Source organism: Erythrolamprus reginae, chromosome 4 (assembly GCF_031021105.1).
Source record: "Erythrolamprus reginae isolate rEryReg1 chromosome 4, rEryReg1.hap1, whole genome shotgun sequence".
Taxonomy (NCBI): domain Eukaryota; kingdom Metazoa; phylum Chordata; class Lepidosauria; order Squamata; family Dipsadidae; genus Erythrolamprus; species Erythrolamprus reginae.
Window position 1 is genome coordinate 97,997,286 of NC_091953.1, and position 72,089 is coordinate 98,069,374.

At 41.5% G+C, this 72,089-nt stretch overlaps 2 protein-coding genes across 2 annotated transcripts; both read left to right on the top strand.

Annotated features, from left to right (window-relative positions):
• Positions 1–2,869: 2,869 nt before the first annotated feature.
• On the top strand, positions 2,870–21,831 carry LOC139167357 (acetylserotonin O-methyltransferase-like). Its single transcript, XM_070751826.1, has 8 exons — positions 2,870–2,977; positions 5,883–6,057; positions 6,281–6,410; positions 8,238–8,306; positions 9,820–9,938; positions 17,541–17,681; positions 17,850–17,972; positions 21,623–21,831. The coding sequence occupies exons 1-8, from the start codon at positions 2,870–2,872 to the stop codon at positions 21,829–21,831; spliced, it is 1,074 nt and encodes a 357-aa protein (XP_070607927.1).
• Positions 21,832–48,474: 26,643 nt separating this feature from the next.
• On the top strand, positions 48,475–64,175 carry LOC139166863 (acetylserotonin O-methyltransferase-like). Its single transcript, XM_070751027.1, has 8 exons — positions 48,475–48,546; positions 52,238–52,412; positions 54,243–54,372; positions 56,438–56,506; positions 57,539–57,657; positions 61,473–61,613; positions 61,781–61,903; positions 63,967–64,175. Exons 1-8 carry the CDS (start codon positions 48,475–48,477, stop codon positions 64,173–64,175), a joined length of 1,038 nt encoding a protein of 345 aa, XP_070607128.1.
• Positions 64,176–72,089: the final 7,914 nt, after the last annotated feature.

Below are 72,089 nucleotides of genomic sequence, written 5' to 3' on the forward strand. Positions count from 1 at the left end.
AATAATAACAATCCCAATCGATCCCTAGAGCCCAATGTGATAAACAAATTGTAAGAACAAGGAACTTGTCGGAGACTGAAATAGCCAAAACCACTCAGTCTTGCTTGCATTAAACTGGTCTCTTCCTCTACATCAAGATACAAACAATCTTGAGGTATTGGCTAGTATATTTCACTTCACGATAACAGAAAATCTAGCTGTTTTTCCCACTTAAAAGGTCACAAGGCCAGAATGTAATTAAGACGAAGGTTGCAGGTAAGAAGATAAAGTATTCTGGATGAATATTTGACATGCAGGGTTCAAATATGTGAGTTTGTATTTCTGCCTTCAATGTGCTAAATATCAATATTTATTACACCTAAATATTTGTGTTGACCAAGGGAAGGCAGAGACATCACTAAAGAATCAACCAACAAACTTCAGGTAATCAACTCTAACAATATTTTAAAATTCGCCCTATCACACCAGCCTCTTTTAGAGATATGGAATATGCATTTTTTATCCATAACGTAGTACATTTGTGGAAACTATAAAAGCACTGTCTCTGGAGGAAACTTTTGTGATTCTTCTTTGGAATCCAAAGACAGGTAAAAAGAAACTGGGACCATCCAAGAAAACGACAGTGTCTGACTGGGATTGGAAAAAATGAAAAGGATCTGAGGAAAAGGACTCAGGTTGATGGTGCTATTATGGGAAAAGCCAGGTTATCTTTGCTACCTTGAGGGAGATAAGAATACGAACTAAGAGTATGAACAAACAAATACATGATTTTCAGAGTTTTATCAAGAAGTTTATTAGTTTATTAGATTTTTATCCTTTCTTTGTTACATTATAAATTGTCTAAGGTAGTAATATATATATATCTTTTTTTGTGCTGCATATTTATTTATTTATTTATTTTTTAAAAATTGAATTTTATTAGGAAATATAAGTTCAAGTACATAATACAAAAACAAACACAAATACATACACATTTAAAAATTAGAGAGATACCTTGCTATCTCTCCCTTTCATTTTTTATTTCATTTTTTTCTTTTATATCAAATTTTATTTATATGCACACACACATATATATATACAATACATAAATCAATACAACTACATTTAAAAACAAAACAAAAACAAAAATAACATTGAACAAAGAAAAAACAAACATATCCTATAGAAAAAACGGTTCCAACTATAGTAACATTCTATTATAGCTCTATTAAATTTTTTTGCATATGCCAATTTTGAAAAAGAATACACATCTTAAATTATACAAAGCATTCTACAGCTTAATATTAACAATAGATTCTAATACCAGACAATAGTTTTATAAAAAAAATGTTTTTCTGATCTTATTTTAACCACGTTTTTTTCCTTTTTTCTCTAACCACAAATAGAACCTCTCCCAACACTTCTAAAAGTCCGATTCTTCCTTATTTTTGATTTCTAACATTAATTTATACATTTCTGCACAGAGTATGACTTTTTCTATGATCTCTTCCTCCTGAGGAATTTCTTCATTCTTCCAATATTGAGCATAAATCAACCTGGCCGCAGTAGTTATGTGGATAGTCAAATATATTTGGTGTTTTTCTAATTTTTGCTGGAATATTCCTAGCAAAAAGCTTTCTGGATTTTTTTCTGTTTTAATGCCTAAAATTTCTTCCAGCCAATTTGTAATTGTATTCCAGAAACCTTTTACTTTGTCACACTTCCACCAGAGATGGTAATAAGAGCCAATTTTGCTTTTACATTTCTGACTGGGATTAGAAAAAATGAAAAGAATCCGAGGTTGATGGTGCTGCTGTGGGAACAGCCAGGCTGTCTTTGCTACCTTGAGGGAGATAAGAATATGAACTAAGAATATGAACAAACAAATACATGATTTTCAGAGTTTTATCAAGAAGTTTATTAGTTTATTAGATATTTATCCTTTCTTTGTTACATTATAAATTGTCTAAGGTAGTAATATGTATATCTTTTTTTTGTGCTGCATATTAATTAATTAATTAATTAATAATTTTTGAACTTTATTAGAAAATATAAGTTCAAGTACATAACACAAAAACAAACACAAATACATACACATTTAAAAATAAAAGAGGTACCTTGCTATCTTTTCCTTTCCTTATTGTGTTTTATATATAACACTATGCAATATACAGTTTGCGGTTTTCCATATCGGTATTTTTCATGCTATACTAATTTAATTCTATGTCTCTTAGAAATAAACATATATACTTATACAGGTAATATATATATATCGATATTACATCTTCCTCCTCCTGTTTTTCACCTCAAACCCCTCTGAGGTGAGTTTAGCTAAGAGAGAGTTGACACCCTACTTAACAGTCTTATGATGGATAATTACATATTAATATAAAGAGGATTAGATGTATACGTGGAGGAGTTTGTAATTTATGGTTATAAAATATATTTTGGAGGTTTTTTGAATGTGAAACATTTTAGGCAGTATAAATGGAAAGGAATTGAGTAGCTACTCTTTTTTTCTAACAGACCGTTCATTTCTAGAAAGGAAAAAGCTGAAGCAGATTTAGCAAAAATAGGGAGCAAGAACAATGCTGTCGAAATGTTTGCAAAATATTGTTTTTAATGGTAATTGCACAATACTGTCTTTAGGAAGACAACGTGAATGCCTACAGTGTCATTAGTAGTCAAGGTCAACTCATGGCTTTACTTTTTTAAATAGAATACATAAGAATCTGATTATGATAATAATTATTAGAGCATTCACCCTGACGTCTTTCTGATTAATAATTATAGTCACTCTTTTTGTCTGCTTTACCCTTTGTAGTCTAGGCATCTAGGAGCAGGAGAAAGGCAAGAGCTGGATTTGTGACCTGGAGACATTTGATTTAATATGAAAAGAACTACTGTACAACTTCCTGGGGTCACAATGAATTCACTCAAAGAAGCTGAAAATATTAAAATGTTCTTTCATCATCAACATTCATTTATAATCTCAAAGGTAAAACATGTAATACTGTCAAAAAGTATATTAAGTAGAAAAATGCACAAAGCATTTTTTTCCATTTCCTTCTCCCCCCATCCCCAAGTTTTTAATTTTATTTAACAATATATCCATATCAATGCATAAACAGTGTGGCATCTGGGTATCATACATTTTAGTACAAATTAAAGTAGTGCTATTAATCATACTTGTTACATTCCTCAAGCTTATGTAGTCTTAGTGTTAATGCAGACCTTTGTATTCAATTATAGACTTTCATTATTCAATATTTCAATATGCTATTCCAAAGCCAATCACAATATTGTTTAAACATGCATAATAATATCATCATTCAATTTTTATTATTACTTTTGTCTTATTGTATAAAATGTGTATATAATATTCCCCTTATTTCTATTCCTATTCTAACTTTTAATCATGCCACCATTATATTTAAAACAAACTCTTTCTGTCCATCATCTCTTGTCTGTTTTAAAGCTTTAATAATAATAATAATAATAATAATAATAATAATAAATTATTAATAATTAATTATTATTATAATTAATATAATAATAATAATATATTATTATTAATTTTAATATTAATATAATAATATATTATTAATATTAATATTAATATAACAGTTATTATTATTAATTATTAATTAATATTAATTAATTATAATAATAATTATTATTATTATAAAAAGCTTTCCTCCCATATTCCTCTCTTGGATCCGTATCTGTATCTACATCCTGACTATTCAATTTTAAATATTTCTGCCATCTCTGCCCTTTTCCATTGTCTAGTTTACCCCTGCCCCTTCTCCCTTTCCAAAAATGTCTTCCTGCTTCTCAAGTTCCCTTTTTAAACATCTTAAAATGTTTTCCCCTTTTTATCATTTTGTTTTGTTTACTGGCTAATCTGTTCTGCTTTTTCATCTGCTCTTTCAATTGGTTCCTCTTTTTCCTGGGCATCTTGGTCACTCATTGTACTTTGAATAATATTTTCTAATTTTTAATCCATACCATGCATTAAGTTCTTAATCTCCTTCTGGTTTCTTATTAGAATGTCCTTGATATTTTGAACAATTGACACCATTTCTTACCAAATTCCACTCATTTCCTCCTGATATAGCATTTTGTCTTATTTTAATAAGTCCCAGTCTTGTCCAGTAATTCGAAAACTATATATTCAAGCCTCAAGTCACTGTCCAAAAATAATTTAATGTTCACACTTTTGTATTCTATAGTTAATTGATTTGTTCCTTTAGTTAATCCCAAAAGCTTTCCAGAACCTCCTTAATTTCCCCTTATGTGCTGAATCTTGTATCATAGCATTCAGAGGTTTCTTTAATGAGCAAAAATATTCCTTATTCTCATATTTAAATCTCCAGTAATCATGCTGTAGGTGCATTAAACATATCCTTCTCAGAATTTTTCAGGATTTAAAATGTACTATACAGTACTTTCTTTTCATTAGCAAATGACACTGTCAGTTTAGATTTTAGTGTAAACCAGTTTAATAAGTCAAAATATAGAAATAAATTTAGCTTTTTAGATAAATAGTTCCAGTATTTTTAAAATGCCTATCTAGTACAATGCTTGCTCAGTTTAAAAGTCCAATTTTTTGCATTGTCAAGAGCTTTTTTTTTGGCTTTTCTTCCCTTTATTATTTTCTTTCAATTCTAAAGTTTTTCTCAAAGTGCTTAGTTGCTGCTTTAGTCTCTTTTTACTGGATTATTTCCATTTATTTATTTATTTATTTGTTTGTTTATTTGTTTATTTATTTATTTATTTATTTGTTTGTTTATTTATTTATTAGATTTGTATGCCACCCCCCTCCGCAGACTTGGGGTGGCACCTTTGGGGTTAGTTTTAAATAAGAAAGACTCTTCTCATCCTGTTCCAGACACTGTTCACTAACTCGGCTATAGCACCAATCTTAGGTGTTCCTCGGCTGCTCCATCTTTAGGCTGCCTCTTTTCATCATGGCTGAAAAGCCCCTTGGGTTCAGCTGGAGAGTTGCAATTCTCCATGGTCTCACAGGGTGAGCCGCTTTGTTTCACCATCCCTACAGGGTTGCTTTGGTTCCGTTCAGAGCCCATCGATGGTGAGAAATCATTCTTTTTGTGGTATTACTTGCATCCTGATAACTCCCTGTAGATGTTTTGGACAAAGTATTTAGAAATAGTTTGCTTTTGCTTTCTTTCTTGACCAGAGAGAGAATGGCAGCTTTCCTTGTCTTCTTCATGGAAGTGAAAATCACTGAATGCAGAAAACTTTGCTATAATGAAAACATACATATAAGTTGTATAAATGCCACAATATGTTTTGTTGCACTCTCTGAGTGAGCTCCAAAAGTTGAATTGCAGATGTACAGTATTACAAAAAATCCATCCTATTTGTTTTGATTTCTTATTGATTTATTTCATCAGCAGACTATTTTTCCATAATCCCCAACAATGGAAATCTTTCTTTGGCTGTTTCTACTGTTTTCCCCATGAATAAGTTAAACAAATCCAAGCATTCAAGGGAGAAGTAATCTTACCATGTGCCATGAGTGTTACTGCACTTAGTCATTCAAGACTATGTAGATGTGGTTGCACAAAGGAGTAGATCCGTGTACAGCCCATTTGTTCTCTTGCTTGTGAGCAACAGGTGCATCAGATAGGAATAGTTGCCATATGCAATCATGCTTGGTCCTAGAACAATAGTTATTTATTTATCTCATTTTTTTAAACAAATAACTCAATATAGAAAAGATATCCAACATATCTCCCCACAACAGCCCTATGACGTGAGTTGTGTTGAAAGGAAGTACAGCTCTGTGTAAGATCTAGAAAATCACAAATCTGTAGTCTCACATTTAAAGTGATGCAATAATGGTCCTTTTCATACATTTGCTCCTGTCTTTCCAGATCATATTTACTGCAAGTGAGCTGGGCGTCTTTGATTTGCTGAGAGAGTCAGGGGAACTGCTGTCCTCTGCAACTGTGGCTGAGCGCTTGAAGACCAGTCTCACCGGGATGCAGATGCTGCTGGATGCTTGTGTGGGATTGAAGGTCTTGAAAGTGGAATTGAAGGAGGGCAAAGGTGATCCTGTTAGCAGGAGGAAGCAGTTACAGCTGTTTCAAGGATTGTCAGCAATTCTTTTTGGCGTTCCAGATAAAATGTTTTGGGTTTTATATCTGAAATAAACTGAAATGCAATCATTTATATTGGATCTTATGCTTTGTTCCTCTCAGAGCTATATGGAATTCAGCAAAGTAGTTTTGAAGTAATTGTTTTAAACTTTTATATCTGCTTTCATTTTCAGGTCTTTATGGAAACACAGAGTTTGCTGATCTGTTTCTGGCTAAATCAAGCTCAAGGTCTCAGTATTATTCCATGAAGTTCTACTCAGGAACTGTATATCCAGTAATGCAATATTTGACTGAAGCTGTGAGGTAAGAAGAGAGTATCGGTAAAATAAAACTTTTTTCAAAGATATATTAGGGATCAGGACTTGTAGGTTTCCATTCCAGCAAGTAACAGTGGCAGTTTTGTTTGCTGTATCATTTGCATGCTTATTCACTTACTTAATTTAGAATCATCATTGCTCAATAGATTTTCTCTATTGCCTATTTGCTCAGTTGTCGCTCCTGAGATTGAAGAATTAATTATCTCTGCACCTCTAGGTCTGTTTAATTTAAATTATGGAGTTTTAGCAGATCCAATTGTAGTGAACATCACACACACCCATGTCCTTTTGGATTATTCACTTAATCAAAATTTAATTGTTGCTCAATATCTTTGGAAAAAATGCCACAGGCATATTTTCCTGCAGAGCACATAGAAAGAAAAGTGAGACTTTCAATAAATCCAAGGGGGCAAAAGACTTGAATTATTATAACACATGGGAAAAATGGCATCAGTGGATTGAGCTAAGGAAAAGGGATAATTAACAATGCATGGAAAACTGTAAATATGTAAATATAAATGTGTATGTAAATATGATGAATGAAATAAAATTAAATGTAATGCTTTAATATCTTAACAAAAGTAGAATGCTGTGACAATGTAGAATGCTCAAAGATTTATTTTAACTGTTATTTTAAAGAAAACAATTGTAAATCAATAAACTTTATTTAAAAAAGAAGGAAAAGTCAAACAATTGGCAACGTCAAATCTCAATCAACAAATGTTCTGTCTTATATATTGGTAACAAAAATCAGAACACTAAATATAAACTGGGTGGATATGACCTTATAGACAACCCTCACTATGTCAAAGACCTAGGAGTATTCATGTCAAACGATCTAAGCCTCAGAACTCACTGTAACAGTATTGCCAAAATGGCATTAAAAGTTGTTAACTTAAGTTTGTAAAGCTTCTTCTCCAGTAACATTGTACTAATAATCAGGGCATACAAAAACTTTGCCAGACCAATTCTCGAATACAGCTCATCTGCTTGGAATCCACACTTAATGGACATTAATACAATTAAATGAGTCCAGAGATATTTCACTAGAAGAATTCTCCACTCCTCTGCTTGCAATGGAGTACCTTATGCCACCAGACTTAAAATTTTGGAACTGGATAACCTAGAACTAAGCTGCCTATGGTCTGATCTAAACTTAGTACACAAAATTGTCTGCTACAATGTCCTGCCTGTCAATGACTACTTCAGCTTCAACCGCAATAATACAAGGGTAAATAATAGACATAAACTCATAAATTGATTGCAGAAAATATGACTTCAGCAAGAGTGGATATTGCAACCCTGTTGTAACATCCTCAAACCCCCAAAACTCTAATTTTAAACTACCGTGGACCTCAGCCAATTCCTAACAGGTCTGCTTTCTCATACATGCTTGACAAACTAACTGAAATAAACTTCACTAAAACAACATTGTCTTAGTATTTTAATTTAAAAAGACATTTTTATGATTGAAACAAAACTCAGCTAATCAAATATCAGAATTGAGAGAGTCTAAAAATCAAAATGAAAAAAATATTCTGCAAAAAGATTGATTAAAGGAATTTGTTTGGTCTTCATTCTATTTAATAATTAAAAAAACACTTAGTGAATGAGCCAGTTTCTGTCAGTTTCACTCACTTCATAGGCTTCCATTATTGCTTGGGCCGGTGATATTTTTGGAGTAATCTTTGTAAATAATATTATTATACTATTTGAATAGAAGCACTATTTTGATGCTGGTGAAGTAGAAGAATACAATAGCTAATGATAGTTTCATTGTTTTCAATTAAAAACAAAAAAAAATCTGCTTCAGGGATGGAAAACCTCAGCTTCTATCATTGTATGGTGTTCTTTCAAAGGAATTTTATGGACCATTGTACAGGTAAAGTAGCATTTTTATGACTTTGGTTTGTAAAGATTGGGTAGTAAATAGTTGTTTTGCTTTTAATTTTCTTATGAAATCTCACTTTGCAATTCTGCAAATATATTTTCTTGGAAGGCTTTTTAAAAAACTAAACAATGCTAGATTATCCACACTACCACCAACACCGATTTTGAGCAATCTGCCTTAAACAAAACCAAAGTCCAGTTATATTCTAATGATCCTCCCATTATTCTATCCACCTTACAATCACATATTTGGAACCTAGGTTGCAAACCAATCCATCAGCCAATTTATCAGCACTAAGTATGCACGGAGAAGAAAGTATAGAGCAGTGATGGCAAACCTTTTTTTTCCTCGCACATATCCAAATGCCCATACCCATAATTCAATGCCTGGGAAGGATGAAAACAGCTTTCTCCGCCCGCCTCCCGGAGGCCCTCTGGAGGCCAGAAACAACCTGTTTCCCAACTTCTGGTGGGCACAGTAAGCTCATGTTTTGCCCTCCCCAGGCTCCAAAGGCTTCCCTGGAGCTGGGGGAGGGTGAAAAACGCCCTCCCCCATCCCCCCCGAGGCACTCTGGAAGCCATAAATGCTTTCCCAGAACCTCTGTGTGAGCAAAAAATCAGCTGGCTGGCACACACATGCATATTGGAGCTGAACTAGGGCAATGGCTCGAGTGCCAGCAGATATGGCTCTTCGTGCCACCTGTGGCACCAGTGCCATAGGTTCGCCATCACTGGTATAGAGAGATGTGCTAAATATTATTTTCATAAACTTGATGTGTGTATGTGTTTCTTGTTATCTTCTACTTCCCAGCTTATCTATTCATTATTTCATGGTCTTTGCATAAGTTTGATTACCCTGAAAATAAATAGAATGAAAAGTAGCTGTGTTCGGATCTTATTGAAGCATGAATAATATACAAACTTTCTCATGCCCCTTTTGTGTTATAATATTTTTTTTCTTCCAGCCTTCAATCTTTCTTTTCTGACATTATGTTTTTATTGCACTGATGAAGAATTAATTTTAAAAACGGAGAATTGGAATCTAGAAATAGAACTAGGTCATCTATATCACAATTGCTAGAATGTGCAGTATGGTCCACTATAGAAACAAAGATGCTTTCATTCATTACCCAAAATCTCCAAAATCATTGTAATGTATTTTCTGTTACATAAATGCTAGGCCACAAGAGTGTTGAACTACTTTTGAGATCTTCCCAGGACAACTGATCCTGATGCAAATGTTGGCATATTCAATAATTTTGGCCAGGAATTGCTCAGGATACAAATTGGATGGAAATGAAAATAATTCCTGTAGGTTATATGGCCATCAAAGTTCAAGACAAATATTAAATCATCTGCTCTTTAAAACTAAATAATTAACACAGAGGCTTTCATTATGCATGGCTATATAATGAAGAATACAATTTTAGATTTATGATTAGGCATTAATCATATGGTATTTCATGCAGTTGTTAATCATCTGCCAATACAAATTTCACTTCCAGTTCAAAGGAAGGTGTTGAAAGCTTTTTCAGGTTCATGTCTGAGGGTTGGAGTCTGTATGGAAAAGAAGTGGTCTCTGCCTTTGATCTTTCTGAATTTCAGCTCATTTATGATCTTGGGGGTAAGTACCTGAAGGTCTTCATCATGCCCCTTACCATCCATTTGATATTATGTGATATCTTGGACAAACTGGATTGAAAGTCTTTCAGGCTCTGTAAGACTTATAATTCCCTGATTATAACAGTAGAAATTGTAGAACTCTACCTTGTGATCTTCTTTGTTTTAGAGTTTTGAGCCTGATTTCTAATTACCCAATTTTAAAATGGGTTAGCTTATTAGAATTAGTCAATGATAAGTATCTACATACTGAGACTGTTTGGAAAGGGATGGGCGCATTTTTGTAGATGAAAACACTCTATTCCTTCCTTTTCCTGGGATAACAGTGTCATGATGAATTAAATGAAAAGAGAGCAGAGCTCATGTGGTGGTTAAGACATTCAGGCTTGGAATCCAGTAATCCAGCTGGGTGACTTTGGGCCCGTCATTTTGTTCTCAGGCCAATAAAGGTGGCAATGGCAAACCTCTACTGAAGCCTTGACAAAACAAAAACTACCAAACAACCAAAACCCCATCCCCGCCCTGCAAAGGTTTATCCAGGCTAGAGTGAGATAACTCATCACTGCCAAATGCCTGCAGGACTACTTGCCTAGGCAGCTTGTCAACTGGCACAACTTGTCCTGATCCTATGCTTTCCTCTCTGGTTTCCTGGATTTGCTTGGCTTGAGGATAGTGAACACATACAGAGACATAGAGACACAATCTACATAGACTTTTGTAAAGCATTTCATTCAGTAGCTCACAACAAACTACTTCTGAAGCTAAAATTCTATGGCATCTCTGAACCACTACATGATTGGACAAGAGTGTTCCTGTTTAACAGACAACAAGTGTTCGAAATAGGAAGTGACATATCTAATCCTGCTCCTGTCAACAGTGGTGTCCCTCAAGGCAGTGTATTAGGACCAACACTCTTTATACTCTACATAAACAATCTTTGTGATCACATTATAAGCAACTGTGTTCTCTTTGCTAATAATGTTATACTATTTAATACCACTGCTACCCTTTAAAAGGACCTTGATCATGTAGCAGAATGATCAAACAACTGGCAAATTCAAATCTCAACCAAGAAATGCTCTGTCTTACTTATTGGCAAAAAGAATCAGAATACAAAATACAAGCTTAGAGGAAACACACTTGTACATGACCCTCACTCTGTCAAAGACCCTGGAGTCACTGTTCCTTCTAATGTGAGCTGGGGTGCAGGCAAATATCAAACACGGCGCAGTGTTTTCCAAGCCTGCGCAGTGGAGCTGGTGCTGTTTCTCCCCGCCCGACAGCTGATTTGCCCCTCCCAAGCTGTCGGCAGGGGAGAAACCCCTGGCTTCTCCGGCTCTGTCTGTGGCTGCCGTTGTGCATGCCTACCTGCTCTGTGACCTTCCGAAGGCATAAGATTTGGATGGGGGCTGATGGAGGCCAGTCCCCTCGCACCGATCAACGCTGCCTCGTGGGCGTTCTCAAGTGTCTGGATACACAGAGTGCCGACAGAATGCCCTTCCACTTCCCCTCAGTTCCCGCCGCGCGCCCCGTATAACCTGCCCAGCAGAGGGCATTTCTCGCAGGGTCCCTGCCGGGACCAGCCCCAGTTTGGATGGGGGCAGCTAGTTGCCATGGGCATCCGAAATGAGGGCATTGCCAGCAGGAACCCTGCAAGAAATGCCTGCCGCTGGGCAAGTGATATGGGGTGCACAGCAGCAGCTGAGAAAAAGCAGGTGTGCATCAGTGCTCTGTGTATCTAGATGCTTGAGAAAGCCCGCAGGGCGGTCTTGATCGGGGCAAGGGCTCCATCAGCCCCCACCCCAATCCTGCAGCCTGAGAGAAAGAAAAAGGGAGATGAAAGCGAGAGAAAAACAGAAATGAAGGTGAGAGATATGAGAGCAAAAAGGGATGAGAAACAAATGAGAGAGAGAAGGGGGGAGGGAGAAGTACACAGAAATGAGAGAGACCTGGAGGGAAAGAAAAAGAGAGGGAAAAGAGAGAAAGAGAAATGGAGAGGAAGGAAGGAGGGAAGGAGGAAGAATGAAATGAATGGAGGGACAGAGGAAGGAAAGACTTTTTGGGGGGAGGGTAAATTTTTTTCTCTCAACATACATTCAAACAACACCATGTACCATCTAATTTTCCATGAATAAAATGCAGTATTTTGTTAGTAATATCAATATTAGTAATATCAATATCAATTTGTTAGTAATATCAATCATCAAAAAAGTTGCAAAAGTTATTTTTCTAATTTTGGCATCCAGTTACATACATTTTCTTTTAATTAAATTCCCTCCTTAATGTTCCTTAAAAAAATACAACACCAATTATATTTCTAACTTATTAACCATTATGCCAAAGTGCTTCCTTCTTTCTTTATACATTTTTCTGTAAACCAAGAAAACCTTATATAGCCAATTAAATGTTAACAAAAGAAAATTAAAAACAAAACATAAACATATACGAATTTCAGACTTCCCCCTCTAAATAGTACATTTACCTAATCCCAAATTTAAACATTATTTCAGCCCATCTAACATTTAGCCAATTAGTACTTACATTTCTTATTTAATTCTTAAATTTCAGTCAATTTGAGAAAAGAAAAAAAAGGGAAAAAAATCTAAATATTCTCTATTTTCAATCAATTAAAAATCATTAATACCATTAATCTCCCCAACAATTCTAAATTCAATTCCATTTATGCATTAATCCAAATCAGTATTACCTACTACATATCTTATTATAATCAATCCTTCTAACTTTATCAAAACAGATCAGCAATTACTAAATTCATATATCTAAATAGAAAAAAAGAGAGCAAACAAGCAAGCTTAATCAACCCTTCTCAAACTCCAATTTCTTTAATCTAAGCAGAACTTTGAACCGAACACTTTTCTTTTTATTTTTTTGTATCCCCTTTTAATCCCCTTTTCCATTTTATTCTTTCTATTCTTCCTTCTAGGAAGGAAGGACTTTCTTAGAAAAATAAAGTGGTTATTGGATCAAACTTTGGACACTTGACAACGTAGTTATGGCAATGTCCCAGGATTATGTGAACATCTTTTGGGATCTTCTGACAAGCAACTGCAGGGATTCACTTAATGACTGTGGCAAGAAAGGGGGTAAAGTGAGGCAGAACTCACTTAATAACTGTCTTACTCAGGAGATAGAAATGTTGGCCTCCATTGGGGTCAGAACAGAAGTCGAGGATTATGTGTCTGACCAGTGCACTCTTTTAGAAGTAGATCAGCAGATCAGGAGTCCATTTTGAAGCTCCACAGAAAACATCTAGGGGGGAAGGAAGGTTATCCTCAATTTACAATGTTTCATTTACTGACCATTCAAAGTCGTAAAGGCCCTGAAAAAAGTTACTTAGGCACCCTTTTCACATTTAGGACCTTGGCAGCAGCCCAATGATCGCAGGATCAAAACTTTGCTGCCGTTTCATATTTATGACCGTTGCTGTGTGTCCTGAGGTCTCGTGACTCCCTTTTGTTTCTAACTGAACCACGCCCAGGCATGAAAATGTGCCGCTCTGACATTATACTTTTCTGCACACATCGAAAAAAAATTAGAGGGAACATTGCTTGGAGTACTCATATCCAACAACCTAAGTGCTATAGCCCCCTGTAACAACATTGCCAAAAAAGCACTAAGGGTTGTTAATCTAATCTTACGTAGCTTCTTCTCTAGCAACATTCCACTGCTAAACATTTGTTAGACCAATTCTAGAATACAGATCACTAGTCTGGAACCCACATTGCATATCAGACACTAATACAATTGAGAGAGTCCAGAAATATTTCACAAGAAGAGTCCTTCACTCCTCTGCTCACAACAGAATACCTTATTCCACTAGACTTGATATACTACAGTTAGACAATTTACAGCTACATCGCCTCCGATCTGATCTAACTATGGACAGGAGTGTAGTCATCCAATCAGGTAATGGTCTGGAGATGCTATAGTATTTTAGTTTCAGAAGAAGTTGTTCATGAACTACTGAATCAAATGCTTTACAAAAGTCTATATAGATTGCATATATTGTTTTACCCTGATTAAGTTGAGTGGTCCATATGTTTTTGCAGTGTAGGAGTTGCAGATTACAAGATATTTTTTTTTAAAGCCAAATTGTTTGTTGGTAAGTAGGCTATTGGTTTCAAGGTGGTGTGTAATGGATTGGTTTATGATTGAATCCATGACTTTGCAAGTGACACAACCCAAAGTGATTAGTCTGTAATTATCGATGTTACTTGGATCTCCTTTTTTTGAAGATGGGGATGACTGTTGCTGGTGATCATAGTTTAGGTAAGGAACTAGTTCGGAAAGATTCATTAAAGTTATGCTTAGAGGTTCTGCCAAAGTTGAGGAGAGCTTTTTAAAGAAGTAAGCACATAGTCCATCAGGTCCAATAGAAAGAGATGGTTTAAAGTTGTGTAGTGTCTGTCTAACATTTTCTTTTGTAAAATTGATTTGTGTTAGATTGTTGAAGTTGGTTGTTGTATGACTGGGGAATGTGAGGGATGAGCCATTGCTGTTAACAAAGACTGAACTGAAGAACCTGTTAAAGAGTTTATCTTTAACTGTTTCATCATTATAGTCTTTATCATTTGGTCCTTTAAGGGGTGAGAAGGGTCTAGTGTCTTTGAGTGTGTTGTTTATAAAATTATAGAAGGCACGGGTTGACTTTGTTTGTAGAAGGTTTTCTTCTTGATAGATGTGATAATTGATGCATTCAGTATTTATATGTGACACACATTTTTCTAGTGGCTTTTAAAGTTTGCAATGTAGCTGGTTTTATTTTTACACCAAATAAATATTTTTTTGGATTGAAGCTTCCTTATTTCTATGGGTAATTTATTTTTCTTGGTTTTGGTGAATATTAGTGGCACATATAATTTAATGACTCTTTGGATTTCAAGTAAAAATACATTGTAGTAGTCTTCAGTAGTGATACAACTGGAGAATATTGTGTGCCAATGAAGAGATGAGAGGTTTGTTCATTTATTTATTTATTTATTTATTTATTTATTTATTTATTTATTTATTTATTTATTTATTTATTTATTTATTTATTTATTTATTCGACTTCTATGCTACCCAATCCCGAAGGACTCAGGGCAGCTTACAACAACAATATAAATACAATATAATAGATACAAAATAATAGAAAGAGACCAAACATTATCTAAGATTAAAACATTATATATCATTGGCTTCAATGATATCATAGTTGCCCTTTTTAAAGTTGTACTTGGTTGTCCCATCAATATGGTGGATTGTGTAGGACATATGTTGAGACAAAAGTCAATTGTGCTATGGTCATTATTAGAAAAGGGTTCTTTTATTTGTAGTCTGTAAATTGAGTATAAACTGTTGTAGAAGATGAGATCAAGACAATTGTTGAGTCCAGTATTGTCTGTAACCAGTTGATCTAGTCCTTGACTAGTAATAGCATTGTAAAGGGTTGAGTGAATGGGTTCAGTTGTATATTTGTTTAGGGTTCAGTTTATATGTGGTAGGTTTAAGTCACACATGAGGTGTCGTAGTCAGGGGCTTTATAACATAGAGGGAAGCGAAGTCTGGTATCTAAGAACAGTTCACAGATGATAGTTTCTGGAAGATAAAGTTCTTGTTTAACTTGCACTTTTTTAGGTTGAGTTATTTCTTATAGAAGATTGAAACTCTACCTCCTCTACAGGTGACGTAGTCAGATCTGGTTTGCCCCCAGAAATGAGGAAAGCCCCCAATCTTCTGGCTTATTGTAATGGTGTCAATACCTGGCTGTACAGGCATGTGTATTATGGATTAATTATGTTATATTAATTAATAATATAATTATTAATTATGCATTAGGGCCCATACATCCATAGGAGAGAATTTGTGGGATCCTCCACTTTCCATCTGTATTAACTTTTTGTCTTCTCCTCTTGGATCTCTGCATCTCTTGGAATATTATAATGTTGCTTTACATGTTCAATACTAAATTATTCATTTTTACTGTTTCATTATGTTAAGTGGCGTGATAACCTAGAGATGAAGAGGCTTACATCCCATGCAGAAAGTTGAGTGTTCAATCGTAGGCAGCAATATGTTTCTCTTATCAGGTCACAAAGAGAAAATATCTGCTACAAACTCCATGTAGGCATCAGAAAGGGCAAAAACTCTCAACTCCATTCAGTTGCCCTGATTCCATCCTGATTAAAAAGGATTACAGGTTGTAAAATGTTTTATTAATTGATTAAATTGTACACTGCCCTGAGCCCCTTGGTGACGGAGATGCACATTCAATATTTATTTATTTATTTATTTATTTATTTATCATACAAATATAGTATTGTAGTATGTTTAACATAATATAAGTATAAAGTAGAAATAGAAAAGATAAAAAGACATTAGGACAGGGACTGTAGGCACGAAGGTCCACTTATGCAAGCCCCTTACAGACTTCTTAGAAAAGGGAAGAGGTCTACTGTAGATAATGTAAAGTTGAAAATTTTGGGATTGAGGGAGGAAACAATAGAGTCTGGTAGTGGATTCCAGGCATTGACCACTCTATTGCTGAAATAGTATTTTCTGCAGTCTAGTTTGGAACGATTTACATTTAGTTTGTATCTATTGCATGCTCTTGTGTTGTTGTTGTTAAAGGTGAAGTAGTCGCTAGCAGGGAGTACATTGTGATGTATGATTTTATGAACAATAGTTAAATCAGTTCGGAGGCGGTGTAGCTGTAAATTTTCTAAACGTAGTAATTGAAGTCTGGAGGAGTACGGTAATTTGTTGAGTGAGGAGGGGTGGAGGACTATTCTTGTGAAGTATTTCTGGACTCCTTCAATTGTATCAATGTCTGTTATGTAGTGTGGATTCCATACAGGTGAGCTGTATTCAAGAATTGGTCTGACAAATGTTTTATATGTTCTGGTTAGTAGAGAAGAAGCTGTGTAGAATTAAGTTTGTGACTCTTAGTGCTTTTTTGGCAATGCTGTAGCATTGGGCTCTGGCACTTAGGTCATTGGAAATGAGTGAGGGTCCTCTGCGAGTTCATTTTGTCCAAGTGTGTATTTAGTATTCGGATTCTTTTTACCAATGTGTAGGACAGAGCATTTGTTGGATGAGATTTGGAGATGCCAGTTGTTAGACCATTCAGCTACATGGTCAAAGTCCTTTGGAAGGGTAGAAGTATTATCGCAGGTATTAAATAGTTTAACATCATCAACAAAGAGAACACAATTACTTGCAATATTGTCACAGAGATAATTTATGTAGAGTATAAAGAGAATGAGTCCTAGGACACTGCCTTGGGGAACGCCATTGTAAACTGGAGCAGGATTAGATATGGCATTACCTATTTTGGGCACATGTTGTCTGTTTGACAGGAATGCTGATGTCCAATCTTGCAGTGGTCGATAATAAGTTTTATATATAAACAAACAAACAAACAAACAAACACAATGAATACACTTCTTTAAATGTCAATATTGTAAATCTGTCTAGCGCAGCTATATGAAAAATAAAATAATGAGTTATTCTAAAAATCATAAATGTTCTAGTAAATTGTTAAAATGTTGATATGCAGGATATCTTTCTTATATAGTTCCTTTTTTGCATTGTTTTTCTCCCCAAGGAAATAGTGGTGGTTTAGCTAAAGAATTGATTTCAGTGTACCCAAATTGTTCCGTGAAAGTTTTCGATCTTCCTGGAGTTTTGGAAATATCAAAAAAATATAATCCATTTTTAGATGAATCTCAGATTTCATTCCATGAAGGTAATATGTACTTTGAATTAACATCTCAGCCATTTCAAGCCAGTAGTTGAAAAAAAGCCAGTATTATTTAGAGCATGTTTTATGAACAGGAGAGTAAATTGTTTCTCTAAATTGTTAGTAGAATTAACAACTTCCCATCATATTAAGAGATTTTTTTTCTCATTACAGGGGATTTTTTTAAAGATCTAATTCCCGAAGCAGATCTTTACATCTTATCAAGAATCTTGTTTAACTGGAGTGATGAAAAGTGCATCCAGCTGCTAACAAAAGTATTTAGAGCCTGTAAACCAGGTAGGGATTGCTAGAAAGAGAAAACTTGCTATTTGTGAATTGGAAGACAAGCCAACCAGAGCAATCCATAGCGTTTGTATGTATTTGCAACAACCTTTGACAAGAGAGATAGTGCTTAGATTGTCTTAAAATGGGCTCAGAAGTTTGGTTATAGGTCTTTGCAGTCATTAAGTGATACAGGTAGTTCTTGACTTACAACTATTTGGTTACTGATGGTTTGAAATTGCAACGGCATTGAAAAAATATAATTTATGATTGTTTTCCACATTTATGGCTGTTGCAACATCCCCATGGGCACATAATCAAAATCCATATGTTTGACAACGGGTTCCTATTTCTGATGATTGTGGTGTTCTGGGGTCATGTGGATTTGTATGCCGCCCCTCTCCATAGACTCGGGGTGGCTAACAACAATGATAATAACAGCATGTAACAATCCAATACTAAAACAACTAAAAACCCTTATTATAAAACCAAACATATACACAAACATACCATGCATAAATTGTAATGGCCTAGGGGGAAGGAATATCTCAACTCCCTCATGCCTGGCGGTATAAGTGAGTCTTGAGTAGTTTACGAAAGACAGGGAGGGTGGGGGCAGTTGGTTCCAGAGGGCCGGGTCTGCCACAGGGAAGGCTCTTCCCCTGGGGCCCGCTAAACAACACTGTTTAGTCGATGGGACCCGGAGAAGGCCAACTCTGTGGGACCTTATCGGTCGCTGGGATTCGTGCAGTAGCAGGCGGTTCCAGAGGTAATCTGGTCCAATGCCATGTAGGGCTTTAAAGGTCATGACCAACACTTTGAATTGTGACCGGAAACTGATTGGCAGCCAATGCAAGCCCCAGAGTGTTGAAGAAATGTGGGTGAATCTTGGAAGCCCCACGATGGCTCTCATGGCTGTGTTCTGCACGATCCGAAGTTTCCGAACACTTTTCAAAGGTAGCCTCATGTAGAGAGCGTTACAGTAATCAAACCTCGAGGTGATGAGGGCATGAGTGACTGTGAGCAATGACTCCCTGTCCAAATAGGGCCGCAACTGGTGCACCAGGCGAACCTAGGCAAACGCCCTCCTCGCCACAGCCCAAAGATGATGTTCCAATGTCAGCTGTGGATCTAGGAGGACGCCCAAGTTGTGAACCCTCTCTGAGGGGGTCAGTAGTTCCCCCCCAGGTAATGGATGGACAGATGGAATTTCAACCTTCTAACAAGAGAATGGGGAAGTGGGTCACTTTATAACTGTGTTACTAACTTAACAACTGCAATTAAATGTTGGGTTTCTACTGGTTTGGCTCGGTTTGGGCGAACCGTTAACTGCGGCAATGGGAGGCTTTGCCCACCTGCCCAGACATTATAATGGACATTTTGCACATGTGCAGAAGTGTGCATGTTCACTCCTATTCCTGAACCAGTAGCAAACGTGACACCCACCATGGCTGCAGTGATTAATTTAACAACTGTGGCAAAAAGAATCATAAAATGGAGCAAAATGTATTTTATTACTGTTGTGAGCCGCCCCGAGTCTTCGGAGAGGGGCAGCATACAAATCTAATAAATGATAATAATAATAATAATAATAATAATAATAATAATAATAATAATAATATATTATATTATATTTATTAGATTTGTATGCCGCCCTTCTCTGAAAATTATCTTGCTTAACATCAGGAATTTTGGGCCCAGTTAGGTTGTAAATGAAGGACTACCTGTAAAGCCACATTGCTCAATGATCAAAGTCCTGGGTCTTTCAGTTGAGAGACTTTTAAGCAATTGTGTGACTGTTTTAAGTAGGGAGTCTAAAAAACTGTATACCAAAAGAGGGCTGGGACACCCTCTCCATGCAAGGAAGGGAACTTTTGTGCTAGGCAGCAGAAAGGAAGCTTGGATCTCAAAGGTCTGTGATGGAATGTAGCGGGGCAGATTCCCAGGAAGGAGGGGGCATATTTATTTATTTATTTATTTATTTATTCATTCATTCATTCATTCATTCAATTTTTATGCTGCCCTTCTCCTTAGACTCAGGGCAGCTTACAACATGTTAGCAATAGCACTTTTTAACAGAGCCAGCATATTGCCCCCACAATCCGGGTCGGCATATTCCAGAGGAATAAGAGACAGTTAAGTTCAGACAGTTTGCATAAAAGTAAGAAGATGAAGCCAATTCTTCCCTAATAGTTCCCAGACTTTCATGAAAGTACTAGTCTGCTTCAGTTTGGCAAGATGTCTATTTGGAAGAATCACTATATGTCTTTCTTGGAGACCATCAGAGCTTTCTTGCCCTGATCCACAGCAGATCTCCCCCTGTCCTCCATGTGCAGAAGGGAACTGTTGTACTGAGCCAGAAAAAGGAAGCTCTGACCCTTGTAACACAATTTCCTTTTTTCTGCCCCCAAATGAGTTCCACTCTACTCCATATACTAGCTTTTCTATCTATCTATCTATCTATCTATCTATCTATCTATCTATCTATCTATCTATCTATCTATCTATCTATCTATCTATCTATCTTGTCCAATACATAATACACATTGAAGAGAATAGATATGTAATAATATAAATAAAGAAAAGAATAGAAGAAAAGTTATAAAAGTATAGGTGAACATATTTGAAAGGAAGAAAAGATAAATGAGATAAGGAGAGACAATTGTTCAGGGGACGGAAGGCACACTAGTGCACTTATGCACGCCCCTTACTGACCTCTAAGGAACCTGGAGAGATCAATCGCGGATAGTCTAAAGGAAAAATGTTGGGGGTTAGGGGTTGACACTACTGAGTCAGGTAATGAGTTCCATGCTTCAACAACTCGGTTGCTGAAGTCATATTTTTTACAGTCAAGTTTGGAATGGTTAATATTAAGTTTGAATCTGTTGCGTGCTCTTGTGTTGTTGCGATTGAAGCTGAAGTAGTCATTGACAGGTAGAACATTGCAGCATAATGTTCCTTCAGAACATTATTCTTGGGTTGATATACTTGTCAACAGCTGCACAAAAAGTAAATATAGTAGACCAGGACATGATGGGGCAACTAGAAGGACTGGAACTTCTAAGTCTGGTGGGCTTGGGAGAATAAGGGAAGAAATAGACAAGCCTCCTGGACTACATTAGCTTTTTGTGTGCTCCCTAACCAACACTGAAGCATTAGTTTGCTATGGAATCCAGTTCCTCTCATACATACCCATGTTATGAAACCCGTTTCTTTCTTACCCTTCCAAGACAGAGAAATGCCACTTATCATAATGTCCACTTATGGAAAAGTTATTTAGAACTTTCCTGATGCTTCAATTATAAAACATAGGCAGAATGTAGAAAGTAATCCTGTGGTAAATAGGCTAAAGTGGCATATGTTATGTTAGATGTTACTCTATGATGAATCCAAAGCAAGATACCATGGTCTTTTGAGACTGAAAGATGACAATGCAAAACGTCTATGATGAAGGATCCAGGGTTGGCACAATATTTTATGTATCCTTTAAGACTCCCAGGACACTAAAATGTAGCATAGACTTTGTCTAAGGAAACAAAGACTTTTAGAAGAGTTGGAAAGTGTTGGGAGAAAGGTCACAACCATAAAAGTGAAAATGAGATTCAAGGGCATTACATTTTTTGTAGGCAACACATTACTGATTTAATAAACTATTTTTAAAACAGGTGGTGGAGTCTTAGCAATGGAACCAATTATTGATGACAAAATATCTGGGTCACTTCCTGGTCATTTGTACTCCATCATAATGTTGGTTTTATGTGAAGGAAAATCACGGAAAGAAACTGAACTTCGAATGCTCTTCCAAACTGCTGGCTTTAAAGATATTCAGTTTAAAAAAGGAAATGTTTATGATCTCATTTTAGCCAGAAAATAACATTCAACATGTTTCATTCTAACTGAATGTTAAATAATTGAAATAATAAAAATGCTTTTTCTGCTGTATTGATTGTAATCTGTGAGTGTATAGATGTGTATATTTAACGTATTAACCTTATTGTCTAACTATTGACATTTATTTATTTATTGGATTTGTATGCCGCCCCTCACTGGAGACTCGGGGCGGCTAACAGCAACAATAAAGCAGTGTACAATAGTAGTCTGAAGTTAGAACCAATTAAAAACCCATTAATATAAAAAACCAAACATACATACATACATACCATGCATAGAATTGTAAAGGCCTAGGGGGAAGAGGATCTCAATTCCCCCATGCCTGGTGGCAGAGGTGGGTTTTAAGCAGCTTACGAAAGGCAAGGAGGGTGGGGGCAATTCTAATCTTTGGGAGGAGTTGGTTCCAGAGGACTGGGGCCGCCACAGAGAAGGCTCTTCCCCTGGGTCCCGCCAAGCAACATTCTTTAGTTGACGGGACCCGGAGAAGATCCACTCTGTGGGACCTAACTGGTCGCTGGGATTCGTGCAGCAGAAGACATTACTTTGATTTGGAAAAAATGTAATTTAGGCTCTTGAGATTTTGCCATTGTTAGGGAACAATTTGTTATGCAAGAGGTAGATTAGATCAGAAAACTGACTTCATAAGAATACAATAACTACTATAGGAGACTATAAAAGCATTCTCTCTGAGTTGAAATATTGCCAATTCTTTTAAGGGATAGGAAAAAAGGAATAGTGACAATTCCCAAAGTGATACCGTGTTTCCCCGAAAATAAGACAGCGTCTTATATTAATTTTTGCTCCCAAAGATGTGCTACGTCTTATTTTCAGGGGATGTATTATTTTTTTCCAGTGAATTGTATCCTGTATCCTGCTGCAGCAAAAATGCATCCAAACATGCAGGCGCATGTTGGATGCGTGTTGGATGTGTTTTAAATCTGACTGATACAGTGTTTTGGGATGCAATTTATGGACAACTGTGTTATATATGTTCTGTTTGGGAATGCTGCGAAACAAAACATCTCCTGCGTCTTACTTTCAGGGGATGCCTTATATTAGGCAATTCTACAAAACCTATCCTATGTCTTACTTTCGGGGGTGACTTATTTTCAGGGAAACAGGGTAGTATCTAATGTAGGATGGGGAAAAAATTATTTCTTTTTAATAAACTTTATTAATTTTCAATAAAAAAAGACATACAAACTTACAAACATTTAAACACATATCAGGGGTTACAATTACCCCTCTTTTCTTGAAGTCAATTTTTAATACAGAAAAAAGGATAAAATCTTAAATCTTTAAATCAAACTAATATTCTAATTGAAAAGAAGAACTTTGTTTACATATTCTAATAGACATAAAGTTAAATTTATAAAATAGAGAAGCCAACAACACTAAAAACAACAAAAAATATCAATAACATTTAATTATATTTATACCGTTTTCATTACCTTATTTTCAACTTTATTCTTATCTATCCATGTATAAACCTTATCCCAAATAATATAAAAATCAGATTCTTCTTGATCATTCAGCTTTCTCGTCATCATATCCATCTCTGCACAATCCAGATTTTTTTTAACTACATCCTCTTTTTTTGGGATATCTTCCCCTTTCCAATTTTGTGCATAAACTATCCTAGCGGCTGTTAAAATATGTACAACCAGAAAAAAAATATCTTTTTTATATTTCTGTTTAGCTATGCCTAGGAGTTAAAATTCAGGGGATTTTTCTATTTCATATAATGTAATCTCTTTTATCATTTTTTCTATCATTCTCCAATATGTCCAGACTTTATTACATGTCCACTATTGATGATAATAAGAACCTATTTCACTTTTACATTTCCAACAATTTGGGGAGGTATTTGGATACATCTTAGCAATTCTATTTGGTGGGAGATGCCACCGGTAAAACATCTTAATTTGGTTTTCTTTTAAAGAAACTGAGTTTGTCATCTTCCAATTTGTTATCCAAACTTTCTCCCAAGTCTCTAGATCGAACTCTTTGCCGAAATTTTTACACCAAGTAATCATGTTGTCTTTGAGAGTTAAATCTATATTTTTATGTTCTATCATATATTTATATGCTTTCCCAATTAATTTCTTTGAATTTGTAATCAATAAACTACTCAAAAATTCTTCCTCTTGAAGTTTATCTCTTGTTTTTAAATTCATTTGTTCATCAAGTAATTGTTTATACTTTGGTATTTTCCTATCCGATATGAGATTAGGATGGGATATTGCCTCTAGTGGGGATATCCAGTCTGGTACATTTAAGAAGTGATCTTTCTTAATATCTTTCCATACTTCTAATAAATACTTTCTTATTGTATGTCTTTTAAAATATGAATGTGTTTTTTCTTTGTCATACCAGAGGAAAGCATGCCATCCAAGCATCAGATCGTGCCCTTCCAAGGATGGGGAAAAAAATTAAATGGACTTATGGGAGTAATGAGAAACTGCTGAGACCTCTGTGATTTAAGCCACACACATAACTCAATATACCCATGAAAGAAATTCTCCAAGTACTCCCCACCTAGAATTGTCCTTGTCACACAAAACAGGGGTGTGGGATAGCATTCTGCAGGTTCAGTAAAGGTAGAGAAGTTACTGCCACCTTGCCACCTTTATAACCACAACCAAGTCTTTAATAGCAATTTTCACCTGTGTTCAGTAGAGTTCATCCACTAATACCAGTAATACTCTAAATGTCTCTTCTCCTAGTTGATCTTTCAAAAGAGTTGATCTCTGAAAAGAATGGGGAGTGATGAAAAGGAGAAAGACAAGTGTAACCCAATCCAGGGTCTCAGCAGCCACCTTATTCCCAAGACCTTGCATGGACCATTCAGCAGACCAACATGGATAGTCCCCAGCATCCTCTGAAATGGCTCAGCAAGTAGTTGCTGGAGCAGACCAATTATTAGATTCAGTTCCCCTGGGAGGGTCATGATATTGGAGAATCCCTAGGAAATCAGGCTGTGCTTTCATCATGACAAGGGGACAACATAAGCTCTCTCAATTTCAAATCACATTGCCACTGCTCTGACAGAATACCAAATCTGAAGTCACGCTCCTGATGACCTGGTGGACCTCATGGTTTTTATGGAAGCCCTGAGTTCCTGAGTCACCTCAGGCAGCATTCCTAGAGAAGGACGTCCACTGCCAATGTGGAATCAAGGAGATCAGGTAAGGAGGTTGCAGGGTTGGAGATAGGTAGGTACAATAGCAACAGTCCCAATCAATCCCCATAGAGCCCAAGGTAATGATCAAGTTGTCACAACCATGAACTCGTGGGCAAGTTCACTAAAAGCCAGAAGGAATTCTATGATATTGTAAACCTAGGAGAATGAAACATCTAAGACAAGTCAGTCTTCACTGAACTGATCTTTTACTCCCCATCAAGATACAAAGGTCTTGTGCTGCTGGCTAGTTGATTGACAGCTTTCTCCAACACAGCCTTGGGTTGAGAGATAGAACTAACTAGGTATATTTCACATACAGATAACAGAAAATCTAGCTGTTTTTCCCACTTAAAAGGCCACAAGGTCAGAATATAGGTAGTAAGATAAGACCAGAAGATTGCAGGTAAGAAGATAAAATATTCTGGGTGAATATTTGACTTGCACAGTTTAGGTATTTGAGTTTGCTGTTCTGCTTCAGTATGTTACACATTAATATTTAAGTACACCTAAATATTTGTATTGACTAAGGGAAGACAGATATAATTAAAAAATCAACAAATAAACTTCAGTCATATGTTCGGGAGAAAATCTTTGAAATGAAAAATCAAAGTTACACTTGCACTTGTATAGAACCCCTCTTATGTTCTCTGGTGGTTTTGTCTTTTGTACTGTCAGTATGAAAAAAACTTTAATAAAAAAGTACCAAAAGTTGTATGTAATTGTGCAACCCTTGAGATAAATGATGATAATCAAAACAATGAAAATAATTCAGCAATTATAGAAAAAAAAGTGTCATAAAGAATCAAGCCATCATGCAGCATTAACATTCCTGACTGCACAGGAAAGTTTATGCACAGAAACACCATTTTGAATTGCACCTTGAAATTATCTAGCAGCCAGGACAGCTTATGTACTAATGATGCCTCATGGGAAAGATGAGAAAGGCATATTAATGCTGACACCTCTGCAGCATAATCCAACAGATTCCATACAAATTGCTCAATATATCCATGAAAGAAGCTTTCCAAATCTTCCCTACCTAGTGTTGTGGTTCAGTCTGGGACCCCTCCGGGAATGGCTGACCTTCTGTCGGTTTCCAGCTCAGAGGGAGAGGCTGAGGAACAGGAGGTGCAGACTGACGAGGAAGAGGAATCCCAGGCTGGAGAAGAAGGACAGCCAGAGTCCCACCAGGGGGAGCTCTCCCCAGCAAGCAGCCTGGATTCCTTAGGGGAAAATGCTCAAGACATCATAGATATGCGACAAAGGAGAGCTAATCAGAGATGGACTCAATTGGCTAGGTATTTCCAGCATTAGGGGTCACAGCTGGGTTTGGGTGTGGTGCTCTTGGGAAAGGATAAAAGGCGGACCCACCCTTCCTGGCTTGTGGAGTTTTATCTTGGAGATTCGTGAGACCTGTCTGTGAACTTTGGTGGCTTACAATCCTGGTTTGTGCCTTGGACTATTGAAACCTTGGGGGGGGTGTGCCAGCAAGAAGCTTATGGTATTGACTGGACATCAGGACCCTGCTGTAACGTATTATAGCCTGTCTGTTGTGAAGACAGGTTTTCCTTTGTGCTTATTTTTTCCAGCTATAAAATACTTTTGGCTTTTACCAGAGTGTCTGGCTGTTTTTTCAGTTGGTGTTGAGGTCTGGGAAAACCCAGACAGAACACCTAGGAGGGTTGATGTCTCACAAATCAAGGTATGGGATAGCATTCTGCAGATACAGTAGGGTGGAGGAATAGTGACACTTTGCCATTGTTACAATTGCAATTGAGTCCTTAATGGTGGTTTTCACCTGTGTTTAGTAGAGTTCATCCCTACTAAACACCAGCAAGTCTCTAAATGTCTCTTCTCTAGTTGATCTCTCAACTCTTCTGTAAAGCAAGAAGAGTGATGAAAAGGAAAGAGATGGGGGCAATCTAATCCAAGGTTTCAGCAGCCACCTTGTTCCAAGCAATAACCAAGATCTTGCATAGGCCATGCAGCAGACCAAAAGGATAGCCCCCAACATCCTCTGAAACTGGTCAGCAAGTAGTTGCCAGATCAGACCAATTATTGGATTCAGCTTCCCTGGGAGGGTCTTGATATCATGGAATCCCTAGGAAATCAGGGTATGATTTGACTATGACAAGGGGACAGCATAAGCTCTTTAACTTTCAGAACACATTGTCACTTCTCTGGCAGAATACTAAATCTGAAGTGAGGCTCTTGATGACCTGGTAGATACTCATGATTGTCATGGAAGCCCTGAGCTACCTGAGCCACCTCAGAGTGTATTCCCAGAGAAGAACATCTGAGGAATTCAACTGCCAATCTGGAATCAAGGAAATCAGTTAAGAAGGTTGCAATGTAGGGGGTAGGTAAGTACAATAGTAATAATCCCAATCGATCCCTAGAGCCCAATGTAATGAACAAGTTGTAAGAACCAGGAACTTGTGTGGCAAGGTTCCTGGAAGCCCCAAGGGATTCTATAATATCATAAATCCAGGAGACTGAAACAGCCAAAGCCACTCAGTCTTGCTTGCATTAAACTGGATTCTTCTTCCACATCCAGATACAAACAATCTTGAGGTATTTGTTAATATATTTCACTTACTGTTATCAGAAAATCTAGCTGTTTTTCCCACGGAAAAGGCCACAAGGCCAGAATGTAATTGATATGAAGATTGCAGGTAAGAAGATAAAGCATTCTTGATGAATGTTTGACGTTCAGGATTCAGATATGTGAGTTTGTTGTCCTGCCTTTACTACAATTCAATATTTGTGTTGACCAAGGGAAGGCAGAGACACCAGTAAATAATCAACCAAGAAACTTCAGGTAATCAACTATAACAACATTTTAAAATTCTCCTTCTCACCCCAGCCTCTTTTGAAAATGTGGAATTTGCATATTTTATGTGTAGCTTACTACATTTGTGGAAACTATAAAAGCACTATCTCTGGAGGATACTTTTGTGATTCTTCTTTGGAATCCAAGGACAGGTAAAAAGAAACCGGGACCATCCAAGAAAATGACAATGTCTGACTGACATTGGAAGAAATGAAAAGGATTCAGGACTGAAGTTGATGGTGCTGTTGTGGGAAAAGACAGGTTATCTTTGCTGCCTTAAGGGGAGATGAAGTAGAAAACTAACAAATAAATATGTGACTTTCAGAGCTTTATCAAGAAAATGATGGATATATTAGTTTGTCAGATTCTCCATTATTGAGGTGAGTTTAGCTGAGAGAATTGACATCCCATTAAACAGTCTTATGATGGACAATTAAATATGATTATAAAGAGGATCAGATGTATACGTGGAGGAGTTTGTAATTTATGCTAATAAAATATATTTTGGAGATTTTTTGAACATGAAACATTTTAGTCAGTATAAATAGAAAGGAATCGAGTAGCTACTCTGTTATTTCTTTTCCTCTAACAGACTTGAGTAGCTACTCTGTTATTTCTTTTCCTCTAACAGACTTGAGTAGCTACTCTGTTATTTCTTTTCCTCTAACAGACCGTTCATTTCTAGTAAGGAAAAAGCTGAAGCAGACTTAGCAAAAATAGGGAGTAAACACAATGCTGTCTAAATGCTTGCAAAATTCTGTTGCGGAAGAGACGGAGTAACGACACGGACACAAGAGCTGGATTTAAACTTGGGTCATTTTTATTAATAATAAATTTGCATAATTTATTTAACCAAGTTAGCATAAATTTGCATAAATCAACATGCTTAACTATGACCCAAAACAGTGGACCTGCAGGGTCAAACAAATACTTCCAGGGCGGAAATGACGTAGCAATCAACATTCATGGGCAACTATGGGCGTAGCTCGATGCTAGTCCAGGTGAGGTACCTCTCCCTCACCTGAGACCCTGCCATGCACTCGCATGAGGGGGGTCCCGCCGGCTCACCCCTACCTGGGGACTTCAATGTGCGGGACCCAAAGACAGGTTCCCCCCAACTGCTCAGGTAGCACCCCACCATGAGCTTGGAGAGAACTTGTCAATCATCCCCAAAGATGCCCAAGGGAGAATGCGCAGTTGCTAACCACCACCCAGATTTCCGCCCCTAACCTGCCTACCCAAATGACCAAAGGTAAGCCAATCAACCTATTAAATGCAAGCACCCCCTAACCGCACATCCATCTCCCCAGTGTGGAATGGGCGAAAAAACGGCCTTGCCTAATGGGCGAAGCCGCAAAAAATTCCCATTCGGCCCCCCTAGGGGCGACCCACTAATAGCACACTGCAAAATAGGGGGGCGGGTGGGTGTCTGCTCTTTAGCTGAGATCCGGGCGAAAAGGCTCGACCCAGGGCCTGCAGGCCCTTAAATAGGGCCAGCAAGCCCCGCCCGGACTCAGCATCACGCCAGGCCACGTGGGCCTGGCTTTTCGGCCGAAATCTCGTCTCGCGAGATTTCGGCCGAAAAAACAAGATGGCGGCCGCCATAGAAGGGTCTGGTGTCTGCCCGATTGTTCTGCAAAAGCTGCCGGGCCGGTAAGTCGACCGGCGCTATTGCGGAAGAGACGGAGTAACGACACGGACACAAGAGCTGGATTTAAACTTGGGTCATTTTTATTAATAATAAATTTGCATAATTTATTTAATTAAATTAGCATAAATTTGCATAAATCAACATGCTTAACTATGACCTAAAACAGTGGACCTGCAGGGTCAAACAAATACTTCCGGGGCGGAAATGACGTAGCAATCAACATTCATGGGCAACTATGGGCGTAGCTCGATGCTAGTCCAGGTGAGGGACCTCTCCCTCACCTGAGACCCTGCCATGCACTCGCATGAGGGGGGTCCCGCCGGCTCACCCCTACCCGGGGACTTCAATGTGCGGGACCCAAAGACAGGTTCCCCCCAACTGCTCAGGTAGCACCCCACCATGAGCTTGGAGAGAACCTGTCAATCATCCCCAAAGATGCCCAAAGGAGAACGCACAGTTGCTAACCACCACCCAGATTTCCGCCCCTAACCTGCCACGGAGCGGGGGTCAGATCTCTATCTTGGCCCCCCGACTCCCCCCTCTAGCTGCGCCAGCTCACGCAAAGACCGCTGCAGGTCCTGTAAGAAAATGACATTCCCCTGTTCTGACAGGTGAACGCCATCGGCCCGGTAAAGCCACGGCCGATCTACAGTGATGAGGGGATGGGCCACTACAACCCCACCTAATTCCCTAACGGTTTTGCCCAGGGCCTTATTTACTCTACGCCTGACCCGGTAAATGGCCCTAAGGGAAAGGGCGTCCCTCCACACGATCCTTGGAAGGATCTCTGACCATACCACTTGCGTGGTTGGCCACACCGTGCGAAGCCACCGCAAATCTTCGCACGACTGGATGATCAACGGTAGACCACCAAGCAGGCATAGGTCATTGCCACCGAGGTGCAAGACCAGCCACCTGGGTGCAGCAATGGGATGCCGCCCACCCAGTCCCATCTGAGCGCGACCCTGGGTAGCCGCCCGGCCAGTAGCGCCGGGTACAGCCCTGGGATGCTGCCCGCCCAGCAACGTCGGTAGGAGCCCCTCCCACCGCATACCTCTCCGGCCCATCCAAACAACATTGACCCACCGTCCCAATGACAACTGGGTCCTGATGGCACTTCTGGCTGCTGAGCGGCCAGCCCAAAATACCATGCTGTGGCCACACAGCAGCGCCGTCGGTTTCTGATTGGCATGGGGACCTGGAAGAGGACACACACAGAGAGGTTACCTAGCCTAAGCCCTGTCTAGAATCCTCAGCGGGCCTCACATAACCCAAATATGCCGCTGGCCGGGAAACCAGAAAGTGCCGCGCTAGTGGCGCCGCCGATACGGAACGAATGCGTTCCATAGCCGGCGGGATCCATGCCTACCTGAGCCATTGCTTTAGACACTAACGCCCAGAATTGATAACAGGTCAGCGGGGGTACCGTCCTGGTGTTGAAAAAGGTACCCTTGCCCTGACCCATGCAAGCCACAAAATTGCTGTAAAGCAGCCACCGGGCACACAGACTGGTCGGTGGCTGCACCAAGCTCTATTCTAACCCCTCTGTGTAACTGATCTGTCTTGGAATGTCTCACCAAAAGGGAGACACCCCCCTGCCTAAAGGCTAGATCAGTGAGCTGGAAGGCTCGGAGCGACGAGTCAGCCTGCGAGGAGGCCATTGCCTCGCTGACCCGAAGGGCCCCAAAAAACATGACACAAGTGGCTGCCCTAAAAAGACGGGCCTCGTACAGGGAGGCACACAGACTGTCCAAGGCCTGATAAATCAAGGACAGCTGCTGAACCATCATGGCCTGACGAGTGTCAGAAGGGATCGCCTGTCGCTCCCTCACCCAGCCTTCCAGCATCTTCCGGATGCGGAAGTCACCAGAAAAATCACTAAATCCCCCCGCCTTGGACAGAAAGGCGAGGCTGGCTAACCTAGACCTGATAGTCCTAACTGAAAGGCCACGCTGCCTCAGCAGGACACAATATTCCGCTAGGTGCTCAACTGGGGCAGGCCAACTATGGAGGTAACCCTTACCCTGCCTAAAATCCCCAAACTCCTTACCTGCACGCTGGTAAGCCCGCAGGATACCCGGTGCTACCGAAAGGGCGATCGCCCTGGAGGCCTCGTCTCTCCAACGCTCGGGAGCCCGCCCAGGCTCCAAAGGTGGACTGGGAATACCTCTGGCGACTCTCGGGCCCACGGGGCCAGGGTCCGAAACCTGGACAACTGACCACGGGACAAAGCGTCAGCCACCCCGTTATCTAGCCCGGGAACATGCCTAGCCAAAAACAATGCATTTAGGGACAAGGACCTGTGCACAAAATGGCGGACAAGCTGCATGACCCTGTCACTCTTGGATGACAGGGCGTTCACAACATGGACAACCGCTAGGTTGTCGCACCAAAAGTGCACCGTCTTGTCCCTAAACTGCTCACCCCAAAGCTCTAAGGCCACTATCAAGGGGAAAAGCTCCAAAAATGTCAAATCCTTAACCAATGAAGAGGCACTCCATTCCGGAGGCCACCCCGACCAGCACCACTGGTCACCTAGCACTACCCCAAAACCACAAGTCCCCGCAGCATCGGAGCAGAGCTGCAACTCAGCTTCCAAAAGAAGCTCGTGCCTCCAAAAAGACAACCCGTTAAAGTGTTCCAAAAACTCCCGCCACACGCAGAGGTCAGCCCTGACCCCTGCACACAAGCGGGTACGATGATGGGGCAAACGTAGCCCCTTCATCGCAACATACAACCGTCTAGAAAAAGCCCTGCCCGGCACCACTACCCGACAGGCAAAATTAAGTATCCCGGCTAGTTCCTGGAGCTGCCGAAGAGTGACCTTCCTGCAGCCCAGGACCGCCTCAAGCTTACCCCTAATTTTGACTAACTTTTCCAGGGGCAATCTGGAAGATTGCTCCTCTGAGTCCAATTCAATACCGAGGAAGGTAATCTTGGTGGTGGGGCCTTCGGTCTTCTCAGAGGCTAAAGGCACCCCCAACTGAGCACAAAGGGCTTCGAAGTCCCGCATCAGAGCAAAGCATTGCTCCGAGTGCGCAGGCCCCGCCACCAAGAAATCATCAAGGTAGTGAACGACCGAGCCCAGGCCACTGCGCCTCCTGAGCACCCACTCCAATCGAAATGGAAGCCCAGAAGCTCGAAGTCGTCTGGGTGTATGGGGAGGAGCCGGAATGCCGACTTAATGTCGCATTTCCCCATAAGGGCTCCTACTCCACACTTCCTAACCATGGTCACGGCCGCATCAAAGGATGCGTACCGCACCGAACAAAGTTCATCAGGAATGAAATCATTCACTGACTCCCCTTTTGCAAAAGACAGGTGGTGAATCAACCTAAATTCACCACTCGCCTTTTTGGGGACCACCCCCAAGGGGGACACTCTAAGATTCGGAAAGGGTGGCTCCGGGAAAGGCCCGAGGACCCTGCCCTCGGCCACCTCCTTCCGAATCTTAGCCCTAACGATGTCCTCATGACCGACAACCGATCTAAGGTTATCGGACATGAAAGCCTTCCTAATACCCACATAAGGGATCCTGAATCCCTTAGAAAAACCGAGCAAGAGAGCAGCAGCTCTCGAGCGAGGGTGGTAGTCGATCAACCAACCCTCAAGCACTGTTACATCAATTGGGCTGGGGCCCTTTTCCCCCAGCCGATGGGGAGGCTTTCCTGGACCCCCACCCTTCTTTTCTGCCCCCTTCTTGGGGCGGGGGCAAACCGAAGCTGCATGGGACCCCCCACAATTCCCGCAGGCATGCTTATACTTGCAAAAGGGACGAAAACACGCCCCTTTCGCAGCAAATTCATGACAAGCAGGTGAGGCCCCCTTACCAGCTACACCAGCTACACCAGGCTCCTCCTCCATAAAATGACCGCTATCAGTCCGTTCGCACCCCTCCTTACCGGACATATACGTGGCCCGGAACCATAGGTCCTGTACCACCATATCCCAAGGCAAGTTGGGCTCTACAGCCATCCTCATCCAGAAACCCTTATCATAATGGCGCCATATGGTGCCCTTATACTCAAAGTTGGCCCTGGCGATTAGATCGATATATTTAAGCACAGCAGAGGCCATAGCAGGCTGCCTCTGAATCACCACTGATGCATACGTCAGAAAAGCGTACAGCCAGGAGCTGAAGCACTTGGTGACTTTTGTTTTCTTGGGCTTTTTCCCAGGGACTATATCTTTCTCCTACTTAGGGACCTCTCTGTTCAGAAGTGAAAAGAGGTCCACGTACTCCCCCTTCCACGGACGGGTGAAGATGATACCCAAGAGGGGTGGCCGGCAACCCGCACGGGATGGCCCCCGCCTTAATACTGGCAAACGGGTCCCACACCGAGCTGGCCCCCAAACCTAAAACCCCCAGCCCTTGGGGATAGGCCATCAAAGGGATCGGGGGCATAATGGCAGGAGCTGGAGGGGCCCAACCCCCTATCCCTGTCATCCCGGGGACCCCTGCCACCCCCGGCCCGGGCGGCGGCACCGTACCAGACGCAGGTGGCCCCGTCGTAGGCACCGGCGGCGACCAGACCTGCCCGCATGTGCCCGCCGGGGCCCCCAGAAAACTAACCCCGCTCCCCAAGCCCGGTAGGGAAAAACCCGCGCCGGGCAAGGGGGGAAGTGAGGGGGATGTGGTGTGTTGTGCAGCCTCACCTGCCCCATATGGGGTCAAAGACATCCAAGGAGACCCCATCGCCGCGGGGCCTGGAACCGCAGCCATCCGCCCGGACTGGGCCATCTGCCCGGAATGGGCTATCTGCCCGGTGTGGGCCATCTGCCCAGCCTGGGCTGCTGCAGGATTTCTTCCCAAGGCCGCCGCTGCAGGCTCGAGGGGCCCTCTGGGGCCCGAGCCGGACCGCCACTGCTCCAACTCATCAAATCTCTCCAGGACCCTGGCCCAAGAGAGAGCAGGAGAAACATCCGGGTGAGGGGCTGCGGGCATCACTCCCGCCACCCCCTCAGAAGGGACCACCCCTGGGGGCCCCACCATGTTGGCCCGAGCCCTGGCAGAAGGCCTAAGGGCCCTTCTGGGCCATGCAGCAGGCTGGGCCAAAGGGGCCCTGGCTTGCCTCTTCTTTGGGGCCATCCTACAGCTTCTAAAGAAATGAACAGAGGGGTATCAACCCTTCCACTAAACCCCTCTACCAAAGGCCCCGCACCAAGGCCCAAGCCCTACCGGGGATAAACCCCTAAAGCGCCCCCCCCACCCAGCTGGGTAATGGACAAGGGGCGACTTCACCACTCCCCCTCGGCCCGAGGGGGATCCAAAGACCACCAGCCACTCTCCTCGCTCTCCGCCGGATCTAGGCCTCTCGAACCAAATGCCCACAAAATGGCGGCCGCACACGAGGCCGCTCCCAAAATGGCGTCTGAGCAGAACGCTACCAAGTGTCTGCTCTTTAGCTGAGATCCGGGCGAAAAGGCTCGGCCCAGGGCCTGCAGGCCCTTAAATAGGGCCAGCAAGCCCCGCCCGGACTCAGCATCACGCCAGGCCACGTGGGCCTGGCTTTTCGGCCGAAATCTCATCTCGCGAGATTTCGGCCGAAAAAACAAGATGGCGGCCGCCATAGAAGGGTCCGGTGTCTGCCCGACCCTTCCGCAAAAGCTGCCGGGCCGGTAAGTCGACCGGCGCTATTTTTAGTGGTAATTGCACAATACTGTCTTTAGGAAGACAACATGAATGTCTATGGTGTCAGAAGTAGTCAAGGTCAACTCATGGCTTGACTTTTTAAAATAGAACACATAAAAATCTGATGATGATAATAATTATTAGAGCATTCACCCTGACTTCTTTCTGGTTAATAATTTTATTCGCTTACCCTTATCTTTACAGTCCAGGCATCTTGGAGTAGAAGAAAGGCAAGAACTGGCCTTGTGAGCTGGAGAAATTTGATTTAACATGGAAAGAACTACTGTACAACTTCCTGGGGTCACAATGAGTTCACCTGAAGAAGCAGAAAATATTAAAATGTTCTTTCATCATCACCATTCATTTATAATCTCAAAGGTAAGACATGTAAACTTTGAATTAGTGTATAAGTAATAAAATTTACAAAACAAAATTCTTTCACTTCCTTCTCCCCGCCACCCACAAATTTTAAATTTTATTTTAAAATATATCCATATAAATGTGTAAACAGTGTGGCATCTAGGTATCATACTTTTTAGTACAAATTAAAATACAGTGGTACCTCGAGATACGAGTTTAATTCGTTCCGGACCTGCGCTCTTAAGTCGAGCAGCTCTTATCTCGAACGACTTTTCCCCATAGGAATTAATGTAAATAATTTTAATTGGTTCCAGCCCTCAAAAAACTCACAAAGTTAGTCTAAATTATGCAAAAAGACATGTTTTTAATGAAGAAATGTACATGTACATATAAATGAATAATGAAGTTTCTTTCACTTAACTTGTAAACTTTCTTAAACTTTTAAATTTACATATGTACACAGTAGCCTAATCATCTGAAAGAAAGAAAGAAAGAAAGAAAGAAAGAAAGAAAGGGGGAAGGGACAGGAACAGAGGAAGGGAGCAAGGAAACTTATGAAAGGGGAGAGTAAGAGAGGAAGGACTGAAGGGAGGGAGGGAGGGAAGAAGGTAGGAAGGAGAAAGAAAAGAAGAAATAGAGGAAGGGAAGGTAAAAGAGAGAAAGAAAAAGAGCAAGAAAGAAAGAAAGAAAGAGAAAGAAAGAAAGAAAGAAAGAAAGAAAGGGGGAAGGGACAGGAACAGAGGAAGGAAGCAAGGAAACTTATGAAAGGGGAGAGTAAGAGAGGAAGGACTGAAGGGAGGGAGGGAGGGAAGAAGGTAGGAAGGAGAAAGAAAAGAAGAAATAGAGGAAGGGAAGGTAAAAGAGAGAAAGAAAAAGATCAAGAAAGAAAGCAAGAAAGAGAAAGAAAGAAAGAAAGAAAGAAAGAAAGAAAGGGGGAAGGGACAGGAACAGAGGAAGGAAGGAAGGAAACTTATGAAAGGGGAGAGTAAGAGAGGAAGGACTGAAGGGAGGGAGGGAGGGAAGAAGGTAGGAAGGAGAAAGAAAAGAAGAAATAGAGGAAGGGAAGGTAAAAGAGAGAAAGAAAAAGAGCAAGAAAGAAAGAAAGAGAGAAAAATAAAGAAAGAAAGAAAGAAAGAAAGAAAGGGGGAAGGGACAGGAACAGAGGAAGGAAGCAAGGAAACTTATGAAAGGGGAGAGTAAGAGAGGAAGGACTGAAGGGAGGGAGGGAGGGAAGAAGGTAGGAAGGAGAAAGAAAAGAAAAAATAGAGGAAGGGAAGGTAAAAGAGAGAAAGAAAAAGAGCAAGAAAGAAAGCAAGAAAGAGAAAGAAAGAAAGAAAGAAAGAAAGAAAGAAAGGGGGAAGGGACAGGAACAGAGGAAGGAAGCAAGGAAACTTATGAAAGGGGAGAGTAAGAGAGGAAGGACTGAAGGGAGGGAGGGAGGGAAGAAGGTAGGAAGGAGAAAGAAAAGAAGAAATAGAGGAAGGGAAGGTAAAAGAGAGAAAGAAAAAGAGCAAGAAAGAAAGAAAGAAAGAGAGAGAAAGAAAGAAAGAAAGAAAGAAAGAAAGAAAGAAAGAAAGGGGGAAGGGACAGGAACAGAGGAAGGAAGCAAGGAAACTTATGAAAGGGGAGAGTAAGAGAGGAAGGACTGAAGGGAGGGAGGGAGGGAAGAAGGTAGGAAGGAGAAAGAAAAGAAGAAATAGAGGAAGGGAAGGTAAAAGAGAGAAAGAAAAAGAGCAAGAAAGAAAGAAAGAGAGAGAAAGAAAGAAAGAAAGGGGGAAGGGACAGGAACAGAGGAAGGAAGCAAGGAAACTTATGAAAGGGGAGAGTAAGAGAGGAAGGACTGAAGGGAGGGAGGGAGGGAAGAAGGTAGGAAGGAGAAAGAAAAGAAGAAATAGAGGAAGGGAAGGTAAAAGAGAGAAAGAAAAAGAGCAAGAAAGAAAGAAAGAAAGAGAGAGAAAGAAAGAAAGAAAGAAAGAAAGAAAGAAAGGGGGAAGGGACAGGAACAGAGGAAGGAAGCAAGGAAACTTATGAAAGGGGAGAGTAAGAGAGGAAGGACTGAAGGGAGGGAGGGAGGGAAGAAGGTAGGAAGGAGAAAGAAAAGAAGAAATAGAGGAAGGGAAGGTAAAAGAGAGAAAGAAAAAGAGCAAGAAAGAAAGAAAGAGAGAGAAAGAAAGAAAGAAAGAAAGAAAGGGGGAAGGGACAGGAACAGAGGAAGGAAGGAAGGAAACTTATGAAAGGGGAGAGTAAGAGAGGAAGGACTGAAGGGAGGGAGGGAGGGAAGAAGGTAGGAAGGAGAAAGAAAAGAAGAAATAGAGGAAGGGAAGGTAAAAGAGAGAAAGAAAAAGAGCAAGAAAGAAAGAAAGAAAGAAAGAGAGAGAGAAAGAAAGAAAGAAAGAAAGAAAGAAAGAAAGGGGGAAGGGACAGGAACAGAGGAAGGAAGCAAGGAAACCTATGAAAGGGGAGAGTAAGAGAGGAAGGACTGAAGGGAGGGATGGAGGGAAGAAGGTAGGAAGGAGAAAGAAAAGAAGAAATAGAGGCAGGGAAGGTAAATGAGAGAAAGAAAAAGAGCAAGAAAGAAAGAAAGAAAGAGAAAGAAAGAAAGAAAGAAAGAAAGGAAGGTGGAAGGGACAGGAACAGAGGAAGGAAGCAAGGAAACTTATGAAAGGGGAGAGTAAGAGAGGAATGAGTGAAGGGAGGGAGGGAGGGAAGAAGGTAGGAAGGAGAAAGAAAAGAAGAAATAGAGGAAGGGAAGGTAAAAGAGAGAAAGAGAAAGAAAGAAAGAAAGAAAGAAAGGCAACTTCAAAGAAAGGCTCACTGAGCATCTCTCACTCTCTATCTCTTTCTATCCCTCTTTCTTTCTTTCTCTTCCTTTCTCTCTCTCCTCTTCCTTTATCTCCTCTCTCTTGCCCTCTTTCTCTCCCCCCTCTGTCTTTCTCTCTCCCCCTCTTTCTATCTCTTCTTCTCACTTTCTCTCTCTTGCTATCTCTTTCTCTCCCCCCTTTCTCACTCTGTTGCTATCTCTCCCCCTCTCCCTCCCTCTTTCTCCCTCTCCCCCTCTCTCTTTCTCTCTCTCTCCCCCTTTTTCTATCTCTTCTTCTCACTTTCTCTCTCTTGCTATCTCTCTCTCTCCCCCCTCTCTCTTTCTCTTGGTTAATGCAAAGAGCCGCTGCAGCCCGCCGTCCCCAGGAAAGCAGGACCGCTCCGAAGCCTGCCCACGTCGCGAAGGGGCTCGGCGGGAGAGCGCGGAAGAGCAACAGCCGTGGGAGACGAAGGGAGAGAAGCCGGCAGAACCGCCTTGAAGGCATCCAGCCGTCCCAGGCGCGTCTCGGGGTCTGCCTTGGCGCATAACTTTGCTGAGAGCACTTTCGTCCCGGGCTCATCCCCCGCCGCCTGCTTTTCTCTCTCTCCTTCCCTGCGCCGCTGCTCCGCTCGATCGGAGGCTCCGGAGACCTGCCTTTTCTCCCCCTTCCCCGCCGCCACCGCCCGCTGGCTGTGAGCGCTCTGCCAGGCGGCCAGGAGGCATTCAGCGCATGGAGGAATGGGAAGCTCAAACGCCGGTGGCTTCAGCTTCCCATTCCTCCATGCACTTCGCCCTGAATGCTTCCTGGCCGCCTGGCAGAGCGCTCGCAGCCTGCCGTCCCCAGGAAAGCAGGACCGCTCCGAAGCCTGCCCACGTCGCGAAGGGGCTCGGCGGGAGGGCGCGGAAGAGCAACAGCTGTGGGAGACGAAGGGAGAGAAGCCGGCAGAACCGCCTTGATCCAGCCGTCCCAGGCGCGTCTCGGGGTCTGCCTTGGCGCATAACTTTGCTGAGAGCACTTTCGTCCCGGGCTCATCCCCCGCCGCCTGCTTTTCTCTCTCTCCTTCCCTGCGCCGCTGCTCCGCTCGATCGGAGGCTCCGGAGAGGCAGGAGCTGTTCGGGGGCTTCCCCCCGAGCCCCCCAGACCGGCTGCCACATTTTAAAACACGTGTGCCGCTTCGCAGCTGTCTCCTGAAGCCGAACGCGGAAGTTAGCGTTCGGCTTCAGGAGACAGCTGCGAAGCGGCGCGCGTGTTTTAAAACGTGGCAGCCGGCCTGGGGGGCTCGGGGGGAAGCTCTTACCGTGTTTTATTTGTAAAATTACGGGTACCGGTAGTTGGGACCTCTAATCTTTCATGTTTTGTTTCTATTTAGGAAGTTAGCAGAAGAATCTGAAACAATACTTTTTTGATAAATACATTTGGCTTTCTAGGAAGTGTGTAGGCAGATAAACATTGTCCCTGCTCAAATTTTACAATTTTACCAAGGGTCTCCAGTGGATGGGGCAACAGGAAGGAAAGGGCAAGGGTTTTCAAACCAGGCAAGATTAAGGCTTGTGGAATTCAACTACCATTCCTTAAGTAGCATGACTGGTGGAGGAATTCTGGGAATTGAAGTCCACAAGTCTTGAAGCTGTGAAGTTTGAAGTTTGTAAAAAGTGTACATGGTTTTTAAAAGTATTGTACAGTATACTGTACATGATTGTAAAAAGAATGGTATTCTGCTGCACTGGTATTTTATTACCGTAAGCAATATACAGTACCGTAATACTACACCATTTGGTTCAGAATACCGGTATACCGTACTTTTTTCCTTGTTTTCTTCCTCTAAAATCTAGGGGCATCTTATATACTGTACCTTACACCAAAAAATACGGTATACACAATTCCTCAGGGAGCGCATATAGGTGAAGAGATACCACTGTGGAGCAGAGAGCAAGCATTCCCTGCTCCACAGTGGACTTCGGACAGCCACAGACCTGCAGCTGTCCGTAGTGTCTGGCACAGTTCATGTGATGACATCACATGCTCTGAGCTGGCAAGAAGACAGAGGGGCAGGGAGGCAGAGCAATGGGGGATTGAGGTATACCAGTAAGTAGGGGTTTTTTTTCAATTTTTTTTTATCCTCTTAGAAATGGATCCCAGTACCGGTACTTCTAATCCTGGACCAAAACAAAAACGGAGGTCATATGAAGCTGGCTTTAAACTTCAGGTTGTGTCAAGAGCAGAAGCAAGCAATAACAGTATTGCAAGTAGGGAATTTTGTGTTGATGAAAAACTAGTGAGAGACTGGAGGAAAATGAAAGCTGACTTGGAAAAGATTCCAAAGACAAAGAAAGCTAAACGTGGTTTACCAACTTCATATGGGGCTCTAGAGACTGAATTGCATAAATGGGTTATGGAGTGTCGACAAAATGGTTACTGTGTAACACGAATGGGAATTCGCTTACGTGCTCTTCAAATGGCTAAAGATGATAAATTAAAAGCACCAGGCATTGGAAATTTTGTTGCGTCAGCAGGATGGTGTACCCGCTTCATGAACAGGTTTGGCCTATGTTTGCGGCAAAGAACAAAGATTTCACAGAAGTTGCCAAAAGACCTTAATGAAAAAGTGATGTCGTTTCATTCATTCATTATAAAACAAAGAAAGATTCATAATTATGATCTGGGAGATATTGGGAATATGGATGAAACACCTATGACATTTGATCTTCCAAGCAACAGAACTGTGGCAAGTTTGGGAGAGAAAACTATTTTACTCAGAACCACAGGAAATGAAAAAAACCATTTCACAGTTGTTCTGTCATGTTTGGCTAATGGAACAAAGCTGCGGCCTGTCATTATTTTTAAAAGAAAGACCTTGCCAAAAAAGGTCAAATTCCCAGCACGAATTACAGTGCGTGCACATGTTAAAGGCTGGATGGATGAAGATGGAACAAAACAATGGCTGCAAGAAATTTGGAATGGACGACCAGGAGCAGCCTTAAAGAAAAAACCATCATTGCTAGTTTGGGATATGTTCAGAGCCCACACATCTGATGACATTAAAAAAGTTACTTTAGGCGTTATTCCAGGTGGGCTTACATCTGTATTGCAGCCCCTAGATGTTTCCTTAAATAAACCTTTCAAAGACCGTGTTCGAAAGAAGTGGCATGAATGGATGTCATCTGGTCAAGCCCAACTGACAAAAGTTGGAAATCTAAAGAAGCCCGACATAGAACTAATAACAAAGTGGGTCCGTGATGCATGGGAAGAGATTCCAGAGGACATGGTGCAACGTGCCTTCAAGAAATGTGGCATTAGTAATGCCATGGATGGCAGTGAAGACAATGCTTTGTTTGAGAATGATGGCAGTGATGGTGATGACTGCGAACTCAATGATAACAATGTCTATGCTGATAACCTCACAGCAGCTGATGCTGAAGCTCTATTTGCATAAACAGATGATGAGGAATCCAGTTTTGAAGGATTTTAACTCTTAGGTTTTAGCTTGGTTGCTGATTGAACTCCTTTTTTTTATTTTTTAAGTTATTGTTAATACCAGAGTGTTTTTGTTTACCCTCTTTTAACTTTATTGGTTTTCTTTTAAATAAATATTCTAAAACATTTACCCTACTGATGCCTCAATTGATGTAATTTTATTGGTTTCCATTTTAATAAGTTACCAGTAGCCACTGCATTTTCCAACCTCGACTTATACACGGGTCAATAAATTTACCCCAGTTTTTGTGCCAAAATTAGGTGCCTCGACTTATAGTTGGAGCGACTTATACTCGAGTATATACGGTAATTGTTTTATCATACACTTTCATTTTTAGGTCTTTATGGAAACACAGAGTTTGCTGATCTCTTTCTGGCTAAATCAAGCTCAAAGTCTCAGTGTTATTCCATGAAGTACTATTCTGAAAATATATATCCTTCATTGCAATATTTGTCAGAAGCTGTGAGGTAAAGTAATTTCCCCCCCTCAAAGACAATATTAGAAATCAGGACTGGTAGGCCTGAGGGATTAGTGGGATTAGTGTCCTTACCATGTGGTAGTTGTGTTTGCTGATTACTTTAGAATCATCATTGCTCAACAGTGTATGTGTGCATACTTTTGGCACCCAAAGGAAAAAAGGTTCACCTGGTGTAGAGTCTCCTGCTTGGGTCGGGATGGGGAGTTGGACTATGAGACCTACAAAGCCCCTTTCCACACTGTTAATCTGTATCGCTCGATCTGTTTATTTCTCTGTCACTTACAAAACATGGAATTTCAGAAGATGCAATTGGAGTGAACTGATTACACCTATTTCCCTTTGGACTTTCCAATGATGTTATTTATTCACTTAATCAAAATTTAATTGTTGCTCAATGTTCTGTCTGGGTTTTCCCAGACCTCAACACCAACTGAAAAAACAGCCAGACACTCTGGTAAAAGCCAAAAGTATTTTATAGCTGGAAAAAATAAGCACAAAGGAAAACCTGTCTTCACAACAGACAGGCTATAATACGTTACAGCAGGGTCCTGATGTCCAGTCAATACCACAAGCTTCTTGCTGCCACCCCCCCCAAGGTTTCAATAGTCCAAGATACAAACCAGGATTGTAAGCCACCAAAGTTCACAGACAGGTCTCACGAATCTCCAAGATAAAACTCCACAAGCCAGGAAGGGTGGGTCCGCCTTTTATCCTTTCCCAAGAGCACCACACCCAAACCCAGCTGTGACCTCTAATGCTGGAAATACTTAGCCAATTGAGTCCATCTCTGATTAGCTCTCCTTTGTCGCATATCTATGATGTCTTGAGCATTTTCCCCTAAGGAATCCAGGCTGCTTGCTGGGGAGAGCTCCCCCTGGTGGGACTCTGGCTGTCCTTCTTCTTCAGCCTGGGATTCCTCTTCCTCGTCAGTCTGCACCTCCTGTTCCTCAGCCTCTCCCTCTGAGCTGGAAACCGACAGAAGGTCAGCCATTCCCGGAGGGGTCCCAGACTGAACCACAACACTCAATGTCTTTGAAAAAGATGGCTTGGCAACCCAAAGGCATGCCTGCACAGATACATAGAAAGCCAACTTGTAAAATTTAGGGTGAAGATTTTTGACCTGGTTAAAAGCATAGTCTTAGCATTTTGATGATTAAAGCAAAATGCAGTTAATCAAATATAAAATTTGAGAGAGTCTAATAATAAAAATGACAAAAAAATCTTGCCAAAAGATTGGCTAAAGGAATTAGTTTGATCTTCATACTGTTTAATAATAAAAAAGCACTTAGTGAAACAAGATGATAATAAAGAGTCAGTTTTCATCAGATCCACTTACTTCATAGATTTCTATTACTGAGGCTGGTGATATATTTGTAGTAACTTTTTCAAGTAATATCATGCCATTTGAATAGAAGCACTATTTTGATGCTGGGGAAGTAGAAGAATATAATAAGTGGCATTTTTGTTTTTTTCAATTAAAAATAAAAAAAATCTGCTATAGGGATGGAAAACCTCAAATTCTATCAATATATGGCACTTCTTCAAAGGAATTTTATGGACCTCTATACAGGTAAAGTAGCATTTCTATGACTTTGGTTTGTAAAGTTTGGGTAGTAAATAGCTGTCTTGCTTTTATTTTTTTAAATCAAATCTCATTTTTCAATTCTTCAAATATTTTCATGGATTTATTTATTTTTTTACTAAACAAGCCTAGAATATCCACACTATCCACCAACACTGATTTTGAGCAATCTCCCAGAAAACCAAAGCCCAATTTTATCCAATGATCCTCACACTGTTCCATCCACCACACAATCACAAACTTTGAGCCTAGGTTGCAAACCAGTTCATCAGCCAATTTATCACCATTAGATAGTTTGCAAGGAGAAGAAGGTATGGAGAAATGTGCTGAATATTGTTTTCATAATCTTGATGTATATGTGTGATTCTTGTTATCTCCTTCTCAGCTCATTTATTCATTATATCCTGGTCTTTGCATAATGTTGATTGCCCTAAAAACAGTATGAGAGGTAGCTATGTTTGGATCTTGGTAAAGCATGAATAATACATATTCTGTGCTCAGTAAATCCATGCAGTAAACCCATCTATCCTCCAATAAAACAGACTGTGTGCGTAGATCTGGATGCTTTATAGCAGTATATATAGAAGTCACTAAGGGGCGAGTACAAGTGCACTAGAGTGCCTTCCGTCCCCTGTCCTATTGCTCTCCTATATCTCCTATACCTTTCTTCTATTCCTATATCTCTTCTTCTATTCTTTCATTGATATTTTTTATTCCTATATCTTCTCTTCTATTCTTTCTTAGATATATTTTACTATGAGTCTATCCTCTGTAACCTTCATTATGTATTTTACTATGTGTATACCCACTAAAGCCCTCATTGTGTATTGGACAAAATCAATCAATCAATCAATCAATCAATCAATCAATCAAGAACAGGATATAGTAAACTGGATTAAATAGGAATACATTCAATGAGAACCAAATATAAGATAGGCAGTGTTGAGTTACTACTGAACATAATAATGAATAAATACAAACAATTTAAATCTCGCCAGTGATGCTCCATGTGTGGGATTTTTAAAACAGGTGGTGGAATCTTAGTAATGGAACCAATTATTGATGACAAAATATCTGGGTTGCTTCCTGGCCATTTGTACTCCATCATAATGTCAGAATATCGAATGCTCTTAGAAACTGCTGGCTTTAAAGATATTCAGTTTTAAAAAGGAAATGTTTATGATGTCATTTTGGCCAGAAAATAATATTCAACATGCTCCATTCCAATTGAATATTAAACAATTGAATAATAAAAATGCTTTTTCTGCTGTATTGATTCTAATCTGTGAGTGCATAGATGTATATATTTGCCATATTAACAGTAATGGGATGCTGCCCCCACAGGGGGGAAACACAGTGGGGGCAATGAGTTTGTACAATATTTATTGAATACTTAATAGTTTTTTTATTGTCCTTCCTTCTCTAGTACCTTAGTATGATCCTTAATTACATTTAAAATAGGAAATAATTAAATAGTATGTTTTTACCCATAAACGCTTTAATCATTTTAATCATTATCTAGAACTGAACTTTTATAGCAATTAAAGAAAATTGAGCTACTTGCCTAATCTGTTATCATATTGAATCTTGTGATTTCAGTACAAAACCTTAAAATGTTATTGTGCTCCTCAACAAATAATGCTGTCTATCATTGTGGCTATTCAAATAATGTGGCTTAATCAACAGAAAAAGAGTCTAAGCACCTATTTGAAAACTTATTTTGGTCAGTAAGCCATTCCCACCCATTCACATAACCTTTAAGCCACCCTTGGACATATGATTGTCAACCCACTCCTTCCTGGTCACATGGCTGGCAAGCCACTCCTATCCAATGACATGATCATCAAGCCACACCCACAAGATAAGCCACGCCCTCAGTGTGGCAGTAAAAACTTTGGCAGCTCGTCACTGCATATATGCCACCTTAAGTCTAATAAAACAAATAAACAAATCTAATAAAACAAACAAACAAACAAACAAACAAACAAACAAACAAAAACTATGTCGTTATGTGAGCCTTAAGGAGGCAACTCACTGAATCACAGAATTCGAAATACAGTTTTGCCCACATTTGATTTATAAATCTAAATGCTTCTGCATCCTTAAGAAGTGGCCCTCCATTATAACAGTAAGAGTTTGCTCATCTTTGGGAAAATCAGTTCCAAAGGGACCACATATACCGTATTTTCCGGCGTATAAGACGACTTTTTAACCCCTGAAAATCTTTTCCAAAGTGGGGGGTCGTCTTATACGCCGGATATAGGACAGTGGCGCCGATATTTGCGATGGCTGGGAGGGGCGAGAACACCGCCTCCCAGCTGGGCGAGCCTGCGCAAAGCGCAGGCTCGCCCACATGCTGCCTTTGGCAGCACAAGCGTGCCTGTCCGGCCGGGGAAGAATCGCCCCGGCCGGACCTCAGTTTCAGCTGGGAGGGGCGAGAACACCGCCTCCCAGCTGGGCGAGCCTGCGCAAAGCACAGGCTCGCCCACACGCTGCCTTTGGCAGCACCAGCGTGCCTGTCCGGCCGGGGAAGAATCGCCCCGGCCGGACCTCAGTTTCAGCTGGGAGGGGCGAGAACACCGCCTCCCAGCTGGGCGAGCCTGCGCAAAGCACAGGCTCGCCCACACGCTGCCTTTGGCAGCACCAGCGTGCCTGTCCGGCCGGGGAAGAATCGCCCCGGCCGGACCTCAGTTTCAGCTGGGAGGGGCGAGAACACCGCCTCCCAGCTGGGCGAGCCTGCGCAAAGCACAGGCTCGCCCACACGCTGCCTTTGGCAGCACCAGCGTGCCTGTCCGGCCGGGGAAGATTCGCCCCGGCCGGACCTCAGTTTCAGCTGGGAGGGGCGAGAAGGAGGCAAAGCCGTTTCCCTTGGCGCAGGCTTGACGTCATTTCAAAGCCCTGCAGAGCTGCTGCTGAGGAGGAGGCGGAGGAGGAAGAGTGAAACACCGCTTTGGCGGTCCTGGCAAAGACATGGTGGCGGGGGCGGGGGTGAGCGGGTGCCTCCACCATCCTCCTCTCTGAGCAACCATAGAAAAGCATGTGTCAGGCATCATTTTTTAGTGCGCTCCAGCCCACTGCGCAGCTTAGAGGGAACTATGCCAAGTAATAACCAAGACCTTGCATAGACCATGCAGCAGAGCAAAAGGATAGTCCCCAGCATCCTCTGAAACTACTCAGCAAGTAGTTGCCGGAGCAGACCAGTTATTGGAGTCAGTTTTCCTGGAAAGATCATGATATCAGAGAATCCTAGGAAATCAGGGTATGATTTGACCATGACAAGGGGACAGCCTAAGCTCTCTAACTTTCAGATAACATTCGCACTGCTCTGGCAGAATACTAAATCTGAAGTGAGACTCTTGATGACCTGGTAGGTACTCATGATTGTCATGGAAGCCCTGAGCTCCTGAGCCACCTCAGAGTGCATTCCCAGAGAAGGACGTCGAGGAATTCCACTGCCAATCTGGAATCAAGGAGATCAGTTCAGGAGGTTGCAATGTAGGAGGTAGGTAAATACAATAGTAACAATCCCAATCGATCCCTAGAGCCCAATGTAAAGAACAAGTTTTAAGAACCAGGAACTGGTGTTGCAAGGTCCATGGAAGCTCCAAGAGATTCTATGACTCAGTCTTGCTTGCATTAAACTGTAGTCTTCTTCCTTATCCAGATAAAATCTTGAAATATTGGCTAATATATTTCACTTACTGATAACCGAAAATTTAACTGTTTTCCCACCAGAAATGTAATTGATAAGAAGGTTGCAGGGAGGAAGATAAAATATTCTGGATGGATGGTTGACATGCAGGATTCAGATTATGGAAACTATAAAAGTACTGTCTCTGGAGGAAACTTTTGTGATTCTTCTTTGGAACCCAAAGACAGGTAAAAAGAAACCGGGACCATTCAAGAAAATGACAATGTCTGACTGGGATTGGAAAAAATGAAAAAGATCTGAGGAAGAGGACTCAGGTTGATGGTGCTGTTGTGGGAAAAGCCAGGTTATCTTTGCTGCTTTGAGGGGAGATGAAGTAGAAAACTAACAATATGAACAAACAAATATGTGACTTTCAGAGCTTTATCGAGAAAATGATGGATATATTAGTTTGTCAGATCCTCCATGTAGCAAATTGTTTCTGTGGTATTCCACCCCAAACCCCTCTGAGGTGAGTTTAGCTAAGAGAGAGTTGACATATGGTGGACAATTAAATATTAATATAAAGAGGATCAGATGTACATGTAGAGGAGTTTGTAATTTATGCTAATAAAATATATTTTGGAGGTTTTTTAAACAATGCTGTCTAAATGTTTGCAAAATGTTGTTTTTAGTGGTAATTGCACAATGCTGTGTTTAGGAAGACAGCACAAATGTTTACAATGTCAGAAGTAGACAAAGTGAACTCATGGCTTTACTTTTTTAAATAGAATACATAAGAATCTGATGATGATAATAATTATTAGAGCATTCACCCTGACTTCTTTCTGGTTAATAATTTTATTCGCTCTTTTTGTCCGCTTACCCTTATCATTGCAGTCTAGGCATCTTGGAGTAGAAGAAAGGCAAAAACTGGCCTTGTGAGCTGGAGATATTTGATTTAATACGGAAAGAACTACTGTAGAACTTCCTGGAGTCACAATGAGTTCACCCGAAGAAGCAGAAAATATAAGAATGTTCTTTCATCATCAACATTCATTTATAATCTCAAAGGTAAAACATGTAATACTTTCAAATAGTATATTAAGTAATAAAAATTACAAAACATAGAAACATAGAAGAATGACGGCAGAAAAAGACCTCATGGTCCATCTAGTCTGCCCTTGTACTATTTCCTGTATTTTATCTTAGGATGGATATGTGTTTATCCCAGTCATGTTTAAATTCAGTTACTGTGGATTTACCAGCCACGTCTGCTGGAAATTTGTTTCAAGGATCTACTACTCTTTCAGTAAAATAATATTTTTTCATTTTGCTTTTGATCTTTCCCCCAACTAACTTCAGATTGTGTCCCTTTGTTCTTGTGTTCACTTTCCTATTAAAAACACATGGATGACAAATTTCAGTTACTCAATTCAGTTAGATGACTGGGAAAAATTATGGAAAGTAAATTATAAGATGACATTATCTATACCATATAAAGAAAACTTATACAAAATGTTTTACTGATGGCACTACGCCCCAGCACACTTAGCTAAAATACACCCGAGTATAAGTAATAAATGCTGGAAGTGCGAAAACAGCCATAGGAACATATTATCACATCTGGTGGTTATGCCCGGAAGCAAGAAAATTTTGGACTAGAACTCAGAACTGGCTGGAAGAAATATTGGAATATAAATTAGAAACAAAACCAGAAATGTATTTATTAGGAATAATCAGAGGTCAACACAGCAAAGAAGACTATTACTTAATAACACGCATACTAACATCAGCAAGATTGGCATTCGCACAAAATTGGAAGCAAGAAAAGACACCAAATGAAGAGATGGTGATCAAGAAAATGTTAGACTGCGCTAAACGAAGTAAATGAACTTATGGATTATAGGATAAACAAAATAAGAACTACTACAGAGTGTGAGAGAAACTGTATAATTGTATAGAAAAAAAAATAAGAAAAGGAATTAGTATTAAGGAAATATAATGTAAAAAAAACAGAATTGTAAAATATTAATTATTATGCATATAGATAAGTACAAATGTTTAACGTTGTTTGTATGTTTGTCGATATAAAACAAAAAAAAAACAAAAAAAAAAAACACTTCCCTCCTGAACCTTATTTAATCCTTTGATCAACAAAATTCTTTCATTTCCTTCTTCCCCCACCATCAAGTTTTTAATTTTATTTTTCAATGTATCCATATCAATGTGTGAACAGTATGGCATCTGCATATCCTACATTTCAGTAAAAATTAAAATAGTGAATCATATTTATTATACTCCTCAAGCTTATATTGTTCTAGTGTTAATACACACATTTGTATTGAATTATAGACTTTCATTATTTAATTATTCAATATTTCAATATGCTATTCCAATGACAATCACAATATTGTTTAAACATGCATAATCATACAATCATTCAATTTCTAATCTTCCCTCTTATTACTACTGTTGTCTTATATTCCCCCTCTCTCTTATTTCTGTCCCTATTCTATCTTTTAATCATTTCACCATTATATTTATATTTATATAAATATATTTATATGTATTTAATTTACTTAATTTAATAACCACCACCACCACCACAACAACAATAACAACAGAGGTGGAAGGGACATTGGAGGTCTTCTAGTCCAACCCCCTGCTTAGGCAGGAAACCCTACACTACTTCAGACAAATGGGTATCCAACATCTTCTTAAAAACTTGCAGTGTTGGAGCATTCTGGAGGCAAGCTGTTCCACTAATTAATTGTTCTAACTGTCTCCTTAGTTCTAAGATAGTTCGCTCCTTGTTTAGTTTCCACCCATTGCTTCTCAGGTGCTTTGGAGAATAGTTTGACTCCCTCTTCTTCGTGGCAACAAACCATTTAAAATTTGAACAAACACTTTCTATTCATCATATCTTGTCTGTTTTAATTGTTCTTTTTAAAAAACAAAAACAAAACTTGCCTCCCATATTCCCTTCTTGGATCTTTATCCCTATCTGTATCTACATCCCGACTATTCATTTGAAACTTTTCTCCCATCTCTGCCCTTTTCCATTGTATAATTTCCAAGATATCTACCCCTGCCTGTCTCCCTTTCAAAAAACGTCTTCCTGCTTCTCCAGTTCCCCTTTTAAAATGTTTACCCCTTGGTTTATTTCATCAATCATTATTGTTTTTGTTATTGTCTCTTTTTTATCATCTTGTGTTGTTTGCTGGTTAATCTGTCCTGCTTTTTCATCTGCTCTTTCAATTGGCTCCTCTTTTTCCTGGGCATCATGATCACTCTTTGTCTTTGAATAATATTTCCTAGTTTTTCATCCCTGCCATGCATTAAGTTTTTAATCTCCTTCTGGTTTCTTATCAGAATGTACTTGATGTTTTGAAACATTGATGCCATTTTTTACAAAATTGCACGCATTTGCTCGTGATGTAGCATCTTGTCTTGTTTTAATAAGTCCTGCTCTTGTCCAGTAATTAAAAAAACATATTCAAGCCTAAAGTTACTGCCCCCAAATAATGTAATGTTTACAATTTTTGTATTCCCTAGTTAATCAATTTTTTCCTTTAGTTAATCCCAAAAGCTTTCCAGAACTTCCTTAAATTCCCCTTATGTGTTCAATCTTGTATAAGGTGACCAGATGTTAACATTGGTAAAGTGGGACACTATTGACGGGGAGGAGCCGCTGTCTTGATTAAAAGTTTGGTCCATATGGAGCAAAAAACAATTCTTTCTTTTCTCTCTTTCTCTCTCCCTCCCTTTCTCTCTATTTCTCTCCTTCTCCCTCCCTCCCTCCCTCCCTCTTTCTTTCTTTCTTTTTTCTTTCTCTCTCTCTCTCTCTCTCCCTTCCTCTCTTTTCTCTCTCTTTTTTCTCTTTCTCTCTCTTTTTTCTCTCTTTCTCCCTCCCTCTCTATTTCTCTTCCTTTCTCTCTCTCTTCCTTCCTTCCAAACAGTGAAATAAGATTTGCACATATCAGGCTAATATATAGGATACTGAGAAGGATTTTATCAGCCAGAAGGTCCAAGGCACTTCACAATGCAGTTTTCTGGTTGGGCCAATTTCGAGCAATAAGGCCATCCAACGGATCTGTTATTCCAGCCAGGGCAAACATACGCAATGTTATATTAAAATATTCTTCAATAATCAAATAGCCCTAAATAGGTGCCAAACCAATCCTTGCCAATGAAAGTAGATTAGGGACAGTCCGAGGGTTTTCATACAGTTCGGCAAATCCTTTGCTCTGCTCTGCTTTTTTCCCAGCGTCGGGTCATTCCGAGGACTCCACCACGCGTTGATCCACTCCCTCGCTCCCCCTCTCCCCCAGCACTTAGTCATTTCAGACTATGTGGATGTGGTTGAAAAAAGGAGTAGATCCATGTACAGCCCATTTCTTCTCTTGCGCATCATCAACAGGTGCAGCAGGAAGGAATAGTTGCCATACATAATTATGCTTGATTCTAGAGCAATAGTTATTTATTTCACTTATTTGTATATCCTACCTATATTTTTACACACAATGTAGCAAACATATTAATCAGACCTCTGTTTAGTATTTTCCCCACAACAGTCCTGTGAGGTGAGTTTTGTTAAGAGGAAGTGACAGACCCAAGGCCAAACAGCTGGTTTTCATGGTCAAGGCTATCCTTGTCTTGAGTTCAGCTCTGAGTAGGAGCTAGAAAAAGCACAAATCTGTACTCTCACATTTAAACTGATGCAGTAATGCTTCTTTTTGTTCATTTACTCATGTCTTTCCAGATCATATTTACTGCAAGTGAGCTGGGCGTCTTTGATTTGCTGAGAGAGTCAGGAGAACTGCTGTCATCTGTGACTGTGGCTGAGCGCTTGAAGACCAGTCTCATTGGAATGCAGATGCTGCTGGAGGCCTGTGCAGGGCTAAAGGTCTTGAAAGTGGAATGGAAGGAGGGCAAAGGTGATCCTGTTAACAGAAGGAAGCAGTTACAGCTATTTTATCAAGTAGACAACAAAATAACCTTTTCCATGGAGTTAGAAGTTCCATTCTTTTCTCTTTTAGTTTATTTATCATAAAATATTTCTAGGTACCTGTTTTGGTTGGCTCTAGGCCAGCTCCTGTAGCTGAGGATTTTGATGTGGATCTGTGGGAGTCCTCTGTTTATAGATGGCCTGTCTGGTTGCCAACTGCCTCGGACAGTGAAGATGAAGCACTAGCAGAGGGAGGCAGTGGGGGGGGGGGAAAGAGCCAGACAGGGGAAGGGGTGCAGCCAGCTCACCAGTAAGTTATCCAGCTAGGGAGTCCTCAGACTCAGAAGGGAAAGGTATCATGGATGACCCCATCTTGTATCCCCATGTGCGCAGGATTCTGGGATGAAGGGAACAGTTGCACAGGCACCAAAATAGATAATGGAGTGCAGCTGTTCAGGGGTTAATTACACTACAGAGACTCCAATAAATATGGGAGATTGGGAGTGCTGGGTGTGGGCTTTTATCATTGGCATATTTGGAAGAAGAAAGAAGATTGAGCAGTGTGGGGCTGCTTTCTGTTTTAAGGAACTTCTGTGAACTCTGACATACTTAAGTTGGGAAGAGCTGTGAGGAATTGTGGTGTGGAAACTCTGGCTTTATAGCTCCATAAATTACTCCTCTTTTGGCACATGCCTCAGCATCAAAGAAACTGTGGGTGTGAGTAACTGTCCCCTCTTGGGATTACTGAGCAGTAATTGGGATTCTTTGTGTTTTACAATCCTCTGATTATAAAAGAGACTGATTGATTTTCCTTGCCATGTGTTTGAAATTATTCTGAACTCATAGGGGGCTAATTGCCATTAGCCAGGCAGAACAGAATAAACAGCCACCTATCAAACACATGCTGGCCATGTTTTGTGGTTTGCTTCTGTTTTGTTGTGTTTGTTTTTGATTGCTACTGTTAAAGACACGGAGGAGATTCAGGCCAGGTTTGCTGCCTTTCATCAGGAGATTTAAGCCCTGACTGAAATAGTGGCAGAACTCCAGGTCCAGGTGGGCCAATTGGCTCAGCCGGTGCAGCCAGCCCCACCGGTCCAGCAGATGGTTCCAGCATCACAGCCTTTGCCACGTCGGAAGTGTTTTGTGGCCATGCCAGAGAAGTTTTGGAAACTCTGGCTTTATAGCTCCATAAATTACTCCTCTGTTTTGGTACACACCTCGGCATCAAAGTAATTGTGAGTGTGAGTAACTGTCCCCTTTTGAGATTATTGAGCAGTAATTGGGTTTCTTTGTGTTTTACAAGCCTCTGAATATAAAAGAGACTGATTGACTTTCCTTGCCGTGTGTTTGAAATTATTCTGAATTCATAAGGGGCTAATTACCATTAGCCAGGCAGAACAGTGCCTAACAAGTTTTGCTCCCAAATTAGTTCTTTTATAAAGCATTCGTTCAGACAGCTCAGTCATTTTTCCAGCCTGTCACTTGTTTCAGGATTGTTAGAAATTCTTTTAGGAGTGCCAGAACAAATATTCTGAGTTTCATGACTGAAATAAACTGAAGTGCAATCATTTATATTGCTAAAAGATTTATTATGCTTTGCTCATCTTGGAGATATATGGAATTCAGCAAAGGGATTTTGAAGTAATTGACAATTTTGTATTCCATAGTTAATCATGTTTTTCCTTTAGTTAATCCCAAAAGCTTTCCAGAACCTCCTTAAATTCCCCTTATGTGTTCAATCTTGTATAAGGTGACCAGATTTTAACACTGGTAAAGTGGGACACTATTGACGGGGAGGGCCTCTGTCTTTCATTTTCAGGCCTTTATGGAAACACAGAGTTTGCTGATCTCTTTTTGGCTAAATCAAGCTCAAAGTCTCAATATTATTCCACGAAGTACTATTCAGACACTGTATATCCTTCATTGCAATATTTGTCTGAAGCTGTGAGGTAAAGTAAAACCTTTTTGTAAAATACAATATTAGAAACCAGGACTGATACACTTCCTTTCTGACAACTAACAGCTATGAGTGTCCTTACCATGTGGTAGTGGTGTTTGCAGATTACTTGGGGAAAGAGGCTTTCCTCCCTCCCAGCTCCGTTTGGGGTAAGAGTCTTTCCTCCCTCCCAGCTCCGTTTGGGGTAAGAGTCTTTCCTCCCTCCCAGCTCCGTTTGGGGTAAGAGTCTTTCCCCCCTCCCAGCTCCATTTGGGGTAAGAGGCTTCCCTCCCTCCCAGCTCCGTTTGGGGTAAGAGGCTTTCCTCCCTCCCAGCTCCGTTTGGGTTAAGAGGCTTTCCTCCCTCCCAGCTCCGTTTGGGGTAAGAGGCTTTCCTCCCTCCCAGCTCCGTTTGGAGTAAGAGGCTTTCCCCCCTTCCAGTTCCATTTGGTGTAAGAGGCTTTCCTCCCTCCCAGCTCCGTTTGGGGTAAGAGGCTTTCCTCCCTCCCAGCTCCGTTTGGAGTAAGAGGCTTTCCCCCCTTCCAGTTCCGTTTGGTGTAAGAGGCTTTCCTCCCTCCCAGCTCCGTTTGGGGTAAGAGGCTTTCCTCCCTCCCAGCTCTCCTCCCTCCCAGCTCTGTTTGGGGTAAGAGGCTTTCCTCCCTTCCAGCTCCGTTTGGGGTAAGAGGTTTTCCTCCCTTCCAGCTCCGTTTGGGGTAAGAGGCTTTCCTCCCTCCCAGCTCCGTTTGGGGAAAGAGGCTTTCCTCCCTCCCAGCTCTCCTCCCTCCCAGCTCTGTTTGGGGTAAGAGGCTTTCCTCCCTCCCAGCTCTGTTTGGGGTAAGAGGCTTTCCTCCCTTCCAGCTCTGTTTGGGGTAAGAGGCTTTCCTCCCTTCCAGCTCCGTTTGGGGTAAGAGGTTTTCCTCCCTTCCAGCTCCGTTTGGGGTAAGAGGCTTTCCTCCCTTCCAGCTCCATTTGGGGTAACAGGCTTTCCTCCCTTCCAGCTCCGTTTGGGGTAAGAGGTTACCTCCCTCCCAGCTCCGTTTGGGGTAACAGGCTTTCCTCCCTCCCAGCTCCATTTGGGGTAACAGGCTTTCCTCCCTCCCAGCTCCATTTGGGGTAACAGGCTTTCCTCCCTCCCAGCTCCGTTTGGGGAAAGAAGCTTTTTCACTCTCCAACTGCTGTTTTGTGATATAAGGCCAAAACGTGGGGTGGGGTGGTGGTTTACCTGTTTATGCACGGTGGGTCATGCATGCATGTGCAGGGGGCAGGATGTGTAGGAGGAGCATTGCATTATGGGTGTGGGCACTCATGCACATACAACAGTGTATGCCCGCACACTTTTGGCACCCAAGGGGAAAAAGCTTTGCCAGCACCAGTGTAGGGTCTCCTGCTTGAGTCGGGATTTGAGGGTTGGACTATAAAACCTACAAAGCCCCTTTCCACTCTGCTAATCTGTTAATCTGTACCTCTAGATCTGTTTATTTCTCTGTTGCTTACAAGACATGGAGTTTCAGAGGATGCAATTGGAGTGAACTGATTATGCACACCCATTTCCCTTTGGGCTTTCCAATGATGTTATTTATTCATTTAATCAAAATTTAATTGTTGCTGAATGTCTTTGTAAAAGATGCAACCCACAGCCATGACTCCACAAATACACAGAAAGCCAAGTTATAAAAATTAGGATTAAGATTTTTGATCTGGTTAAAAATCTTAGCATTTTGATAATTAAAGCAAAACACAGTTCGTCAAATATCAAGTTTAAGAGAGTCTACTAATAAAAATGAGAAAAATATCCTGCAAAGAGATTGGCTAAAGGAATTTGTTTGATCTTCATACTATCTAATAATAAAAAAACACTTAGTGAAACAAGACGGTAATAAAGAGTCAGTTTTTATCAGATCCATTTACTGGTACTTCATAGATTTCCACTACTGAGGCTGGTGATATTTTTGGAGTAACCTTTGCAAGTAATATTATGCTATTTGTATAGAAACACTATTTTGATGCTGGGGAAGTAGAGGAATCTAATAAATGGTATTTTTGTTGTTTTCAATTAAAAAACAAAAAAAATCTGCTATAGGGACGGAAAACCTCAAATTCTATCAATATATGGCACTTCTTCAAAGGAATTTTATGGATCTCTGTACAGGTAAAGTAGCATTTCTTTGACTTTGGTTTGTAAAGATTGAGTAGTAAATAGCTGTCATGCTTTTATTTTCTTTATCAAATCTCAATTTGCAATTCTTCAAATATTTTAATTGATATTTATTTTTTACTAAAGAAGCCTAGACTAGCCACACTATCCACCAACACTGATTCTGAGCAATCTCCCAGAAAATAAACCAAAGCCCAATTTTATCCAATGATCCACACTATTCCATCCACCACAAAATCACAAATTTGGAGCCTAGGTTGCAAATCAGTCCATCAACCAATTTATCACAATTGGATAGTTTGCAAGGAGAAGAAGGTATGGTGGGATATGCTGAATATTGTTTTCATAATCTTGATTTTTGTTATCTCTTACTACCACTGTGTGGTAGTAAATTTTTTTTGCAGCCCTTCACTGGGCATAACAATATACATACTTCCACATGTCCTTTCTGTCTTATGATGTTATTTTTTCTAATCTTCAGTGTCTCTTTGCTGGAACTGGAATATTCTTATAAATTGTCTCATTGAGTGAGAATTAATTTTCAAAAGGGAGAACTAGAATCTACAAGCAAAGCTAGGTCATCTATAGATCAATTACTAGAATGTGCAGTATGGTCCAGTTTGGGGGAAAAAAGGTGCTTTTCATTCATTATCCAGAGATTCTTTTAAATCCTTGCCATGTATTTTCTGTTGCTCAAATGCAAGCCCACAAGAATGTTGGTGACTTTTGAGGACAGCTGATCCTAAGGCAAATATTGTCACACAGCATCCATCATTTCTGCCCTGGAACTGATCAGGGTACAATTTAGATGAAATGAGAATAATTCATTCAAGTCATATGGATTACTAATGCCATCAAACTTCAAGACAAATATTAAATAATCTGCTCTTTAAAACCAGATAATTAACACAAAAGCCTGCAGAAACCATGGCTTATAATGAAAAATACAATTTTAGATTTATGATCAGGCATTAATCATATGATATTTCATGCAGTTGTTAATCATATATCAAATTTCACTTCTAGTTCAAAGGAAGGCGTTGAAAGCCTTCTCAGGTTCATGAATGAAACTTGGAGTCTGTATGGAAAAGAAGTGGTCTCTGCCTTTGATCTTTCTGAATTTCAGCTTATTTGTGATCTTGGTGGTAAGTACCTGAGGGCCTTCATCATGCCTCTTATTAGCAATTGGATACTATTTATTTATTTATTTATTTATTCATTCATTCATTCATTCATTCATTCATTTATTTATTTATTTATTTATTTGTCCAATACACAAATACATAGGAAGAAAGATAGACATGTGATAATATAAAAGATGGTGAAAGTGAACTTAGAGGAGAGGATATATGAAAGGAAGAGAATATATAGGATAGTTGGAAGAAAGGAAAGACAATTGGACAGGGGACAAAAGGCACACCAGTGCACTTATGTACGTCCCTTACTGGCCTCTTAGGAACCTGGAGAGGTCAAACGTGGAGAGTCTAAGGGAGAAGTGATGGGGGTTAGGGGTTGACACAATTGAGTCCGGTAATGAGTTCCACGCTTCGATAACTCGGTTGTTCAAATCATATTTTTTACAGTCAAGTTTGGAGCGGTTCGTATTAAGTTTGAATCTGTTGAGGTTGAAACTGAAGTAGTCATTGACCGGTAGGACATTGTAGCATATGATCTTATGGGCAATACTCAAATCGTGTTTTAGGTGTCGTAGTTCTAGGCTTTCTAGGCCCAGGATTGTTAGTCTATTTTCGTAGGATATTCTGTTTCGAGTGGAGGCGTGAAGGGCTCTTCTGGTGAAATATCTTTGGACATTTTCAATGTGATATTCTGATAAAATTGGATTAAAAACCTCTCCAGTCTGTCAAGACCTTGTAACCAGTGGAACAGTTTGCCTTCAGAAGTTGTAGCAGTGGTGGGTTCCTCCCAGTTTGGACTGGTTTCTGCAAATCCAGGGAGAATTTCATTTCAATTTTCCTGCTTCCATTTAACTCAGCAGTTGGTACAAAAGGGGGAACCTTCCACATCCCACTTTTTATTTGCCCAAATGTAACTCTCTTTCCAAAACTATTCTGACACGATGCAGCTCTGTGTTCATGAAAGTGTTTTTCCCGGCTGTTTAATATTACATGCCATTTTTGGTGGGGGTTTTTGGAGTGGGTGAGTGGAAAAACAACCATTTGTTTCTGAACCTTTGTGTGTTGCAATAAAACTCTGGAAAAGAGAGAGATAAAGAGAGTGACAAAAAAGAAAAAACAAAAGAGAAAGGGAGAAGGAAAGAGAAAAAGATAAATAAATAAATAAATAGAAGAATGAAGGAAAGGAGAAAGAGACAAGAAAGAAAGTGAGAGAAAAGACAAAGAAGAAAAGAAGAATCTTCGGAGAGGGGTGGCATACAAGTCTAATAAATCATCATCATTATTATTATTATTACTACTACTATTATTATTATTATTATTATTATTATTATTATTATTATATGTCAATGCAACACAGCAAATGAGATCACTATGCTGGATTTCGTATTTTATCACCAGTCGGGCGCTTCCCAAGCACCTAGGACTGCGTGATATAGCGGAGAATTATGTTTGCCGATCCCAGTAAAGCGGCCTTTTGCAATTGACAGATGGAGATTTTGTCAATTCTGATGGTTTTCAAATGTCCGCTGAGATCCTTTGGCACTGTGCCCAGCGTGCCAAGTACCACTGGGACCACTTTCACTGGCTTATGCCAGAGTCGTTGCAGTTAGATTTTTAGATCTTCGTATTTCACTAATTTCTCTAGCTGCTTCTCCTCAATCTGGGATTGCGATGTCGATGATCCATACTTTCTTTTTCTCCACAATCAGGATGTCTGGTGTGTTATGCTTCAGAATTCGGTCAGTCTGAAGTCGGAAGTCGCATAGTAGTTTTGCTTGCTCAAAACAACAACAACAACAACAATAATAATAATAATAATAATAATAGTAATAATAGTAATAGTAGTAATAGTAGTAATAGTAGTAATAGTAGTAATAATAGTAATAATAGTAATAATAATAGTAATAATAGTAATAATAGTAATAATAGTAATAAAAGTAATAATAATAATAATAATAATAATAATAATAATAATAATAATACCCCATGTATCCAATATACCCCTACCAAACTTAACCATTTTCAATTTATCTTTTAATAATATTATTTCATTATTCCAAAATTTTGCCCACTAGAGTAGTTTTATGAGTCTCAAGTATCTTAATTGAACAATATTACATATAAAACTCAATTAAAATCTTAATCTTTAATTAATCCCCCCCCATCAGAGCAAATTCTTCCTTGGAATTTCATTACACTTTCCTTATAATAAAGTCCAATTAAAATCTAGTTTAAATTAATGGTCCAATGAAAATGTTTTAAGTCTTCGTTTAAGTCCCTTAGTATAAATCTTCTTCTTTGGAAATCCTATCATCCATATTTCCATTTCATGTTCCTTGATCCATACTTGCCCAGAAGTGACTCCAGTCTGTCTCCAATCTACTGAGATTGTCCAGTATGTCTCCAATCTATCTCCAATAAGATTATCCAGTATGTCCTTTAGACTATGTCCAATATCTCCTCCTGGCTTCAAAAAGATTTCTTCCAACTAGCCATGTTCCAAAACAAAGCTGGAAACAGCATTCTTTCAACATTATAAATAGATAACAAACAGCATCCATTCTTCCAACAAAAACAAATATAAAACCATCTGGTACAAATATGCATCGTAGAAACTCCTTGTAATGACTCCTCCACCGGAAAGGTGGCAGTAAATTATCACGATTAATTATTCTCTTCAATTGTTGAAAAGGGAAGTGATGTCATCAAGAAAAGAAAATACCTTAATAAATCCAGATAAAACCCCAATTCAAGATCCAACTTGCTATGACTTTAAAGCTTTTGCTAATTGCCCCATAGCTGATCAGCCGCTTCTGCAACAATTTTAGGTATTTCTGTTTCCGTAAGTAGAAAAAATAAAAATAATCCATTTTGAATCTCTTTCTGTCTCTTCGCATTCACCAGCACGTCGCTTAAACTTTTTTCACCTCGCCATCGCTCAAAACCATCCTCCTTTGAGATGTTTCCAGGCTTCTTCAATCTCTGCATTGTAGTCTTCCGTGGCTAGCGTTGGCCAGTGTTGGCCAGGCATGGTGACCTGGCCGACCTCGCACCACTGCTGGCGCGAGACTAAGCAGGTTCGTCTGGTGAGGCATGCCGGCCCAAAACCAGACCTACAGTACCATCGCCTATGTCACCTCCCCTGCAGGAAGGATCGGGCCTGGTTCAAAAGAGCCAGGACCCCTGGATGATGGCGATTTGGGGCTTCTCTTACGCGAACGAGGGAGCCCCGTGGCACTATGGCCATCTTGTATTTCTGTGTCTCTTGGAATTTTATAATGTTGTTTTACATTTTTTAATATTAAATTATCCATTTTCATGTTTTATTATATTAAGTGACGTGATGATCTACAGGTGAAGATGCTTACTGCCCATGCAGGAGGTTGAGAGTTCAATCCTAGACAGCAACACGTGCCTTTGTGCCCCTATCAGGGCACAAAATATCTACTGCAAACTTTATGTAGGCATCAGAAAGGGCATCAGCCAGTAAATGCTCAGCTCCATTTAGCTGCCCTGATTCCATCCTGTAAAATGCTTTGTTTATTTATTAAATTGTACACTGCCCAGAGCCCCTGGGTGAGAGAGATGCACATTTAATAAGTTTGATATTAAGTCAAACTTACAAACAAACAAACTTAAACAAACATACTTTAACAAATACACTTATTTAAGTGACAATATTATACATTGGTTTAGCAGAGCTATAAGAAAAATAAAATAATGAGGTAAGCTAAAAATCATAAATGTTCTAAAAATTGTTAACAAAGTTGATATGCAAGATATCTTCCTTACATAGTTTCTTTCTTGTATTGTTTTTTTTCAAGGAAGTAGTGGTGGTTTAGCTAAAGAATTGATTTCAGTGTACCCAAATTGTTCCGTGAAAGTTTTCGATCTTCCTGGAGTTGTGGAAATATCAAAAAATCATAATGCATTTTCAGATGAATCCCAAATCTCTTTCCATAAAGGTAATATGTGCTTTGAATTAACATCTCTACCATTTCAAGGCAGAAGTTGAAAAAAACCCCAGTACCATTTAGAGGAAGCTTTATGAACAGGAGAGCAAATTGTTTCTCCAAATTGTTAGTAGAATTAACAACTTCCCATCATATTAAGATATTTATTCTTTTTACAGGGGATTTTTTAAAAGATCCAATTCCCGAAGCAGATCTTTACATCTTATCAAGAATTTTGTATAATTGGAGTGATGAAAAGTGCATCCAGCTGCTAACAAAAGTATTTACAGTCTGTAAGCCAGGTAGGCATTGCTAGAAAGAGAAACATTGCCATTTGTGAATGGGAAGACAAGCCAACCAGAGCAATCCATAGCTTTTTTATACATTTGCAACAACCTTTGACAAGTGGCATAGAGCTCACATAGGTCATAAATGGGCTCAGAAATTTGGTTATAGGTTTTTGCAGTCATTAAGTGATACAAGTAGGACTTGACTTAAAAGTCAATTTGTTTAGTGACTGTTTGAAATTGCAATGGCACTGAAAAAAAACGTAATTTATGATTGGTTTCCACATTTATGGCCTTTGCAGCATCAACATGGGCACATAATCAAAATTCAGATGCTTGGCAACTGGTTTCTATTTATGATGTTTGTGATGTTCTGGGGTCATGTGATCACCTTTTGCAACCTTCCAACAAGAGAATGGGGAAGTGAGTTACTTTATAACTGTGCTAGTAACTTAAGAACTGCAATGCAGTGTTGGATTTCTACTGGTTTGGCTCAGTTTGTGAGAACCGGTAGCTGTGGCAGTGGGAGGCTTTGCCCACCCACCCGGACATCATAATGGACATTCTGCACATGTGCAGAAGTGTTGTGCATGTTCACTCCCATTCCTGAACTTAGTAGCAAAGGTAAGTAAAACCCACCATTGCTGCAGTGATTCATTTAACAATTGTGGCAAAAAGAATAATAAAATGGAGCAAAACTCATTTGACAACTATCATGCTTAACGTCAGGAATTTTGGGTTGTAAGTCAAGGACAACCTGTAAAGCATTTGATCACATTGATTAATGATCACAATCCTGGATCTTTCAGTTGAGACTGTCAAGCAGTTGTGTGGCAGTTTTAAGTAGGGGGATGAAAAAAACTGCCTGCCAAAAGAGGGCAGGCACACCCTCTCCATGCAAGAAAGGAACTTTTGCACTAGGCTGAAGAAAGGAAGCTTGGATCTCAAAGCTCTTTGATGGAATGTAATGGGGCAGATTCCCAGGAAGGAAGGGACATATACCAGAGGAATAAGAGACAGCTGAGTTCAGGATAAGAGGATAAAGCCAACGGCTCCCTAATAGTTCTCAGACTTAAACTTCATGAAGGTACTAGTTTGCTTCAGTTTGGCAGCATTCTGTGTGTACATGTAGGACAATAAAGATATCTATAGTGTTTGAAAGAATCATTACATATATTTCTTGGAGACCGACAGAGCTTTCTTGTCCTGCCCTCCCCCTGCCCTCCATGTGCAGAAGGGAACTGCTGTGCTGAGCCTGAGAAAGGAAGCTCAGATCTTTGTATCCCAATTTCCTTTTTCCTGCCCACAAATGAGTTCCACTCTACTCCATATGCTAGCCTTTCTATCCTTCAGAACATTATGCTTGGCTTGATATACTTGTCAGCAGCTGCACAAAAGGTAAATAGTCCAGGACATGATGGGGCAACTAGAAGGGCTGGACCTTCTAAGCCTGGTGGGCTTGGGAGAACAAGGCAAGGAGCAGACAGGCCTCCTGGGCCACATTAGGATTTTGTGTGCTCTCTCACCAAAATGGAACCCAGTTCCTTTCATAGATGCCTATGTTATGAAACCTGTTTCTTTCTTACCCTTCCAAGACAGAGGAATGCCACTTATAATTGAATTTAAATAAAGTCCACTTATGTAAAGATTTTTTAGAAGTTTCCTGATGTTTCAGTCATAAAACATAGGCACAGTGTGGAAAGCAATCCTGTGGTAAATGGGCTAAAGTGGCATATGTTATGTAAGTTGTTAGTCTATGATGAATCCAGGCCATGATACCATGGTCTTTTGGGACTGAAGGGTGCCAATGCAAAAAGTCTTTGATAAAGGATCCGGGATTGGCATAATATTTTATGCATACAAATCTAATAAATTATTATTATTATCATTATCATTATCATCATCTTTTAAGACTCTCAGGAGACTAAAATGAAGCATGAACTTAACTCTTCTATTTTTAGAAGAGTAAGAAAGCGTTGGGAGGAAGGTCAAAGTCATAAAAATGAAAATAACATGTAAGAGTATTTCCTTTTTTGTAGGCAACCTATTACTGATTTAATAAACTACTTTTTAAACAGGTGGTGGAATCTTAGCAATGGAACCAATTATTGATGACAAAATATCTGGGTTGCTTCCTGGTCATTTGTACTCCATCATAATGTCGGCTATATGTGAAGGAAAACCGCGGAAAGAATCAGAACATCGAATGGTCTTCCAAACTGCTGGCTTTAAAGCTATTCAGTTTAAAAGAGGAAATGTTTATGATGTCATTTTGGCCAGAAAATAATATTCAACATGCTTCATTCCAAATGAATGTTGAATAATTGAAATAATAAAAATGTTTTTTTCTGCTGCATTGAATCTAACCTGTGACTGTGTAGATGTATATATATTTATCATATTGACCTTATTGTCTAACTATTGACATTACTTTGATTTTCTTTACTGGAAGAAAGTAATTTAGGCTGAATAACTCTTGAGATTTTGCCATTCTGAGGGAACAAGAGGTAGACTGGATCAGAAAACTGACTTTGTAATAATACAATAACTATTATAGGAGACTATAAAAGCATTCTCTCTGAGAGGAAATATTTCCAATTTTTTAAGGGATAGGAAAAAAGGAATGGTGACAATTCCCAAAGTGGTTGTATCTAATGTGGGATGGGAAAAAATTAAATGGGCATTAATAAGGGTGCCAATATAGAAGAGTGTTATGTAGAGTACAACACTGCACTGTGATGGATTCACTGTATAGGGTACAAGATGTTGCAAATTCAAGTACCGTGATCCCCCAATTATCGCGAGGGTTCCGTTCCAAGACCCCTCGCGATAATCGATTTCTCGCGATGTAGCGGTGCGGAAGTAAAAACACCATCTGCGCATGCGTGCCCCTTTTTCCATGGCCGCGCATGCGCAGATGGTGTTTTTACTTCCGCACCTGGGAAGACCCAGCAGCTGAGGAGCCGCCTGCCTGCCCGCTTGTCCGCCGCTTTTCCGCTTGTCTGCCGCTCTGGGAGTTGAAGACCCAGGGAAGGTTCCTTCGGCCGCCCACCAGCTGATCTGCTTGGCAGTGTAGCAGCAGCGAGGAGCCGAAGATGGGGTTTCCCCGTTGCCCACGCAAAGGGGAAACCCCATCTTCGGCTCCTCGCTGCTACTGCGCTGCCGAGCAGATCAGCTGGTGGGCGGCCGAAGGAACCTTCCCTGGGTGCCACCCGCCGCTCGAGAGCAAGAGGGGGAGAGATAGAGAAAGAGAGAGAAGGAAAGAAAGAGATGAGAGAGGGAGGAAGAGAGTGTGAGAGAGGAAGAAGCAAGATAGAGAAAGAGAGAGAGAAAGAAAGATGAGAAAGGAAGGGAGTGACATCATCGGGTGGAAAAATCGCGATATAGCGTTTCGCAAAGATCGAGATCGCGAAACTCAGGGGATCACTGTATAGGCTTTAAGAGTTGCTCTCACCTGTGTTCGATAGAGTTCATCCCTTATTGAACACCAGCAATGCTTTAGATCTGTAGTTCCCAACCTTTTTTTTGGCCATGCCCATCTAAGCATCTCTGAAATCCTGATTCACTCCCCCATGACATGTAATTTTTACTATTCCAAAAGTGAACTCCTACTCATGTAGAGGAAGTATAAAAGGCCATTAACTTTAACAAGGTTCCTACTGCCCCAATTAAAAATTGAATTGCCACCCTGTGGGGTGTGGACTTCACACTGGAAACCACTTTAGTTGCTTTTCTCAATGCAGCAGAGGAACACTAAATCAGAAGTCAGGCTCCAGATCACTTGGGAGACACTCATAATTGTATGGAAGTCTTGAACTCCTCAGCTATTTATGACTCCATTCTACATGAAGGTCAGTGTTATGTACTGACATATGGAAGAAATTTGCGTAGCTGTCGCTGATTCAAATCACATTGCCACTGCTCTGACAGAATACTAAATCTGAGGTGAGACTCTTGATGACCTGGTGGACCTCATGGCTTTTATGGAAGCCCTGAGCTCCTGAGTGACCTCAGGCAGCATTCCTAGAGAAGGACGTCCACTGCCAATGTGGAATCAAGGAGATCAGGTAAGGAGGTTGCAGGGTTGGAGGTAGGTAGGTACAATAGCAACAGTCCCAATCAATCCCCATAGAGCCCAAGGTAATGATCAAGTTGTCACAACCAGGAACTTGTGGGGCAAGGTAACTGAAGCCAGAAGGAATTCTATGATATTGTAAACCTAGGAGAATGAAACATCCAAGACTGCTCAGTCTTAATTGAACTGGTCTTTTCCTCCCCATCTAGATACAAAAGTCTTGTGAGACTGGCTAGTCGATTGACAGCTTTATCCACACAGCCTTTTTGCCTGCCACCATGGACGTTTCTGCAGCTGACATGCAGGCTGTCTTTGCAGAGTTGCGAGGGGACATTGCCCAGTTGACCCAGACGGTCCTGATGTTACAATGCCAGGTGGAGGTTTTGTCCCAGCCGGCCCCACCCCAGGCGGCCCCTGTGGTACCTCCTCCAGCACCTTTGCCCAGAAGGAAATGTTTTGTGGCGATGCCGGAAAAGTTCTGGGGGGACCGGCGGCTGTTTTCTGCATTCCAGAGCCAGGTGCAGCTCTTTATCAACGCCCAGATGATGCACTTCCCGGGGGATGACCACAAGGTGGCGTTTCTGTGTAGCCTGTTGGCTGGCCCTGCAGCGTCGTGGGTGCCTTCTTACCTGGCTCGGGATGACCCGCTACTTCAGAACTATGCTGCTTTCTGTGACCTGCTGAGGCACCAATTTGTGGACCCGGTGCAGGAGCAGACGGCCATGCAGGCGCTGAAGCAACTGCGCCAGGGTTTGCGTCCCCTGGCGGACTACATGGCTGACTTTCGGTCTCTGGCTGGGCAAGTCCAGTGGAATGAGGCTGCCCTGATCGAGGCCTTTCAGGATGGACTATCGGACACTATGTTAGATGAACTAGTGCATGAGGTGCTGCCCGGCACTTTGGACGCTTTGGAGCGGCATTGCTTGGCCATAGAGGCCAGGCTGTTGGCCAGGGAAGTCCGTCGAGCGGGACGGTCCAACCCCCGTGCGTCAGGCGTCCCGCCGACACCTGTTCCGTGGCGGGGGTTGTCGACCGTAGGCACCCCAGCTCCGGTCCCTGCACCCTGACGTTTTTCACCAGCACTGCCTCCACGCCTGATGGATCGTGTTGCCGCCGGGGAGCCGATGGACGTGAGTTACGCACGACCCTGACAGATCCAGGAGGAACGAGGGCGTCGGCGGGCGGCAGGGCTGTGTTTTTATTGTGGGGCCCCGGGACATTTTGCTGTCGTTTGTCCCCACAAGAGGCGGAGCACGGTGGCTGCCGTCGTTCCCGTACCCTCCAGCTCTCCCATGCTTCCCATGGCGTCCCCCGTGCAGTTCCAGGAGACAACCCATTGTGTCCCCGTCCCTGTCATGAACTCTCTGATGGCGGGGCCTTTGTCTGGACGTACTCCGTCGCCGGAACGATCGGGAAACGAGGGAGGCCCGGCTTGGTGGCAACACTAGGTCGGGCGGGGATCCCACTTTCTCCTGACTCCACGGCTACCGACTCCGGACCGTTTCGACACCTGACGCTTGCGGTGACTCTGCATATTGCGCAATGGACTCGGACTTATCCAGCGTTGGCCCTCGTGGATTCAGGGGTGACGACGAATTTCTTGGACGAAGCCTTTGCCCAACGCCATTCCTTGCCCCTTTGTCCTGTCATCCCGCCGTTAACTGTGGAGACCATCGATGGGCGGGTATTTCTGGCTGGTCCCATCCGTTTCCAGACCCTGCTGGTGCGGATGTGCATCGGAACTCATGAGGAGGCCCTGCAGTTGTATGTTATCAAGGGGCTTCATTTTCCCCTCGTGCTGGGGTTGTCGTGGCTGCGCGCGCATGACCCGCATGTGGTGTGGTCCCAGAACCTGGTCACATTCTCCAGTTTTCAGTGCGTGGACCACCACCGACATGTGTGCGCAGCCCACGGCCCAGTAGTTCCCGCGATCCAGTTACCCCGTTGCCTCGAGGAGTTCGCCGATGTGTTTAACGAGAAGGAGGCGGATCGGCTACCACCGCATCGGACGTACGACTGTGCCATCGACCTGATCCCTGACGCCAAGCTCCCAGCTGGTCGTTTGTACTCCATGTCAGAGCCGGAGCTTGTGGCCCTCAAGGAGTTTGTGGAAAAGAATTTGGCCAAGGGATTTATTCGGCCATCCAAGTCCCCTTTGTCTGCCCCTGTTTTGTTCGTGAAAAAGAAAACGGGCGATCTTCGCCTCTGCTGTGACTATCGGCGCCTTAACGCCATCACGGTGCGGAATAGGTACCCCTTGCCCTTGATCCCTGAACTCATGGACCGGTTGCGGACGGCAACGGTGTTCACCAAAATTGATTTGCGCAGTGCGTACAATTTGGTCCGGATGCGAGCTGGGGATGAGTGGAAGACAGCGTTTGGCACATGTTACGGCCACTTTGAATACACCGTGATGCCATTTGGCCTCACCAATGCCCCGGCCGTGTTTCAACATCTGATGAATGACGTGTTCCGGGACATGTTGGACCATTTCGTGGTGATTTACCTTGATGACATTTTAGTGTATTCCCCGAACCATGCCTTGCATTTGGACCATTTGCGCCGGGTCCTGCTCCGGTTGCGGGAGCAGCATTTGTATGCCAAGCTGGAGAAGTGCCAATTCTTCCAGACTACCATAGAATTCCTTGGGCACATTTTGTCTCCAGGTGGCATTTCCATGGACCCGGGCAAAGTGGCCGCACTTCAGTCTTGGCAACCTCCACGATGGGTGAAAGACGTACAACGTCTTTTGGGGTTTGCGAACTACTATCGGGCTTTTGTTCCAGGGTATGCCACGTTAACCACACCCTTGACTCGGTTGTTACAAAAACAAGTCCCATTTGGTTGGGGGGAGGTGGAACAGCAGGCTTTTGATGCCCTGAAAGCGGCGTTCATGGCAGAACCGCTTCTGCGCCATCCTGATCCCGCTCGGCCGTTTGTGTTGGAAACAGACGTCTCAGATGTAGCAGTTGGCGCAGTGCTCCTCCAAGCCCATCGTCCCGGTGACATGCTGTTTCTGTGTGCCTACTTCTCCCGCAAATTGTCTCCCTTGGAAAGGAATTATACTATTTGGGAGAAGGAACTCTTAGCGGTGAAGGCCGCCTTTGAGCATTGGTGGCATTACCTGGAGGGGGCCCGTCACCAAATCGAGGTACGGACGGACCACCGGAACCTCGAGTATCTGCAGACGGCTCGGAAATTGAACCAGAGACAGATCCGCTGGTCCTTCTTTTTCGCGCGGTTCAATTTCCGCATCAGGTACACTCCCAGCGCCCAGAACCCTCGAGCAGACTCCTTGTCGCACAAGCCGGAGTACACGCACCCGAAGGAGCTGGCTCCTCTGCAGACGGTTCTACCCCCTGCAGCTTTGGCTGCGACTCAGGACCCAGTGGACTTGCGTCGCCGTTTACGGGAGGCACAGTGGGAGGATGGGTTTGTAGCGCAGAGGGTGCGGGAGTTAACACCCAATTCCCCCTGGACATTTCAAGACGGTCTGCTTCAGTACCGGGGGCAGCTGTATGTTCCCGCTGGCCCAGTGAGAGGGTTGATTATGACCCAGTGTCATGACTGTCCAGTGGCGGGGCATTTTGGCCTGTTCAAAACATTGGAGCTGGTCTCTCGGACATTCTGGTGGCCACGCATCCAAGATGATGTGCGTTCCTATGTGGCCACCTGTGTCCGGTGTCGTACGGCCAAGGGGGTGACTGGAGCCCCACCAGGATTACTGCAACCTTTGCCCATGCCTGAGAGATCCTGGGGTGCCGTGTCCATTGACTTTGTAACTCATTTGCCTTCCTCTGCTCGCTTCACGGTAGTCATGGTGGTGATGGACATGCTCACCAAGATGGTCCATTTTGTACCTTGCACTAGGGTGCCCACTGCCCAATTCACGGCCCAAATGTTTATCAGCCACGTGTTTAGGTTACATGGGCTTCCGGATCGGGTGGTCTCTGACAGGGGAACACAATTCACAGCCCGGTTTTGGCGGGAATTGATGTCGGCCCTGAATGTGTCCGTGTGCCTCGCATCGACGCAGCACCCCCAGACCGATGGAGGCACAGAAAAGGTCATAGGGATACTGGAGCAATACCTGAGGTGTGTAGTGGCGGATCGCCAGACTGATTGGTCCAGGTTCCTCCCTGTAGCGGAGTTTGCTTTCAACAACTCCCGCCACTCCTTGACCCGGCTCACGCCCTTTTTTGCCAATTATGGCTTCCATCCTCACTTCTTTCCCTTGACCCTCCTAGATTCCCCGGTGCCTGCTGCCGAGGACTTTCTCTCGGAGCTGCAGGCGGTCCACGAGATGGTGAAGAGGTACCTGAATAAAGCCAAGGAGGACTATAAGAGGGTGGCTGACCGCTCCTGATGGGATGTGCCCCCCTTGGTGGTGGGGGATCAGGTGTGGCTGTCCACGAAATACGTAGCCTCCGAATTACCCAGACACAAATTAGCTCCCCGGTTCCTGGGTCTTTTTCCCGTTGAACGGGTGATCAATCCGGTGGCCTACCGGCTCACCCTGCCGGCCAACTTGTGGGTTCACCCTGTGTTTCACCGTTTGCTGTTAGTCCCTTTCCCTCCCGATTGTCCGCTCCGTCCCAATGTTCCCGTGTTTCCTGCCCCGTGTGTTCGTGACCACCTCCCTGAAGCTATGGTACATGACATTTTGGATTCCCGTTGGGTGGACGGTTGCTTCCAGTACAAGGTGCAATGGGTGGAGGGGGACCCTGATGATTGCTCCTGGGTGGAAGCGGCGTTGTTGGACGCTCCCGACCTTATTCGGGATTTTCACGCCCAGTTCCCTCAGAAACCACGTCCTCTCCGCTGGCAGATGGGGAGGGGCCTTCCACGGGGGGATGGTGTTGTGATTCCGTCTGAGGCCCCTCAGGGAACGGCTGATCCTCTGCCGGCTTCCTGCTCAGAGGGGGAGGATGAGGAACAGGAGGTTCAGACAGACGGGGAGGAGGAATCTCAGGCTGAGGGAGAGGGAGGACAGCCAGAGTCCCCCCGAGAGGGAGCTCTCCCCAGCAAGCAGCCTGGATTCCTTAGATGAAAATGCACAAGCAATAATCGATCTCCGGCAGAGAAGAGCAACACAACGAAGGGGACAATTAGCCAGGTACTTTCAGCACTAAAGAGTCAACAGCTGGGTTTGGGTGTGGTGCTCTCTGGAAAGGCTGAAAAGGCAGACCCACCCTTCCTGGCTTGTGGAGTATTATCTTTGGGAGTCCTGGGACCTGGCTGTGATCTTTGGCGTCTTGGAATTCTGGTTTGTGACTTTGAATACTGAAACCTTGGGGGGAAAAGGTGTGGGTCTTATTCTCTACAGTGGTGGGTGTGCCGGCAAGAAGTCTGCTGTATTGTCTGGCCATCAGGACTCTGCTGTGAAGTCTCATAGCCTGCCTGTTGGGAAGAACAGGTTTTTCTCTGTGTTTATTTTTCAAACTATAAAGTGCTTTTGCTTTTACCAGCGTGTCTGGCTGCTTTTTCCAGTTGGTGTTGAAGTCTGGGGGCACCCAGACAGAACACCTTATAGTGCAAGTTTAAGGGAAAAAAACCTTGAATGTCACCCATGAATTCTGGGAAGTCAAATTGTGCAATATTATCCCATATATCTAACATCGGAGGATAAATAAATCCTCTTATCTAGCATGTTATTCATATGCAATGTAAGACTGTGGTGATAAAATCTTTTGGTTTCTTTTGCAGGATCTTTGCAAGAGTTCCTATTTTTTTTTAAAAAAATCTTTATTAAGTATATACATTAAAAATACAAACAAAAATAAACAAAATAACAAACTTATACCTAAATATATAATAATAATTTATTAGACTTGTATGCCGCCCCTCTCCGTATATAAAACATATACGGACATACATTCAAAAACAACAACTGAGATATAGTGTTACTTATATAGCATTTTATATATGTAGATAGTTACTGTTTGTAGTTTGTTTTTCTATTAGTAGTCAATTTATTATTATTCATGAATCTGTCTTTCTTGTCATTTCTGCACATTCAAGTACCTTAATTACAAAACTTAAAGTAGTGGGGGGTTGACGTATTTATTTTTGCAGTAATATCATTATTTATTAGTTTACTTGCTGTTTGATCAGACTATATATATG

Coding starts and splice junctions, on each gene's coding strand:
- LOC139167357 (XM_070751826.1), top strand. CDS start 2,870: ATGAAAAGAACTACTGTACAACTTCCTGGGGTCACAATGAATTCACTC. Junction 6,411..8,237: donor TATTTGACTGAAGCTGTGAG/GTAAGAAGAGAG, acceptor AATCTGCTTCAG/GGATGGAAAACCTCAGCTTC. Junction 17,682..17,849: donor TCAGATTTCATTCCATGAAG/GTAATATGTACT, acceptor TTCTCATTACAG/GGGATTTTTTTAAAGATCTA.
- LOC139166863 (XM_070751027.1), top strand. CDS start 48,475: ATGAGTTCACCCGAAGAAGCAGAAAATATAAGAATGTTCTTTCATCAT. Junction 48,547..52,237: donor ATTCATTTATAATCTCAAAG/GTAAAACATGTA, acceptor ATGTCTTTCCAG/ATCATATTTACTGCAAGTGA. Junction 52,413..54,242: donor GGAATGGAAGGAGGGCAAAG/GTGATCCTGTTA, acceptor TTTCATTTTCAG/GCCTTTATGGAAACACAGAG.